Source organism: Euprymna scolopes, chromosome 38 (assembly GCF_053919585.1).
Source record: "Euprymna scolopes isolate OS-2025 chromosome 38, ASM5391958v1, whole genome shotgun sequence".
Lineage (NCBI taxonomy): Eukaryota > Metazoa > Mollusca > Cephalopoda > Sepiida > Sepiolidae > Euprymna > Euprymna scolopes.
The window spans coordinates 489257-561345 of record NC_136519.1 but is presented as its reverse complement, the minus strand read 5'-3'; the positions used below and the strand labels follow the sequence as shown (position 1 = coordinate 561345).

General features: G+C 45.2%; 2 pseudogenes; both read right to left on the bottom strand.

Annotated features, from left to right (window-relative positions):
• Positions 1 to 47648: 47648 nt before the first annotated feature.
• LOC145263428 (U2 spliceosomal RNA) lies at positions 47649 to 47824 on the bottom strand (annotated as a pseudogene).
• A 14648-nt stretch (positions 47825 to 62472) lies between these two features.
• On the bottom strand, positions 62473 to 62648 carry LOC145263465 (U2 spliceosomal RNA; annotated as a pseudogene).
• Between the last annotated feature and the right edge of the window lie 9441 nt (positions 62649 to 72089).

The window sequence follows — 72089 nt, the reverse complement described above, 5'->3', positions numbered from 1 at the left end:
GAATTTCTTTAGTAATTGGCAGTGTCCAGTTGTGTGAATTTGCACCTGTGTGGTTCAGTTAAGTTTTTAAACTTTTTTCAATCAAATGAAAAATCCAACATGAACCAGCATACGCCCCAGAATTAAATCAATGCTCACTTTGTAATGCGGAAAAATACCATATCGTACAGTCAATTCATGACTCGGAAATAAGATGTTTAAATGTGAGGAGTGAATCTTTGAAAAATTGTATCCACAGAAGGAAAAAACTGGGATAGTAAAAAAGACAAAACAAATCTTAAAAAAAAAAATTTTTTAATTTTTAAATTGAATTAGAATTGTAATTAAATTATTTTATAAGTTTTTTAAAAAAAATCATACTTTATAAATGTAATTTGCGATCTATTTCAATTTTAAAACCATAAGGAAAAAAATACAATAGTATTGAGGTGATTATAGTAGAAAAATCTCTTAGGCTAGATAAGTATTCCCCCCACCTCCAACCTTAATGCATTTCAATATAATTAAATGGCATTTTAATTTTTAATTGACATTGAGATAAATTTTAAGTTTTAAATTTAGAAAATAAAAATTTTTTAAAATAAATTTGGGTTTTAATATTAAAGACACTTTTAAACAAATTTTAAATTGAAATTAGATTTTAAATTTAATAAAATCGCCACATCCGATAAATAAGGGGGGTTTCACAAAACGAGAGTTAAATGTGAACTCAATGTTTGCACTTCCGGTTATAAGAGAGGAGTATTGGCTGGAGAGAGCTTGATATGGGTAGCTAAAACGGTCTCTAATTATCGAGTTTGAACCTGACGGTACCGATGACTTATCTAAATTTTCTGTAAACAAAATATAAATATATGTGTATCATTTAAGAAAAAACAATTAAGCTCTTATATTCTTCACCTAATTACCAAAACAAATGTTAAAAATACATGGAAATTTATTGGACTAAATAAACTTATTGTCTTGTAAAGGCTACTGTAGTTTCTTCCAAACTAATCAAGTTTTGGATTTTTAAATTTTGCCATGCAAAATCTATAGTTAGATAAAAGATGGAGTTATTTGAAATTCAGGTACTTATGTGGTAACCTTTGTACATATTCTTATAGCAAATCATAAATCTTAAGCAAAAAAAAAAAATTGATTAAAAAAATCTTAATAAAAAAAAAAATTTAATTGTTATCCATTGATATAAAAATGGTGGTGGATTTTTGTTGAGGGGGGGGGATTTAAAAATTAATTTTCTATTAAAAATAGTAGAAAAAGCTATGTTCTGCTTTTCATATAAAATTCCAGCTTTTTATCTTTCTGGAAAAAAGTTGCTTCAGCATAATGAATTTTAATAGATTTTAATTTGTTTAAAAAAAAAAAAAAAAAAAAAAAAAACTTCGTTTTTCATTCATTTTTTTTTGGCCGTGCCTAATGTAAATCGATGACTCAGTTTCAAACCACTTAAGGTTTTTACGCCAGTTTTCAAGTAGTTTGGCCTTCTGTAAATTTGCCCTTTTATATAAATATTTATAGTTATCTTCAAGTTTCGTCACTCAACATTTACAAAGTTAAAAAATGACCCTGGTGTCTAACTCTGTCCCGTGGGGAGGCATTGTAAATAGGAACATTTACAAAGTTTTACCTGGACAAATTTTTTTTTTTGCAAATTTTTTTCGCAACTTGAAAGTTTTGTCATCCCACATTTACAATTTTTTAAATTAACAGGAACACTCTTTAGGATACTAATGTGTGTACATAGTTTCTAATACAATAAATCTGTTAAGTTTTGAGACATTGTGTTGAACAAACATGGTGGCGTAGTTCAGATCAGTAACCAAGATGGTGGCCAAAAATCAAATGCGGTGCGTGGCGTAGTTAACGGCAAACTGATTTAATCCAAAATTCGACAATTTTTATAATTTTGAAACGTTTTCATTGGTTGTTTAGCACAGCCGGTGGTTATAAAAATGATTGGCGAATCCATTCGTCTCATACCCCCATTAGTAGTCAAAAACATTGGAACCACTTTGCAAGAACACGCACACCCCCTTTTTTCTTTTATTTAAACATAGGTATGGCACTAATAAAGGCGGAATTCCCCCCCCCCAGTAAAAATTGGTAAAATAAAATTGATTCATTTTGCAGAAAAATCTTTTTTTCGCTCTCTGTAAAACTGAATTTTCAAAAAATTTCACTAAAAGCTAAAAATGGAATCGCATGTCAGATGTATTTTGACATAAACAATGAAAATGATGCGATTTTTAAAATTCTCTCAAAAATCAATTCATTTTATTTTTTTTACAGACTTATTTAAAAAAATAAAATAAATAAAAATAAAGCTGAACTGAAATAATAAAAAAAGAAAAATAATACCCTCCCTCCTCAACTCAATTATATCTGAATTTTTTTGCTGGGTGGATTCAGTTTTTTTTTTTTTTTACATATTAAAATATACTAAAATGATGAAATATTTAATTTTGAATCACAAACGTTGCCAATTTATTATTTTTCATTTGGAAGTTGGAAAATATGTTAATTAAAATTTTAAGACCGCGTGAAAAAAAAAATAATAAAAATTATGGAAAATTTGCTCTTAAAACTTATGAATAAAAACAATGTTACTATAATTAATTTAAAAAAAATTGGTAAAGGTGCAGCATCTTTCCAGCCTCCAAAAATCCTTTAAAATTGCCACTATTATAGGGTTTTGGAGGTGCTGAAAATGAAAATGCTTAAAATTTCAGGAAACAAGTTTCCAAGATATGAAGAAATTATAGTTTCAAAAAGTGGATCTCTTTTCTATATTAATGTAACATAAAATGAACACCCATTTTATGGCCACCTATATTTTTATGGGGGGAGGATCTGGTATTTTTTTTTTTTTTTTAAGGTGGGATGTTTATTTGGTACTTGTGTCCTGGTAGACCAACACAAAATCTACTTTAAAAAAATGTTATTTTCGTTTTAGCATCCTCGAAAACCTATAATAGTGGAAATTTTAGGATTTTTTGAGGGTAGAAAGATGCTACATCTTTACCAAAAATCTTTTTTAATCGATGCCGTTTTTTGGTCAATGAATACATAAAAACTATTTATACTCGAATGTTGATAATTTGGTATAATCTATATTAATAGGATAGCTTGTGTGTCATGCTTACATCAGAGTGACTATGGACTTCCATTTCTTGTAATAAATAATTTTATCAAGAATTCATAAGTTTGATTTCGGTTTTGATTATAGCTGAAGGAACTGAAGTTATATATATATATATATATATATATATAATTTCATAAGTTTTGATTTTCCAGCTGATGCGCCCAAGTCTTATGGATATATTTTTTCTATTTTTGAAATCGCAATTTTATAATGTATAAAAATAGATAGAACATTAATTCTATAATATATATAAAATCTGCAAGAATTAAAATATATTTAAGTGTACTTAACGACCGGGCTACGCCGGACGTCTCTACTAGCTTAGATAAATACTTTTGCAGTTTTAACTAAAGAGCTACAATATCAAAGCATCTCTACTTATGCTGAACAGCTACAGAATGACAACATCAGTATATTACATACTAGCAGAACCCATTAATCGGCATTTGAATCTGAAAAGCAAATAAGGGAATGCGTAAACCCATATGCAATAATAAAATTAGGAAAAATGGTCCTTTAGAATAATAATAGAAAGTATAAACAAATGTTTTGAGAATTTAGGGATTCTCACTGTATATGAACTGTTCAGATTGATAGAAACTCCCCATGTTAAGAACGGCTTTCAGAATACACCACCAACCTCCCCTCAGAATAAACCTCTCCAACATCCCTATGTAAAGAATGTATATCAGAGAAAAGTCAGCTATTTGCTGAAGAGTCCCGAACTTCTCTCAGTGATTTCTAGTTATACTCTTGCTTGTGTCATCATATCCAACATCACATTTGCCCTTCTTTTGTATTCAGATTGCTTTCCTTATCCCCTGAACTGCTGATGATTCTGGCTCCATGCATAACTATGCCTCGTTTGGTCATCAATTCATTCTTCACGTGTTTATAGGGTTCTGTTAATTTACTGTTTTTTTTTTTTTTTTTTTTTTTTTTTACATAGGCATCACCACATTATCAAGGCCAAGAGGCCACTCAAGGATAAGGGTTAAAGATTGTACATTAGAAATAGGACAATATAGTAATCATTAGTAATGAAAATTTGGAAAATTTGATAACTTATATGGAACGGCTCATCAAGAACTTATTTACGTTAGACTTGAAGACAACCATATTGTAGTCAGCCGGAAAGCAGGAAAACGGAAGACAATTCCACAGGCGTGCAGTTCTAAGAAAGAAGCTTTGTTCATGGAATCTACGTTTAGGTTTAGGCACAGATAAAGAGTGGGGGTAATTATTGATAGTGTTTACAGCTAGACGAGTGTTTCTTGTGAAAGTTTGGCGAGGGGTTCCAGTCATCCTGTTTGTAGGGCCTTTCCACTGCTATAATAGTTGGATCCCATTGAAATTCATCCATTATTTCCGATAAAGTAATAGATTTAGGGATGTTATTTGCCACAAGTGTTGATAAACTCTTCAGCAATGCAATCTCTTCTTCCAGTGAGACTGCCTTTTGATACCTAATTGGTTGCTGCTGTATGTTTGCCGGATTATTCCTACCATTAATGTTTTATGATATAATCATATTGTTGCAAGTGTAGGATCCAGTGCAAAATTTGTGCAGAGGGGTTACTCTTGGGATTGAAAATAGTCCTTAAGACTTGATGGTTGGTCATTATAAGAAAATTTTTCCCATAGATAAAAATGGAATTTTTTGCACGCCCATACGATTGCTAGGGCTTTATTTTCTAGTTGGCAGTAATGGCGTTTTCTCTCCGTTAGGCTTCTCAACGCGTAGCTGATGGGGGTGAGTATGCTTTTTTTTGTTTTTAGGAGTATTGCTATTGGGATCAAAATGCATGAGCGTTTTGCTTTGGTAGTTTTCCGCATAAGGCAGCAAAATCTCTATCGTCATTCCGTGTTTGGCGTGTCAACCATTTTGATGATTCACCAAGTGTCGCCAGTCAGGGAATAAACTTTCTGAGGTAATTTATTAGATTATTAAAGAAGGTCGGCTCTCTATCATGCTAGGAAATTACTTATGTCTGAAACTATCCTGTACTTCTATAAAGCCACCATTCGCCCATGTATGGAGTACTGCTGCCACATTTGAGCTGGTGCATCTGCTACTAATCTCTCGCTTCTGGACAGGGTCCAAAAGAGAGTCGCCAACTTAATAAGTCCTGAATTGTCATCTAGACTTCAGTCTCTTTCCCATCAACGAAATGTTGTATCCCTCTGCCTGTTTTACAAGTATTTTAATGATGGATGCTCTGACAAACTACAAGCACTTGTACCCCCTTGACGAAAATACCCCCGACAAACAACAAAATCCCATCCCTACACAGTTGAGATCCCTAGATGTAAGAAAGCCTTTTACTCTAATAGCTTCTTCCCCAGAACGGCAGGACTTTTGAGTTCTCTTCCGATTTCCTGCTTCCCCAACTGTACTGACATGCAGAAGTTCAAGTGTAATGTGAACAGACATCTTGCTGCTAAACTCCCTACATAGTACCCCTGGAACTTAGGTCCCTAATAGTAGTCCCCTACATCAAAGTGGCAATATGCCTTGTTTGGGGTGAAAATGTAATAAAAAAAAAGATCCAAGAAGCTTCGTATTCATTACTCCACAGTAATTATATTTCTTCCCAAACGCTGGGCATTTTGTTTGACCGTGTATGTAGTCTGAGCTGTTACAAACAGAGCATTTTGTGACTGGTTTTAAAGTGCTACTGTTGTCTCTGGGTGGTTTTCTATACCCACTGTTGTTTTTTGTAGTTGGTTTTAATTTGGTAGATATCAGAATGCCCCCTTTTATTCCCTTCTATATGCTCAGTCTGTGTTTCAGTGGACTCAAATATAAATGCTCTTCAAAGTGTTTCCTCTACGATTAAATTTGTTTCTTTCAAATATGCACGAAAGAGTGATAGGTGTCGTTTATCATTTGTTATTTCGAATGCTGTAAATGCGTCTTCGATGCGTTCACTCCATTCTCTCTATGCTTGCTCCTGGTTGGAGTCTTCCCAGTCTAGGGGTTCTATTGTTGGCATGGAGAGAGCCATTTTCTGAAATAATTATTCTTTTGATATTTTCGACTTTTAAAATTTTCTGTTGTGTTACTGTTGACTTTGAGCAATTTTTTTTTTTTTTTGTGATTCGTTACTGTTGCCATTAAGTACTTTTTTCCGTTCGTGTTCATTGTTTCCAGTTTAGTAACTCATTGCTGTTGACCGAGTACTTTTTTTCTGTTTGTAGTTTAGCAACTCGTTGCTGTTTGTACTTTTCCTCTTTTATTGCTTTTCCATGTCACCAGGTTTGCTATTTGCTAAAGAGTCCTGAACTTCTCTCAGTGAGTTCCATTTATACTCCTGCTCGTGGCGTTATACCCGACGTCACACAGAGCACCCCCTTTTTAGTTGAGATGGTAGATAAATTCTCCAAATTTAACCGTGCAAATTGTGGGTAGCATACCTACGCGCAATTGATATGGTTTGTGACAGTATCAATAGAAGAAAAGTGGATTTTTGTATCGTGTGCATGAGTACAAATCTGGCAGGCATTAAATTGCAGTGCAGAATATGTGTTTATATCTCCAGAAGCACTTAACTGCACAAAATGTGAATGAGATTTTCATAATCAAGAGACGAAAATCTTTAAAAGTGATTATTGTAACGCAAAATGTAGAGTTGGACGTAATGTAAAAGTTTAACCCCCACCCAAATAAAAAAAATAAAAATGTTAACGTGCACGTGTAAAAGAAATGTATGTACCAGCATTCAAAAGTTACACAAGATAGTGGATAATAGTTTCAACATAATAAATTTGTATGTGGCATCCGTTAATGCAAACTTACAAATCTATAAAAGTGAAAATGTGTGTGTGTGTACATTTCCCTACTAAATAATTTTGTCAAATTTCAGTCTACATACTTGAGATTAGACATAAGAGGTATTGAGATTTGGGAAAATCATTTTAATCCGTTTTCGGACAGAAATTTGGCTGTTGTTCAATGATTTGACCTTTAAGAACTCTACCAAACTCCTCCAATTTTGGGTCTAAACATTTGAAATTTTAGATAGAGGTTACTTGGACATGGATAATTTGATTTGAATCCAAAACAAATGTTAAGTGGTCATAATTGGGGTAAAAGTTTAAAAAGAATTGACCTCTGCGGTCTCTACCAAATTCAGCCAATTTCTGGTCTAAACATTTGAAATTTTACATGGTGTATTCTGACATAGGGCAAGCTTTTTAATCATTTTTTTACTGAACATTTGGCTTCCAAGGGGTCAAAGTTCAAAAGATTTTACCTTTGCAATCTCTAGCAAACTATTAAGCCAATTTTGGGTCTAAACATTTGAAATTTTACATAAAGAGTATTCAGACATGCAGCAAGCCTTTTTAATTAGTTTTTGGGCGAAAATTTGGCTGCCAAAGTTGAAAGTGCTGACCTTTGCAGACTCTACCAAACTCCTCTGTCAATTTTGGGTCTAAACACTTGAAATTTTAGATGTAGGTTACTTGGACGTGGGTCAAACATTTAAATTTGATTTGAGCCAAAAACAAATGTTATGGGGTCAAAATTGGGGTCAAAGTCTTAAAATATTCGACCTCTGCGGTCTCTACCAACTTTTCTTTATGGTAATTAAGGAAGACTTTTATATAAAAAGGCATTACCGTACATATTCACACTTTTTAATATATACATATGCGCATAAAGTTATGAACGGTACATAGCCCCCCCTCCCCCGAGCAAAGCCGGGCTGAACTGCTAGTATTATATAAAGGAAGGATGAGTCCTCTGGAATTTCCACAGGTCTTGCTAGTATGCATGTAATATGATAAAAATGATCACATTTTCATCTGAATGTGTTGCAGCTGTCTCTTAAAATCTTCAATTTTCACATGTGGCTGTAAGTTGTTTTAAATTCAGTGAAAATACCAGTATGTCTACTTGACACAAAGGTGTGAAATGAAGTGTTTTTTGGTTGGTGAGGGGTGCCAGCAGACTTCAAAATGACTTTGTTATTATGAAAATGTTTTCATAAGCAATGTTTTGGGTAGTGGAAAAGAGGAAAAATATAGGAAAAAAGAAATAAACAAATATTTATTTGCTTTCTCTCACATAGTTCACACCAAAATTGATCCCAATCATTTTCTCTGAAAACCATACTTGTCAACAAGGTAAATGTGCTTTTATTTCTTTTAAATTGTTATTCAAATATTTCTGTATATATCTATATCTAAATAATTCGAAATCCCTACAAATCATTTAATGCATTTTTTTTTTTCATAAGTTTAAATGTTAGCTTACAGTTTGAATCTCAAATAACTAGGTATGTGCAAAATGAATAGCCGATGCTCAAAATGCATAAACATTTTGATCGCTCCCTTTACTTGAAAATTCAACAAAAAGTAAGGAAAGTAACCAATTTTAACGAAATTTCCAGTATTTATCAAATAATGATCTCTGAATATAATGGACCCATTATTTTTATTTGAATCTTAGTTGAAATGCAGTATTTTGTTTAAACAAAAAACACCTTTACTAAAGTTATGGTTTTCAGTCGTAAAAAAAAAAATTATGAATTTATTTCTCATGAAAATAAAGCATCGACAAATTTTTTTTCAGGAACATTACGAAAAAGCCCCTAAAGTCTAATTCGATATAATTAAAAAAAAAAAAAAATTTTTGAATTAAGCATTGTTTATTTAATATTTTCACACAGAAAAAATTGATTGCAAAAAATATTTCTACTTATTTTTTTTAGATTGTTTTGTGTAATTTTTTGTATGTAAGATTCTAATATTTTCCTTGCTTGAATGAATGTGAAACTTTCAACGTAACAATTTTTTATATAATCTTGAAAAATAAATTTTTTTTAATTTAAAAGTAGGAACATAGAAAAATATTTAAATAAAAAAAATCATAAAAATTATACAAACGTTCATAATAGGAATATATTGATGCACGGCTGGGGGGAGGAGGGGGAAGAAACCCAGCACTCCTTACCTCCTAATTACCTGACACTATTTTCAGACAGCCTTTTGACTTTGATACTTTGGGCTTCTGTAGAATCCATTTTTAGACAACGTCATTTGTTTTTGCTTAAGTGAAGCTAGACTCTCTTCCTTTTAGGGGCTAATAAAGCTATTTTTTGTACGAACAAGGTATATTTTTTTTTAATTTTAAATTTAATTCAGTATCTTAGGACTTTACTAATTATCTTTGAAATACACCCAGAAAACTAATATTTACCTTTCAAAGGGTTTTTACAATGGATTTATTTTAACTTCAGAATTTAGCTGAATTTGTCAGCTTCTGAATGTCGCCTTGAAAACATTTATTATAAGCTTTTTTTTTTTTTTTTTTTTTTTTTTTTTTCACGTGTACATTTTTTTTTTTCCTTTAGAAAATTAACTTTCAAATACAATCCAAAAGTGGTTCGAAACCTACAAAAAGAATGATAAACCGGTTTTCAAAACTGTCCTATCTTTTCTGCCATTATTGCCTGTACTTATTTTACCACAAATAGGATGACCTAAATTAATGAATGTTTTATCTTCAAAAATAAAGAAATAAGGGCATAAATTTTAATAAAATTGACTTTGACATTTTGGGTTTCCATAGAACTTATGCGTGACACTTTTTTGTTTGTTTTGATTGTGCACAGCCGGACCTAGCAAAATCTTTGGCTTTTGGGGGCAAATTAAGCTATTTTTTGTACAAACAAGATGTCCCTTTTTTAAAGATTTTACTTTTAAAAAGTCCAAAAAACTAATGAATTTATTTAACTTCAAAATTTAGTTGAACTTATCAGTTTCAGATGTCGTCATGGAAAGTTTTCATTATTTTTTTTTCATTTGTAAATCTTTCAAATACAATCAAAAATATTATAAGCTGGCTTTCAAAACCATGCCCTCCTATCAACTTCCGCCATTAAATTGCACAGAACTAAACATATTTCAAGGTTTTTTTTTTATTTTATTAACAAATTAATAAATGAGGAAATATTTTGTTAGTTGCTTCAATAGTTAGTGAAAAGTAACTTTCTCAGTTTTATGTGATACAAAAATGTCTATTTCATCATATTTCCAGCAAAAGTTCAATTTTTACTGTTGTATTTCACTTGACTAACCTTTTAGCAAGGTATAATATATACTTGTACTAAGTTTTTTTTTCTTTTTTTTTCTATATTTTTAATTTGACTATTTTTCTTGTATTGGCAGAAAGGTTATTGGCAATTTTTATTATTTGTCATTTTATTTTTTATTCACGTTTCCCGGATTATTCTCTTTATTCCAGGATTATTCATTTTTTTCCCCAGGATTATTCATTTTTTTCCCCCCAGCATTATTCATTTTTTTTTTCTTCCCAGGATTATTCATTTTTTTTTCTTCCCAGGATTATTCATTTTTTTTTCTTCCCAGGATTATTCATTTTTTTTTCTTCCCAGGATTATTCATTTTTTTTTCTTCCCAGGATTATTCATTTTTTTTTCTTCCCAGGATTATTCATTTTTTTTTTTTTTTCCAGAATTATTCTGTTTTTTTTTCCAGGATTATTCTGTTTTTTTTTTTTTTCCCCAGGATTATTCTGTTTTTTTTTTTTTTTTTGTTTTTTTTTTTTTTCCAGGATTATTCTATTTTTTTTTTTCCAGGATTATTCTGTTTTTTTTTTTTTTTTTTACAGGATTATTCTGTTTTTTTTTTTTTCCAGAATTATTCTGTTTTTCTTTTTTTGGTTTTTTTTTTCCAGGATTATTCTGTTTTTCTTTTTTCTCCAGGATTATTCCGTTTTTCTTTTTTCTCCAGGATTATTCCGTTTTTCTTTTTTCTCCAGGATTATTCCGTTTTTCTTTTTTCTCCAGGATAATTCTGTTTTTCTTTTTTCTCCAGGATAATTCTGTTTTTCTTTTTTCTCCAGGATAATTCCGTTTTTCTTTTTTCTCCAGGATAATTCCGTTTTTCTTTTTTCTCCAGGATAATTCCATTTTTCTTTTTTCTCCAGGATAATTCCGTTTTTCTTTTTTCTCCAGGATAATTCCGTTTTTCTTTTTTCTCCAGGCTTATTCCGTTTTTCTTTTTTCTCCAGGCTTATTCCGTTTTTCTTTTTTCTCCAGGCTTATTCCGTTTTTCTTTTTTCTCCAGGATAATTCCGTTTTTCTTTTTTCTCCAGGCTTATTCCGTTTTTCTTTTTTCTCCAGGCTTATTCCGTTTTTCTTTTTTCTCCAGGATAATTCCGTTTTTCTTTTTCTCCAGGCTTATTCCGTTTTTCTTTTTTCTCCAGGCTTATTCCGTTTTTCTTTTTTCTCCAGGCTTATTCCGTTTTTCTTTTCTCCAGGATAATTCCGTTTTTCTTTTTTCTCCAGGATAATTCCGTTTTTCTTTTTTCTCCAGGATAATTCCGTTTTTCTTTTTTCTCCAGGATAATTCCGTTTTTCTTTTTTCTCCAGGATAATTCCGTTTTTCTTTTTTCTCCAGGATAATTCCGTTTTTCTTTTTTCTCCAGGATAATTCCGTTTTTCTTTTTTCTCCAGGCTTATTACGTTTTTCTTTTTTCTCCAGGCTTATTCCGTTTTTCTTTTCTCCAGGATAATTCCGTTTTTCTTTTTTCTCCAGGATAATTCCGTTTTTCTTTTTTCTCCAGGCTTATTCCGTTTTTCTTTTTTCTCCAGGCTTATTCCGTTTTTCTTTTTTCTCCAGGCTTATTCCGTTTTTCTTTTTTCTCCAGGCTTATTCCGTTTTTCTTTTTTCTCCAGGCTTATTCCGTTTTTCTTTTTTCTCCAGGATAATTCCGTTTTTCTTTTTTCTCCAGGATAATTCCGTTTTTCTTTTTTCTCCAGGATAATTCCGTTTTTCTTTTTTCTCCAGGCTTATTCCGTTTTTCTTTTTTCTCCAGGCTTATTCCGTTTTTCTTTTTTCTCCAGGCTTATTCCGTTTTTCTTTTTTCTCCAGGCTTATTCCGTTTTTCTTTTTTCTCCAGGCTTATTCCGTTTTTCTTTTTTCTCCAGGCTTATTCCGTTTTTCTTTTTTCTCCAGGCTTATTCCGTTTTTCTTTTCCTCCAGGCTTATTCCGTTTTTCTTTTTTCTCCAGGCTTATTCCGTTTTTCTTTTTTCTCCAGGCTTATTCCGTTTTTCTTTTTTCTCCAGGCTTATTCCGTTTTTCTTTTTTCTCCAGGCTTATTCCGTTTTTCTTTTTTCTCCAGGCTTATTCCGTTTTTCTTTTTTCTCCAGGCTTATTCCGTTTTTCTTTTTTCTCCAGGCTTATTCCGTTTTTCTTTTTTCTCCAGGCTTATTCCGTTTTTCTTTTTTCTCCAGGCTTATTCCGTTTTTCTTTTTTCTCCAGGCTTATTCCGTTTTTCTTTTTTCTCCAGGCTTATTCCGTTTTTCTTTTTTCTCCAGGCTTATTCCGTTTTTCTTTTTTCTCCAGGCTTATTCCGTTTTTCTTTTTTCTCCAGGCTTATTCCGTTTTTCTTTTTTCTCCAGGCTTATTCCGTTTTTCTTTTTTCTCCAGGCTTATTCCGTTTTTCTTTTTTCTCCAGGCTTATTCCGTTTTTCTTTTCGCAGGCTTATTCCGTTTTTCTTTTTTCTCCAGGCTTATTCCGTTTTTCTTTTTTCTCCAGGCTTATTCCGTTTTTGTTTTTTCTCCAGGCTTATTCCGTTTTTCTTTTTTCTCCAGGCTTATTCCGTTTTTCTTTTTTCTCCAGGCTTATTCCGTTTTTCTTTTTTCTCCAGGCTTATTCCGTTTTTCTTTTCGCAGGCTTATTCCGTTTTTCTTTTCGCAGGCTTATTCCGTTTTTCTTTTCGCAGGCTTATTCCGTTTTTATTTCTTTTTTTATTTCTTTTTTTCAGGTTTCTTTTCAATTTTTTGGTTTTTTTTTTTTTTTTTTAGATTTTTGCTAGTTAGTTGCTTTTCAGGGTTTTTTTTTTCCAGGTTTATTTACTTATTTAATTTTTTTTTTTTTTTTTTTTTTTTTTTTTTTTTTTCAGGTTTGTTTAATTTTACAGGATCTTCAAGGTTTTTTTAATTCCCAAGTTTATTTTTTTTTCCACAGGTTATTTGATTTTTCTCCAGGTTGAGTAATTTTGCGAGGTGTCATGTTTTATAGAATGCAAAATGTTTATATGTGATTTTAAAATCTGATCCTTCAATATAGAGTAAAATTACGATGAATTTCATTTGACTAATTTTTACTTGTATTTTGTGTAATGGATGTCAAATTGTCTGCCACTAATCTAAGTGGCACTAATTAAGGTTCAATGCATGCAAGACTATCTTACCTTTAAAAAGTTGATTTTTAGGGGTATTTAGGTCTGTATTACATATTGTATTCACTGGTCGATTAATAAGTGTTCAAAGTAGATGTTTTATGCAGTAATTTAACTAATTGCAACATGACAATGCTTTTAGTTGAAAATGTACAAGTAGATATACCATTGGTTTTATTTTTTTTAAGTTCATTTTTTCTCAAATTTCAGTAAATGGTTGAAGTGAGGGTGTCATCATTGTCTTGATAATCACTCCAAACTCAAGTAAAATAGGTGTTTATTCAGATTTGTGCCTACTTGTCACAGAATAAAAATGGTATATTCCAAAAATCACAAAGATTAAGTTTTTATTTTCGAAAAGCAAATTTGCTGTGTTTTACTGATAAGTGAAGACCGAAGGTATTTTAATATTCATCAAATTTTAACTTTTATAAAATGATCCTTCTAAAAAAAAAAAGTGTCGTAATTTGAAAATTTTATTTTCTGTAAAAAAATCTTTTTTAAATATATAAACGTATTGTAATGTTTGGACTCGTAGTGGGAAGTATCGGAACAAATCTCACCCAACAACGACAACATACAGAAGAGAAAAGAGTAGAAATACCTTACCTCTTTGTTCTTCATTTGTAATTTTGTGATAGATTGCCGATGTTCTGACCTCGCAGTAAAAATTTCTGTACTAAGGTCATGTAGTAATTGTTATGGTTGACATAGATCTAAAAGTATCTTAATAGGTCTAACCATAACCTGGTAACACACGTGCTAATCATAGAGAAAGCTTACAAAACAAGCCTTTTTTATAGTAGACAAGTGACACATGACTTATTAAAGACACGTGCCACTTGTCCACTATAAAAGAGGCTTGTTTTGCAAGCTTTTTTTCTTTCTTTTAAATATTTCTTTCCTTTTTAAATAAATATGATCTCTAGCAAGGCATTCGCTTCTCATTCCATCAGAAGCCACAGGAAGGGAGTACCCATTATTTTTTTTCTGGCATTTTCTCATCTCAACAAAAAAAAAAATTCACCTTATGATCAAGCTTTCTTGAGAGGGTTGACATCTCTCTGGTGCAGGCATCTTGGCATTACTACCCTTTCATTGACTGGTGGAGGTTGACAACATAGGAAAAATGATACCAGTCATTACACATGGTAATATCACCATCTGATTAATTGCAACCAGGATATTCAAAGGGCTCCTCAATAGACAATGTCCAGGTTTGGTGTTTTTTTATAGAATAGACCTGCAAAGATCTCTTTGCTTGATTTGAACAGACCTGATGAATCCATCGTCTCCTGGGTAAAGATGTCTCTACCTAAGGCCCCAAATAGTCTAGTCTTGTGTACCTTGACTATCACAATCTCTCTCACGTGGACTTCAGATGCAGTTTTTTGGGCATGTTCTCTTAGGCTCAATAGATAGTCCTGATACCAGATCCTTCTGAACCTTTTCCATGATTCGTCTCTGGTAGTCAAGGAGCCCAATAGCTGTCTTCTGGAAGGAGGCTTGAATTAGATGCTCCAGTTTAATCCCAATATTATTCTGGGGTTGACTGTCAGGTGTAGAAAAGGAGTTCTCCAAGCTTAGATCTGCTGAACTTTTTGTAGGTCAATAGTCAATCTGATAGCATTCTGTACATTTGAGAGGATGGTCAAAAGATCAAATTTAATTAGTCATTCCCAAACACTTCTGTACCAGGGTGAGTGTAAAGTATCTTAATGTGCTCAATTACACAAGCACAATTTACTGGGTGAGAATGCATCATGAACATCACATCCTACAACAAAGGACTTGGCATTGTCACTGTACACACGTGATGGTTGGTAAATCGGATGAATGCAATAAAAAATGAGTGGATCGTCATGTCGTCGACCAATTCCAAATGTACTGCTCGCATCTGCAAACAAGTGAACACTAGAATATACATTTCATTCTTTCTCCACCATTCAAAACCCACAGATACCTGTGAAATTCACTCCCCTTTGTAAGAAAGGTTTTATCATATTGGCTTGATTCTTATGTAGAGAAAGTGGATGGCATAGGGCAAATCCAGATAAGACCTTTTTCTCTGTATTCTTTTGAGGTATCCAATATCTGAATAGTGTTACCTTATTCAAGGCTGTAGAAATGCCAAGGTGTTTGCAATGCTTGTGGCGGTCCAATATAACGAGGCTGGGCAACTGGTAGTCTTTAGCCGTCTAGATGGGTTTGATAACTTCATATTCGTATACCAACATTTTACAAATTCTTCCTCTTAAACAAATCACTCCATCCTTATTCAAAATCAGATCTAATCTACTCGCTCTCTGAAGTACTACCTTTCCAGAAGGACTCCTAAAGTACTCCAGTTCTTCTAAGGAGTGTTGTTGCATTATCCTTATTAGATGGGTTTGAGCTGCTGTAATAAGAACCATATCTTCCTCAAATCTCTACAATTATATGAATGCAACTTTGTGTTAGTTCGTTCCTCATAGGTTCCCAAACGGTTATGCTTATCTAGTTCCAAATTTCACACAAAGGTAATTTGTTTGACAGTGTTCTTAGATATGTTTTTTACAGAAATTCATCTGATAAGTGTCACAAATTGAAAAAATCCGATTCTAAAAAGTTTTTTCCTTAAAGATAAAAAGAATTTTCACAGGGGAATTTTTATACATCACACTGGCAAGGGAGATAATGCAATCTTAGCAATTATCCCTTATCAACAAAAAGAATTATTGACATCTGGAGATATAGCTCAATTGTAGAGCATTCGATTACAGATCAAATGATCCTGTGTTCAAACCTGGATGTACCTCACCATTTAAAAAATTTTTTATTATGAGTTCAATTTACAATAAAAGATCAAATCGCCGCAAATCATTTCTTCGTTTGCATGTTTTAAAACTAAACATTAATCAGAAGTGACTTTCCTAGAGCATTCATTGCCAAGCCCAAATATCAGCTGACGTGATACTGTAAACAGACAAAATTTGAACAAAATTATCATTATTTTTTTTTATTTTATTTTATTTATTTTTTTATTTTTTTTTTTTTAGCGAATTAGTCCACTGGGAAAATTATTCCACGTAATATATAATCTGTCTCTAAACGCAACATTGACTTCATTTCTTATAGACTCCGAAACGGCTAAACAGATTCTTTAAAACTTACAGAACTTTAGTGTATAAATCTTGGAGTGATCTCAGTTAAGTTTTGTCTCACAATACCCCCGATAATTACCGATAATACAAACCGTTATTTTAATTTATCTAGCATCGGTAAAGCCATTTATTCCATGTCGTCACTTAGCAACAATGATAGAACAATGGGCCATGAAAATTCTAGTGTGTGTGGGTAAGTTGATAGCGTTTTTTTTTTTTGTTTTTGTTTTTTTTTGCATGATGAATTCTGTAAGTTCGAACTCTGCACGTAAATTTCTTAATTTTTTTTTTTTTTTTTTTCATTAACTGCAAAGAATTTTAATCATCGGCACGGCCATCTTGAAATTGGTATTGTCAGAAGAGCAAAGTCTCTGATGAAAAATATGTAAAAATTGACCAAAAAGATTAATTCTATGATGGTCAGCTGTTTTTTTTTTCTCCAAGGGGGGTACTTTTTTTTTTTTTTCTCAGATTTCCAATGTTATTACATAATTTTAAGAGCTCAGTGTATTCATCTATATAAGTTTGGAAAAATGCTGACATGTTACCAGAAATGATGTCCTCTCCCTATCATGGTGTCCTTTATTACATGATAAATCTAAGTGGTTATCTCTTCTCTATTTAAATAAAATGAACTCATTTTTCCCCTCCAACTTTGACCTTAATAGGATTAAAAATTATGACATTACATGCAAATGTAATGTGTACAGACTGTAGCACATTATCTGAGGTTTGCTATAGGCCTATTACCTCTAGAGTTCCTCGACAATGGTACATTCCTATATTTTTTCCAGTGAGAGTCCACTGCCAAAATCGCTTAGATTCAATGGAAGTTGCAACATCTTTTGTCTCTATTAGATTCCTCCTTTCCCCTTTCCCACCGCAGCGGATGCGTTCACAAGGAACAGTACGAGGAAACACACCGTTTTGGAATCGTACAAGGTTACTTATGCCGTTTTTTTTTTTTTTGTGTTTTTTTTTAAAATCTTTTTTCCCTGATTTATGCTTTCTGTTTTTTCCATAATAAAATAGAAATAAAAAAAAAACCCCAAAAAACGCAAAAACGCGATTACTATTGTTTTCTTTTTGCTTTTTTTCCGTTAGTCTCGGAGATTGCATCCTATACTAACTGGATTTTACTTCCGGTTTTAATGACTCTAACCGTGAAATCTAACTATGACCTTTATTTATTAGTACTTTCAACTCAACATTTATTTTTACACAAATATTACAACGCAACGATATCGTGAATTCACTTGTAATTACACTTAAATTAAAATTAAAACAAATAAATTCATTTAGAATTCGAGTGTGATGTGACTACTGAAACTAAACCAAAACAAACTTCACTGCGGAATTGATATTTGACCTAATTAACTTTTTAGTTAATTCATAACTTTTTGAGCTTTCATCTCAATGATTAGAGTTCGCCCCCCCCCTCTTCTACCTTTTTTGGGATTTTTCAAACAACGGGCACCGCCGGACCGTTCGTATTGCATCACATTCATTTAAAAAAAATTTTTTTACAATCATTTTTAATAGTTTTAACATTGTTTTTATAATATTTAAACAGGGTTATGACTTCGCTTTGTTTTCATTTTACCCCCCCCCCCTCCCCCAACCAAACATACCTCTAAAACCCAGGGCAACGCCGGGTACCCCCCGCTAGTTTAGTATAAAACTGAAAAACATTGATTTTCAAGTAAAACAAATGGTACCTACATAATTGTCGTGTGTCAAATAATATCCAAAAATCACAAAAAACAATGAGGTACAAAAAAATTATTAATGAATAAATGTACCGATAAAGGAGAAAACAGTTAACATGTGTCTATGTATTAAAAAAAACAGCAGTAATTTTTCCAGAGAATGACATTTCTTTTACCGTAACTAAATCAATGGCCATTTTAGTTTCATTAACAATTTACATAATTTTTAGAATGTGACACCTTCAATCTGTGATGGGTAGATGGGTATGTACAAAGTATTTATGTGACCAATCGATAATAAATATCACTTAATTAATGTTATTTTGTTAGATAATATTCTCACGTTAAATTGAAGTTTTACTATATCTTTTTTTGGTTTCCTAATTTATTGGAGAGGGACCTATGTTTTCAGTGGCGTCCGTCTGTGCGTCCGTTATTCCAGACGATTGCCAGATAACCATCCATTAGTTTTTCCTGAAATTTTGCCACAAATTGTATTTCATTTAGTAGATGTGTACAGTAAAAAAACACAAATTTTTATGCAAAAATTTCTCGTTGCATCTCCAGGGGTTCAAGTGGTCAAAAAAGCCCCAAAATGGCCAAAAATGACACGTTTTGCCCCATAACTTTTGATCCATCCATTAGATTTTTCTGAAACTTGACCAAAATATGGAGCTCATTGTTAATATAAATTCTGTATGGGTGACCCAGGCAAAATTCTAGTTCACGTCCCCGGGGACTTTTAGTGCCAAAACACCTATTTGTGGCTCTTTTCATATTTCTCAACAAAAACTTGATGTTTTTTTACACGGTGATCACCACTTATCAAGGCCCGGAAGCCACTCAGGGATAAGGGTTATTGCAAATACATTACGTTAGTGTGGAGATTTGATGAAGTGTTTACTTAAGGGGGCGGTTCATTAGGAATTTGTTAACGTTGGACTTGAAGACATCCAAGTTGTAGTCCAGTGGGAAGCAGGCAGACGGAACAGAGTTCCACAGGCGTGCAGTTCTAAGAAAGGAGCTTTGTTCATGGAATCCGCGTTTTGATTTAGGCACAGATATAGAGTGGGGGAAATTTTTCACAGTGGATTTAGCTAGACGGGTGTTTTTCGTGAAAGATTGGCGAGGGGGAGGACCAGAGATTGGAGTTCAGATGAGCACCTGCCATGGAAATAACGATAAAACAAGGATAGGCTCGCAACGTCTCTTCTGTGGGAGAGAGGTTGCAGGGTAGAGAAAAGGGCATCCCCCACAAAGTCTTTTTTGTACTCTGTAAAGGCAGGATAGGCTGTTTTTAGCAGCTCCTGCCCAGATATGGCAACAGTATTCCATACTTGGCTTTTATATAGATAGAGAATTGCATCAGTAGTGAGATATCTTTTGGAGCGGTAGAAGGATCCCACCATCTTTCCAGCGACCTTGGCAACAGACTTGATGTACATGTTCCATTTCAGATCAGGAGTAAAGGTCAAACCCAGAAGATTGTCAAAACACGGGGCCTCACCCAGACGAGAGCCATCCATCACAATTGATGCCAGCTGGGGTTCAGAGCGTTGATGATGTAAGGATAGGAGTTTGGTTTTGGATGCATTAAAGGTAACCAGCCACATCTTCCCCCACTGAACCACGCGCTCGAGATCAGAGGAGAGAGAATCAGAGAGAACTTCATTTACAGCCTTTGATGTGTTGCCGTAGATGGTCGTGTCATCAGCATAGATGTCAACGAATGATTTAAGTATGTGTTTAGGGAGGTCATTGATGTAGATGAGGAAGAGAGTTGGGCCCAGGATTGACCCCTGAGGGACTCCAGCATTTATATTGCAAGCCTCCGATTTTTGTCCATCTACCACTACTCTTATGAGCCTATCGGAGAGAAATGATTTAATGATTGAGAAAACATTTCCAGTTATACCGTAGCTGGAAATCTTGTGAAGTAGACCCTTATGCCATACCTTGTCGAAGGCCTTTGATATGTCAAGAGCAATTACCCTAGAAAGGAAGCCTTTGTCAAGAGATACACTAATCCTGTGGGATATAACCGTTAGCACATCTGCGGTAGATCTTGCAGAGCGGAAACCATATTGTGTGTCACTAAGAAGGTTATTCCTGCTGAGATGGTTGACTATTTCTCTATTTAATATTGATTCCAGCAACTTACTCATAACACACAGGAGACTTATAGGTCTGTACTGAGAGGGAGATGACTTATCACCTGAATTCTTAAATACAGGGCAAACTGATGAGGTCTTCCAGGGAGTCGGAAAGCACTTCTCCTTAAGGCAGCGCTTAAATAGTTTCGTAAGTATGGGAGCAAGTTCTGGTTGAAGCTTTTTTAACACTATAATTGGGATGCCATCAGGGCCAGTTGCTTTACTGGAATCTAGGTTCTTTATTAGCTTGGCGACCTCATGCACGGATATTTTTATGTTACCTAGCTTGTTCTGTGTTATAGGAGGAAATATGGGGAGTTGATGGCCTTCGTCGCATAGGGTAGAATTAGCTGCAAAGTTCTTTGCAAATAGTTTGGCCTTGTCTGACACTGACGAGATGACCTCTGGTCCATTGATAATGGTTGGGATAGAATGCACACTTCTGTTCAGGATCCTATTTGTTATTTGCCAAAACTGGTGGGAACCAAGCCGCTGATCAGCTACCTTGGATTTAACAGACTGGGCATATAGCTCTCTTGCATTTTTTATTACTCTTTTACAGTGGTTGCTGGCAGTCCTGAAAGCAGCTTTAGTCTCAGTGCATCTATTACGTTGGTAGTTATGGAAAAAGTGATTTCTGTGCGCGATAGCAGCAGCACATTCTGGGGAGAACCATGGCTGGCTGTTAGGTTTTTGTTGGAATTTTTTAGATGGTATGAATTGGTCTATGCCTACAATTAACCATTCGGTCAGATCTGATACTATTGGAGACACTTCCTTTTTAAACATGGAGTGCAGAGGTAAATCAGATATGAATGTACGGGCTATCCCAGTCAGCCATAGAGTATCGGTATACAGTACGGTGGGGGGTACATCTGGGGACTTCTTACATTTTGTTTTTATCTTAAATGATACGACGGAGTGGTCGGAGGATCCTAGAGGAGAATGAGCGGAACATGAACATAGCTCACGGGAAGTTGAGAGAAAAAAGGTCTAGGAGGCTTGCATATTGACCGGGTGTATCGGGCACACGGGTGGGCTCGCGAACAATCTGAGTGAGGTCATAAGCAATGGCAAAATCATGACAAAACCTCCCCTCATCGTCTGTCTTATTTGAATGGGTCAGCCATTCCACATTATGGACATTGAAGTCACCACAGATGTGGATGTCTGACTATATAGTGGTTTTTCACAGTGGTCAACTCAAATATGTGTGTTAAAGTCTGAAACTGCACCGTTATCCATTTACACTGGGATTCAGTGTCCCCAGGGGCTCAAGAGGTCAAAAATGCTCCAAAATGGCCAAAAATGACACTTTTTGCCCCATATCATTTGATCAATTAGATTTTCCTGAAACTTAGCCAAAATGTTGAGGCCATTGTTCTTAATATAAATTTAGTATGGGTGACTCTGGCAAAATTCTGGTTCACATCCCTCTGTGACTTTTAGGGCTAAAAAAAAAACATGCTTTTTGGAGCGCTTTTTTTTTTATATTACTCAAACTTGATATGCATGTCTATATAGTAGTTTTCCAGGGTGCTTAATTCAAATTTGTCCATTTTCACTGGGATTCAGCATTCCCAGGGGCTCAAAAGGGGTCAAACATGCCCCAAAATTGCAAAAAAAGACACTTTTACCCTCATAACTTTTTCCCCATCCATTAGATTTTTCTGAAACTTGTCAAAAATGTTAAAACAACCTTAAATTGTTAGATGAAAGTATAGAATACTTACAAAACACCCTCTCCCACCCTACATTAAAAATAGCTTAAAAAATACTGGAACAATTTGCATAAATTTTAGAATTTGATGCCTTCAATCTGTGACTGGTACGTACAAAATATAAATGTAGTTGCTATTTTAGTTAACAATGTTAAATTTTAAAATAAGATTTTGTTACATTTTATTATTATAAAAAAAAAAAAATTTTTTTCTCAATGTTTTGGCTTTGTTACTTGGAAAACTTAATTAGTACATTAGTTCCATTTTTGTATCGAATTGCATTTTTTCCTTCATTAAACAAGAAAAAAAAATACTGGAACAATTTACATGATTTTTAGAATAATCTTATGTGAAATTAAATTTTAAAATTCACTTACAATTTCTATGCAAAAATTACTAAAAAATGTCAAATTTTGTTAAAAAAAGTTATTTTTTATCGATTTTAAAATCAGATTTTGTTTAGAAATATTGGATTGTTTTTTGGTTTCTACATTTTACATTTATTCATTTCACTTTTTTTTATTTTTTTTTATTTCACATAGCGTTATTTTATTTGACACTCAGCATAATCTAGCTGCTGATGTCATGTTCCAGCCAAAGCCGAGCGAACACCGAGATACACCTGTTTTTAACAATATGCACCAATACCGGGGTATCTATTTTATCTTTTAAATTTGTGACAAAACTTTTCATATTGTTTCATGTTTACTACAACAAAACTTTTTTCTAACAAATCTGTTATCTTCAAATTTTGTCACCTGATATTTACAAAGATTTTGCCCAGAGCAGTCATATACAAAATGAAATGAGTTTATTTTTCGATTTGTTTCTTTTAGAATGAGCATTATCCATTTTCAGCTGATTGTCTACTTGATTAGCATTTCACAATTATACAAAGTTTTTTTTTTCCCTCCATGTATGTGCATGTTTAGGCAGGAGAATATTCCACAAACATATGGTCCAGGTTATAAGTCCCGCCATATCCCCCCCACCCTTATTCTCACATTAACTTTAAGTTCAGGTGTATACCCCCCCCCCCACCAAAAAAAAAAACCCAAATACGTTACACCTTCAGATGCTGCACTTCTATTTCTTGTTCTCTTTCGGTGGAGGAGAAATCCTTCACGACTGAGACAATTTTTATTTTTGTACCTTTTCTCCACGTTAAAAAACGACCCTGGTGTCTAACTCTGTCCCGTGGGGAGGCATAGTAAATAGTACAATGATTAGCTAGAAAGTGAGTTACTATTTTACTTTAAACTTATGTGCAAAACTGATCCCTCCATCTAAATTCTAAATTTCTTTTTAATTTAAAATATTTACCCAGTTCTTGTGCGTTCATACATAAAATGCATTTTTGCATGGGGTGGGTTTAGTTGAGAATCTTCAACATTTAATAAGTTATTAAATCTTGAAATTTGTAATCCCAAAATTTTGAAAAGCCAAACTGCTTTAAAAAAAAGGGCCAAATTCAAGAAATGTGGCCTTGAAAAGCCAATATGGTAACACTGACCATGGCTTTTTTCTATATAAAAATCTTGTACATCCAAAAGAATAAAGGACAAAACTTTGTCTGCTGGTTTCTGTCGTTGATCAGTAGGTACGGGCAATTTAATGGCTACGTCTGTGGGGGTGGGGGGTTAACGCCAGTTAATCATAATTTTTTTAATTTTCAAGTACTTTTTTATTGTATTTGAAAGATTATAGTTTAAAGTTAATTTCTCATAGAAAAAAGTGTGAAATAAGATACATGGAATAATTTTATCTCAAATCTGAAAAACCCTAGATTTCACATAAAAATTCATGACAAAAATCGCGTTTACATTATTCTGGCAAGGAAAATATAAGTTTTCTGGAATTATTTCTAAGTTAAGTATTAAGTTAAAGTCTTAAGATAATGAATTAATACAATAAATGTACTTAACTTTTGCTAAAAAAGTAATAATTATCCAAAAAATGTATCACTAGTTGGAATGAGACTTCTTTATCGTATCCAAAAAAACACTGGCGGCAATATTCAAATACTTATGGAACGAGAAATTAGACATAATTTATGTTTTTAACATTGTTCTGGCATACCGAGCAACTTTTTTTTTCTTTTTTGGAGTCGCAGACCCTTATTCATTTAAAAATGGAGAAAAGTTAATTAAATTCATTAATTATGCTACTGACAATTTATTCTTTGAAAAAAAAAAGAAAAAGTTAGCACCATTATTTATTAATATTAAATACAGAATTACAATTGGTTAAGAAAACAATTTCTAATCATTGAAAAAATTATACACTAAAAAAATTAAATTTAAAATTTATAATGTTTACATGAAATTTAAAGTTCATAAACACAAACAGGCGGGTAGTTGAAAAGAGGAAGAGGGTGGGCAAAACATACTGGTTTTCTTTTCAACTCTGCGCATCTGTACTTACCGACATCGAACGTTCATATAATTTTTACCATCTTTAAAATTCTTTTTCTATGTTCCTGTTTTTCGATTTAATTTTTTCTTTACTTTGTTTTCAAAGATTATATGAACATTATTTTACGTTGATAATTCTTGTGTGCAATGGAAATATTAGAATCTTACATGTAAAGATTACGTTAAAAATGTAAGCGTAAAAAAAAAGTAGAAACAATTTGTGCAATTATAATTTTTTTTGTGTGAAACAATGCTTAATTCAATGATAATATTGGTAGTTCGAGAAATTAATTTTTCTTTAAGTTATATCGATTTCATTAATACGGACTCCAGGGGCCTTTTTTGTAATGTTCCTATAAAAATTATTTTATTTTTATTTTATTCTTACAAATTACGATGCTTTATTTACATAAAAAAAGCAAAAATAAATTCTTGCGTTTTTTATTTACTATTGAAAACCATAACTTTAGTAAAGGTATTTTTTGTTTAAACAAAATAATATATTTTCACTAAGATTTAAATAAAAATAATTACTTCATTATATTCCGCGATCATTATTTGATAAATGCTGAAAATTTCATTAAAATTGGTTGATTTCCTGATTTTTGATGAATTTTAAAGTAAAGGGAGGGGTCAAAATGTTAATACATTTTGAGCATCAGCATTCATTTTGCCCATACCTATTGATCAACTTTCACGAAAAAAGGAAAACAAAGGTTGTGGATGTTAGGTGCATAAACCGCCACGATCCAGAATGTACCGCTTTTAACGGCAACATCAACCACGACCAGCCTCCCATGAGCATCTGTATGGACAATGGTAACCGTCGCAGACAGTGTGCGACTCACTAACACAGAAACCCCACTGCTATGAGGATTGCCATATGCTGAGTAAATGACAAAGTTGTTGACCAGCACACCGCAAAAAGTGGGTCTCCTGCAATGCAGCTATGTCTACCTAAAGGGCCACGAGATCCCTCAGCATACGAGCAACCTTGCTTCGGGATCTCATGCCCCTCGTATTTAAACTAGCTAGATTCAAGCCCGTGGCCATAATTCCCTAACTCGTACTATTCGTCACAAATGGGTCTGAAGTCCTCGGGGGTAAGGATATCGAAGGCCTGACCGAGACTGCCCGTGAGCAGGTCGGACATAAGCCGTCCGGCTCAAGCCAGGCTCTCCACGTCTAAGGGGAACGTCAACTTAATTGCCCTATAGGAGTGGTGAACATAAATGGGGACGCTCCCCTCGCAGCGTTTGGCTATTTGTCTTAGTGATAGGTGCTCCCCGTCCATGAGCCTGAAGCCTCCAACATCCTTCATTAAGCCTTTGCTCGTCCTGCCCTCTTCGGCCTCACAAACGTTATGAGGTTCGGGGCATCGGCAAAATTTCTTGGATCGGTGACCTCCTTCTCATCCACCTTCAGGCTTTCGAGACTTCTCAGATATTTTCTTTGTGTATCGTTGAGGTCACCAGCCGTGCACTCTACCTCACAAAGACGCTCCCCCGGCCAGAAAGGAAACTTTCTTGTCTTTTCCACTCTGGGGGCCGCCTTTTCTTGGTCTTTAACTTCCACGGTCTCATCTGCCATATTGCCAGGAGCTTCCTTCTGCTGCTCCAGGGTGTTGAATAGGGGAGGAGTAGGCTGAGCGTCCTCTTGGGGAGTTGATGTTGGAGGCTCAGTATCTTGGTCTTTTGTGGGATTCTCCCTCCGTTCCCTTTTTTCTGATTGCCTGATCTTGTTCCTTTTCTCTTGGTCGCCAACACTGTTGCTCTTGCTGGTGCTGGAGGGGCCGTTTACTATTGCTTCTTCCCCTTCTTGGCGATGACCTTACTCCACGTGGCGACCTCCGTCTTCTCCACGGATATCTTGTCCTCTTCTGCCCGTTTCTTCATCTCGTCCATTCTCTGCTGCACCGGCGCCTTTTTTGGGGGACAGAAACGGGACATGTGCCTGGGCTTCTGGCAGTGGCAGCAGTGCGGTTTTCTTCCTTCTATGATGACTGCCATTTGCCAGCCCTTGCAGATCAGTTGAGTGGGAATTTCTTAGAAGCCCTGGTAGTCTACACGCATATTGATCTTAAAATCCCTGGTCATTATATTTCTGGGGCCCCTCATCATCCCTTCCACTTCTCCATACTGAGATAAGGTGGCTCCCAGTTGGTCCTCCCCGATGAAGCACGGGACTCCCAGCACGGTAAACACTGTCCTCCTCCTTGCTAGATACTTAGGCTTGAGGCGTAGAGTTTTTCAGGTAAGGTCCCCTTTTGCTACTCTCTCTGCTTCTTCCTTTGAGATCCCACATGGCGTAGCTATGCCTCACAATGTACTGGGATGGGATCTTCAGTTTGCCCAGTGCGCTCTTTAGGAACTCCGGTGAGTCCCTTTACTTCGGATGTCACTAAAGACACCGACCTCTCCTTGATTTCGGCCATTTTTCCTGGCATCACCTTTAGGGTGTTGCTCTCAACGTACTCTCAGTATCTGCTATGAAAGAGTTCCCGGTAGTATTCAGGTGTCTTCTTTGGCCCTTCCTTCGTGCCCCAGGGCACGTTCGTCTTCTCGGGCTCCTTAGGCGTGCTGATCCCGGCTGACTGTTGATTCTGCGTCCTTGGTCTTTGTGCGGCTGCTGGTATCTGGGAGGAATCGCTTACTGTGAGGGCTGGCCATTCCACCGCACTAGCTGGCATTACACCATTGATCCTCCCACCCCCCGGGGAGCACCCGTCTATGATCACGTCCAACAACTTTGTCTTGTGCAGGCCTTCTGCTGCTGATTTTTGGATTCCGACTGTGTTTGCATCGGTGGCGACGACGAAGCTGTTTCCTCATCCAGGACCCACCAACGCTTCACCGGCCGTCTTTTCTTTCTAGCTGCTGCCTTCCAATACTTCTCGTCGTCGCCGCCTGGAGTCTCAACCATGTATTGCTTCCAGGCACTCAGTTCTTTCTCCCTGGTTGAGGCCATTACGGTTGCTGGCGTCTTCCAGGGCCTTTTGCCCTCTTCCCCCATCATGAAGAAGGGACCTGCTGTTGACTCCGTGGTAGCGTCTAAAATTGCTACTCCACTGAAACTTGCAGCAGACGGGGCTCCACTCGAAGCACTGGTGGTGGCAACCTCTGAAACCGAACACGTACGCGTCTTGGGAGTGCCTTTTGGGGTGGCACCTCCAGAACCGCACACGAACCCGTACCGACCGCCAATGGGGTGCCTTTTGGGGCGGCAACCTCTTGAATCGAACGCACTCATACCAACCGCAGATGGGGTGGCGACTACGGTAACCCTTCTTGAACTGGAGGTACCTTTTGGGGCGCCACCCCCTAAACCCTTCATGGACTCTACATCCAGGGCATCCCCAGGGTGACAGGAGCAGAGGCCTGCTCCATCTATGGTGTAGGCTCAGAGCCCAACCAAGGCCCGTTGATTTGGTAACCAAGGGGGACCTTCGCCTAAAAAGGCACGTCGGTTTCCCCCCTTTTTTTTTTTTTTTTTAGTGATCACCACTTATCAAGGCCCGGAAGCCACTCAGGGATAAGGGTTATTGCAAGTACATTACGTTAGTGTGGAGATTTGATGAAGTGTTTAATTAAGGGGGCGGTTCATTAGGAATTTGTTAGCATTGGACTTGAAGACATCCAAGTTGTAGTCAGGTGGGAAGCAGGCAGACGGAACAGAGTTCCACAGGCATGCAGTTCTACCGGCTGCTTAAGCCCTAGCTGGACCCTAGACTATCTGAAAGGAAAGTGAAAACAATTACTAAGTTTCCCAAAATGGGCAATAACGAAAACAAGGCAAGAGTAACAAAAACCAGAAAAAGAAAAAGGTCCTTTCTGGTCCAATCCCCAAAGGAGCAGCTTATCCTCTATATGCTTCTTTGCCTTAGCCTTATCTAACGCGAGGCGTTGGCTGTACTGGAAAAAGGAACATCTAATTTTGGCCTTAAGGCTAACCCACCACTTACTCACTGTAACCGCTCCCACTAAAGCCCGCTGAATTAATTCGGTAACCTTCAGCCGGTAGTCCTCCAGCTCCAACAAGGTGCTGTTGAACTTCCAGTATCCGACTAGTTTACGCCTAGCACTTCAAACGGCCCATAACAAGTTTATGGTCCGAGTGTCCTAGCAAGTGGAACGTGGGCAAAATAGAAAATCTATGTCGCCTCTTCTAACTAACATCCGATCCAAGTAAGTACTTGGATGGGAAGGCACTACAGAATGCCACGTCCACATCTCCCCACCCCCACCAATCGAGCTGAAATCTGCCAACGAGGTCGCACGAAGCCATCAGGTCAAACACTGTTGTCATACCACGGCAACCCGCTAGTCCCCCGACCTTATCTCTATTGGTATCAAGGATTGCATTCCAATCATCCATCAAAACTAACCGATCCGGATCCACTAAGTAACCCTCCAACCGTCGAAAAAAAAAAAGAAACCCTCTCTGCATGAGAATTGGGAGCATAAACAGCGACAATCCGAAAAACATTGCAATTAATGGCAACATCAACAAAGATCGCCCGGCCGTCCTCGCCTGCGTGAACAAAATTCACTGACGCTGACAGGCTGCGACTCACTAGCAAGGAGATTTCACGACTATAAGTATTGCCATATGTTAAGTAAGCATCGTAATCATTTACCAGCACCTGACAATCCTCGTCACAAATAAAGTGGGTCTCCTGTATAGCAGCAATATCTACCTTAAGGGACACCAGATCTCTAAGCACGTGCGAGGCCTTGCTTCCACACCTAATGTCCCTCACATTATATGTAGCCAAGTTCAAAGCCACGAGTCACTTACCTTGTTTAAGCACTGTCACAGACGGGTCTGAAATCCTCAGGAGTGAGGACGTAGCAGGCCTGACTGAGGCTCCCAGTAAGTAAATCCGCCGAAGGTTGTCCGCTTCTTGCCACGCCTCCCACGTCCAGAGGAAAAGTTATTTTTAATGCCCTGTATAAAGAGGGGTGGACATAAATGGGGGGTGCGACCTTCGCATTTCACTAATAAATTCTTTAATGATGGCTGGTCCATGTCTATTAACTGCTGGCCTGGTATAGAATCCTTCGCTGCCTTCAACATTGCCTACAGGCCCTCAGTTCTTTCGTCTTTTTTTACCCTCATGAAGGTGGTTAGCATGGGTGCATCTTTGAAATGTGTAGGATCAGTGACTCTGTCACCTCCTACGTATACAAAGTTCAGGAGCTGGTTGAAACGGACCTTCTGCTTTCCTTTCAGTTCTGGTATAATCTGCTGAAGGTCAGTTTTGCAGATCCTGCCTCCTGGCAGTTTCTTGGTTCTTTCTGTGTGAACCGTTGTTGTTGGGGAGGGGTCCTCTTTAGATTGAGGAGGAGAAGGGGTTGGGGTATCCTGCTCACCTTGGACGTCAGATGAGCTGTCACAGGACGAGGGGCGTGAAGAGCTTCTGGGGGCTTTGGGAGAGAGGGGAGAGTTACTTGGGCAGATAGGGCGGTGGGATTGCGGGGTTCAGGCTGTGCATCTGGCAAGGAGTCCTCCTCAGTAGGGGTAGGGGGGTTGGCTCGCTTCTTCCGGCTTTTCCTCCTTGCCCTTCTGATTTCTGTTGCGTTTGGTGTTGTCGTGACTGGAGTGCATTCTTCCTTTGACATGACCTCTTCCTCAGACTCTTGTAATTTTCTCTTGTTCTTGTGTCCATAACTTCTTGCTGTTCTGGCTTTTGTTTTTGGTTGGTCTGTGGTCACTATCTTTTGGGGAAAGCTGTTTGGCGGTCTTTCCCTTTCTAGTGACCGTCATCCAACCCGCTTGTTCTTCTGGGGGACTTGTGGCCAGAATGGGAACTGAGGCTTGGGCTGCGGCTTTGACTGCCCCCGCTGCATTACCGGATGTTTTGGTTGGGTTCTTGCTCCCGCTCTTCTTGGGGCAGTCCTTTGCCATATGTCCTTGCTGTTGGCACTGCCAGCACTGGGGCCTCCTACCTTCTACTATTATGGAAAGCGTCCATTCTCCAAACTCTAGACTTGCCGGGATTTCGTAAAAGCCAGCTTTATCCAGGACCATTTGGATTTTATCATCCCCAGTCATGTTTCTTTGACCGCCGACTGGCGTTTCTTCCTCAACATCCACATACTGACTGAGGATGGCACCCAGCTGTTTTGCCTTCATATAACAGGAAACATTTGCGCTCCTCCTGATTAAGTACTCTGGTTGCCACTTAATGTTTCTGCATCGGTGGTTAGTCCTGGACAGTTTGAAAGCATCTTCAGGGGTGGGAAGCAGAACATCTCATATCGCGTAGCTTCTTCTGCAAATATAATTAACCAGGATGTTCTGCTCCAGTAGGATGTTTACCATTGTGTCTTTATTGACACTCGTCAGGCTCCTCGTCTGTATATCTGACGTGATTAGTGAGAGAACTCTCCTTTCCAAGTCTTCAACCTGTACTGGGAGGGTTTGGATGATATTTCCCTTTGTGTACTGCCTGTACGTGGAATCAAAGAGCTCTCTGTAGTCCTTTGGTGTCATGGTCCTGGGACAGGAGGCATAGATGACACTGCCTGATTCTTGGCCGTTATAGAGATTGCCGGCTTGGACGTCTGACCTTTACCAGACAGAGTTGGCTAATCCGCATTTGTTGTCGCGTGCTGGCTTTCTCAGCTTTCCGGGCCATTCCTCTTTTTCTTCTTCTTCTGAAGCTGCTGGGTGGGCTTTTCTTTAGGAGTTGGTGGTACCTCCCCTCCTGGGGATGCTTTTCCAGCAGATGATGGAGCAGGTGCGGCGGTTGGGGATGACGTTCCAACTAGTTTGACTTGGTTGGCATCGGTTGGTACGCTCTTTGTGACTTTTTAAGAAATGAGAAAATGATGACTTTAGAGTCTTACTCTTGACTGGCAACATTTACCATAATACCTCATTCACTCTGTGGACCCTAATCTAACTAATGATTCCCAGCGTTTTAAATAAAAAGACATATTTACAATTGTAAAGAAATTATCTGTATGTTGTGCATGCATTTTTTTTTTTTAATAAAATTTAATGTGTGTATGTGCATATGTGTATCATAAAAAAAATTCAATTTCATTAGAAAATAAAAGTTTGTGAATTAGATGTAACAGTGAAAACAGTTTGTGCAGTGGGGACACTAATCTAAAGTTCATTTCAAAAATAAAATATAAATCCTATTGGGTTGTTAGTATGCCCCCCCCCCTCCAATACTACTCTAAATGACTAGACCCCCCCACCTCCTCACTGTTTTCCGGGGAACCGAAAACAAGCAGGGAGATCCCTATTGGGAATTGGGGAGAAGCCTTAATAGGAGTGGGAGGAAATACAGCAACGGGTGGAGGGGGTTGGAAGGTAACCTCTGAGTAAGAGATGACCGGGGATATCAAAAAACTAATGTAGTGCAAAGGGGGTGGGCAGACTCAGAGGTTCTCTAATACCGAAAAATACTAATAGGATTGGGATCTCGTTTATATCACCAGTCAAGAGTCTCTTTACTGTACTGTTGCTAAACTAAGCGGGATAGGTTCCGAAGGACCCAGCACCGCCTGTGCCATGCTCAAGGACGGAACACGTATTCGAACTTGGCTCATCGATGGATGCACAAACTAGTGTTGTGCACCCACCTCTTATTAAACTCCGTTCAAGGCAACCTCCTCCAATCGCATCTGATCTTTGCTTTAAGCAAATGTCTAAAGTAAATGATCAAATCCCGATCTGGAACAGATGCCCCTTCGCAAACCAACTTGAGGCGCATAATCCAGATCACCATAAGCACCACTGCTAGGATCACCAGGAAAACCATTCTTTCCTCCCTGGGGAATGGAGGCTCCATGTTGTAGACAAAATATCCTTCGTTGAGATCGAGCGGCCACTCGCCATCGATGCGAGCCGTTACCTCTCCGACATACTCCAATAAGGCCTGGATCTGGCTACAAATAAACGAATGCTCGACCGATTCGAGCTTGTGTTCGTTGCAATGCAGGTACCAGGCTCTTGTTTGTTCTTTATACATGCTGAATTCGTCGAAGAGGGGCAGTACTTTTCAGACCAGTCGCCAGGTCAGGGAAAATTCCGAGTTTGTCAGAAAATCCCGTCCCGGCACCCAACACCATGACCTTCATATCTCTCGCTAGCCAAGCGATTGAGGTCCCCCTTAACTAGAGCTAGTTCTAGGGAATCCCCCCCCACCTGCCTGGTCAGTCTATCATTTTTCCATTCAGCTCCAGGGTCACCTAGGAGACCATCCTCTGTTTAATGTCTTCCAACGCCCCTGGAACTATCCCCAGCTGGTTGCCACTCTTTGTATCGTCCTTGCAGTAACTCTTTGTAGTACTGCGGGGTCTTCTTGTCCAGCCTTCTCTGACCCCATGCATTTTTCTCCTTTACTGCTTCAGTTGGTGAGCTGGTCCTGGCTGATGCTGCTACTGCTGCTTGTTGTCCTGCTGGTATTGGGGAGCAGTCGCTCTGTGTGAGGGCTGGCCACTCGATTAGGCTGGCTAGCGTCTCATTTACAGATCCCCCCGGGGAGCACCCATCCACCACTATTACCTCTGCCGATTTGCTTCTACGCAGATTTTCCGCTGCTCCCTTATTAGGGCTGCCCTTTGCTGACTGGGATCTTGTCAGAGGGGTTCTAGGTTCCTCCTCCAAGACCCACCACTTCTTCACTGGCCTTTTCTGCTTTGTAGCGGTACTGTCAAGATCCATCACTACGACCGCTGGGGCACCGACCGCCTCCGACACGACCCTACTGGGGTTGCCTTTCGCGGCGACAACCCCCTGCTCTGCACCGACCGAACGGGTGTTGCCTTTCGGGGTGGCAACACTCGGCACCGTACCGACCGTACTGGGGGCAGCGACCCCGGTAACCCTTCTCGAATTGGGGGTGCCTTGCGGGACGGCACCCCCGGACCCTTCACGGACACTGTCCTCCAAGGTGGCAGGAGCAGAGGCCTGCTCCATCTACTTTGGCGGCCCAAGGCCCAACCAGACGCCCGCCGATTCGGTAACCAAGGGGACCTTCGCCTAAAAAGCCACGTCGGTTTCCCTTGGCCCTGCCAGCTGCTTAAGCGCTAGCTGGACCCTGGACTATCTGGAAAAAAGAGAAAGCAACAGTTAGTAGTTGCTGGTCCTTGCAAGAAGAAGCAAAGAAAAGACTTTTAGCAAAAAACCAAAAGCTCATGACTCAGGACAATTAAGGCAGACCGCAGAGAGCACTGAGAACAGATACTACACTTTGATCTTATTTATATAGTTTATTGACGTTATATTTTACATTGTTTGCAATAAAATTTTAAAAACATGAAAAAATACAATACAACAAACTTAGGCACAAGGCCCTATAAGAAATTGGGGAGGGGAAAAGTTCAGGGTCTTTGTGACTATCTAACAAAAGTAAATCATGGAGACTTTGGAGTCTTACTCTTGACTGGCAACATTTACCAAAATACCTCATTCACTCTATGGATCTTAATCTAACTAATGTATCCCCAGCGTTTATGATTCAAAAAATATATGTACAAATTAATTAACATTTGTCTGTGTGTTTGTGTATGCATTTTTTTTTTATGTGCGTATGTGCATTTGTGTTAAAGTTCAATTTCATTTGAAAGATAAAAAGTTCTTAAATTAAATGTGTGTGAAAATTCGTGGAATGGGGAAAAACTACTAGAAACAAGTTCTTTGCAAAAATAAAACAAAACGAAAAAGAAAAATCTACTGGGTTGTTAGTATTGACCCCCCTGTGCTACTCAGTGACTAGACCCCCCCCCCCCACTGTTTTCCGGGGAACCGAAAACAAGCAGGGAGATCCCTATCGGGGATTGGGGAAAGAGCCTTAGTGTGGGTGGGCGAAAATAAAGCAACGGGAGGAGGGGATTGGAAGGTGACCTCTGAGTAAGGGAGTGACCGGGGGTGTTCAAAAAACAAACGCATGGTGTGGTAGGGGGCGACTCAGAGGTTCTCTAGTACCAGAAAAAATAAAAACGGGAACAGGATCTCATTTGTACCACCAGTCAAGAGTCTTCTTACGTTTTTCTTAGCTAGAACCTAAGCGGGGTGGGTTCCGAAGGACCCAGCACCGCCCGTGCCATGTCTGAACACGTATTCGAACTTGGCTCCTCGATGGATGCACAAACTAGTGCTGTGCACCCACCTCTTGTTAAACTCCGCTTTGGGTAACCTCCTCCAATCGCATCTGATCTTTACTTTAAGCAAATGTTTAAAGTAAACGATCAGATCCCGATCTGAAACAGATGTCCCTTCGCGGACCAACTTAAGGCGCGTGATCCAGATCACCATACGCGCTACTGCTAGGATCGCCAGGAAAACCATACTTTCCTCCCTGGGGAATGGAGGCTCCATGTTGTACACAAAACAACCTATGTCGAGATCGAGCGGCTGTTCGCCATCGATGCGAGCCGTTACCTCTGCGACGTACTTCAATAGGGCCTGGATCCGGCTGCAACTGAAAAACGCATGCTCGACCGACTCAAGCTTGTGTTCGTCACAGCGCAGACACCAGGCCCTCGTTTGTTCTTTGTACATGCTGAATTCGTCGCAGAGGGGCAGTGCTTTCTTCCGAGTTAGTCAAAAAATCCCGACCCGGCGCCCAACTCCATTGAGAGCGGATAACCTCCATCGACCAACCTAACCGCCTACAAAGAGGATCCTTCGCGGTACCCACCACTAACTCATGATAAAGGCTCTTTCTAGGCTGTTCGAGGACACTGGTCTCCGGCAAAGCTCTAATTGCTTTCTGGCATTCGGCAAAGAACTTGGGCTCCCCCCTTTGTTTACAACGACCTTCTACCGAGGGGTTGGGTTTGAGATTGGGAAACGAGTTCTCAACCACAGGGACCCATGGAGCGTTCTCCTCTAGCGAACGACCCAGGAAAGCCAATCTCTCAGCGTTTTTATGACAGAAGAGACTGGGCTGACCCAGGCCTCCCTAGCTCGGACATTGGACACAGACCTCTCTGCACACATAATGCTTACCCTCGTCCCACAGAAGTGAGTCGAAGCACTCTTGTAAGCGGGTTAGGCGTTGTGCAGGGAGAGGAAGTACAGACAATCGGTAAAGGATGAGCTGAAAGACGTATGTAGCACACGCCTCCGCCCGACCCTTCAAGGACAATTTCCTTCGAATCCAAGTCTTGACCGACGATTTGACCTTGCCATATACTTCCGACCAGTTTTTCTCCAGCTGAAGTCCCGGTCCAAACCAGACACCGAGAATACGGACCGGTCCAGCTGAAGATACCTGGAAGCGAGTTTACTCCGGTCCAGGCCCCCAACCGCAGGCCGACAGGCTTGCTGCGGTTGAAGACGGCCCCTGTGACTTCTTCGTATCGAGCGAGCGCCTAGACCACCACTTAAACATCCGTGGGGCAAGACACGAACATGGTGACGTCATCGGTGAACGCCGAAACCCTGGCTCGTGTGCCTCCAGGTAAAGCAATTCCGCGCAGGACTGGTGTAGCCGCCTCGTCCCTTAACTTGCGAAGGAGGGGTTCCAACGCCAGGACGTACAAAAGAGGCAACAGCGGACAACCCTGACACACCGACCGGGAGACGGCGAACGACTCCGACAGTTTACCGTTGATTTGCACTGCTACCGTCGCCCTATCATACAGGACAAAGATCCACTTGCGGAAGTCCGGATTAAATCCGGCGGCCTCTAGAACAGATCCCAGCAACCGATGGTCGACCCTATCGAACGCCTTGGACTGATCCAAACTGATCAGCGCGGCTTCCGTGTCGTCTTCCTTCCGTTCCCTCTATGATCGAGCAAATCAAATGAAGATTGTCTTGAATCGATCTCTCCTTCACAGCATAACTCTGGTCGGGTTCAATCAAGTCAGCGATGACAACCTGCAAACGATTTGCAAGGATCTTTGCCAAAATCTTTAACTTTGTGTTTAGCAGAGTCAAGTGCCTAAAGTCATCAAAGTTTTCCACCCCACCAATACGTTGACCTTTCCTCAGCAATTTGATCACTCCCTTGGTCACCTGTCCAGGAATGGATCCCTGGGCAAACCAATGGTTGAACATATCCTTAGAAGAGGGACCAACATGGGTGACAGCCTAAAGTAAAATTCGTAGGGTAAACCATCGAGCCCCGGGGACTTGTTGTAGCTGACCTGCTTCAACGCAGTAATTGGGAAACAAGACCATCACAGCTAGCCGCTCGAGCCGCCGTTAGGCGGGGCGAGTCAGCCAAATAGCTGCCAAACTCATCGACCCTGAGTCTGGGTAGTTGGGTGAAGCGCTCCGATAGATGCTCCCGAAACCCCCCGCAGATCTCCCGCGTCGATACTAGGGCGTGTCCTTTCAGGTTATATACTTTCCAAATGTACCTGTCCGAACCGCGCCTTACGCTCAACAGCGTCAACATTAACAGCTTCGTAAGGGACTTTCATTAACCTAGCCCTAACTACCTGACCTTCATACCACTCGCTAGCCAAGCTGCCGAGGTCCTGTTTAGCTAGTGCTACCTCTAGGGGGTCCCCCCCCTCCACCGCCCGGGTCAGCTTACCTCTATACACTTCTTTGCGTTAGGCTTATCTAACGTGAGGCGTTGGCTGTATTGGACAGAGAAGCGTCTAATTTTTGCCTTAAGACTAACCCACCACTTATTCCCTGTAATCGCCCCCCACTAAAGCCCGCTGAATTAATTCGGTAACCTTCAACCGGTAGTCATCCAGCTCCAACAAGGTGCTGTTGAACTTCTAGTATCCGGCTAGTTTAGGCCTAGCCCTTAAGTTCAAACGGGCCATAACAAGTTTATGGTCCGAGTGTCCTAACAAGTGGAACGTGGGGCAAGATAGGAAGTCTACGTCGCCTCTTCTAACTAACATCCGATCCAAGTAAGTACATGGATGGGAAGGCACTACAGAATGCCACGTCCACATCTCCCGCCCTGGGTAATCCAGACGAAATCTATTGACGAGATCGCACGAAGCCATCAGGTCAGACAAACTGTTGTCACACCACACCGACCCACTAGCTCCCCCGACCTTATCTATTTTGGGATCAAGGATTGCATTCCAATCACCCATTAAAACTAACTGTTCCGGATCCACTAAGAAGCCCTCCAACCGTCGAAAAAAGGTTGCCCTCTCTACAGCAGCATTGGGAGCATAAACAGCAACAATCCGAAAAACACTACAATTAACAGCAACATCAACAACAAGCGCCCGCCCGTCCTCGTCTGCGTGAACAACATTCACCGACGCTGACAGGGTGCGATTCACTAGCAAGGAGATTCCACGACTATAAGTATTGCCATATGCTGAGTAGACATCGTAATCGTTTACCAGCACCTGACAATCCTCGTCACAAATAAAGTGGATCTCCTGGATAGCGGCAATATCTACCTTAAGGGACACCAGGTCTCTCACAACGCGCGTGGCTTTGCTTCGACACCTGATGCCCCTCACATTAAATGTAGCCAAGTTTAAAGTCATGTTCACTTACCTTTAAGCAGTGTCACAGACGGGTCTGAAATCCTTGGCAGACAGGATGTGGTAGGCCTGACCAAGGCTTCCGGTGAGTAAGTCTTCTTCGGGCTGACCATCCTTGGCCACGCCTCCCACATCCAGGGGAAAGATTAATTTAAGTGCCCTGTATAGTGATGGGTGGACGTATATGGGAGTTCTTCCTTCGCATTTAACTGCTAACTTTAGCAGCGAGGGGTGGTCGGTTTCAATTATCTTTTGGCCTTGTATGGCCTCCTTAGCTGCCTCCAACATTGACCACAGGGATTCTGTCCGTGCGTCCTTATTTTTTCGCACAAAGGTGGTCAACATTGGAGCGTCTGGGAATTGAGTGGGATCGGTGACATTGTTACAACCAATGTACACCAAATCCCTCAGTTTGTTGTGCTGAGTCTTCTGCTTGCCCTTCAACTCATGGGCTGCTGGCAGAAGACCCGTTTCACATAGTCTCTTTCCGGGAAGAAAGGGGAGCTTCTTGGTTCGCTCCGTGCGAACCGGTGCTTTCTCCTTCTCAGATGGTGTAGGAGGCGGAGGAGGAGCAGGGGTTGAGTTGGGTGTTGGGGATGGTTGTGAGTCTGTGGGGGATGAGGATTGGGTGGGGGTTGATTGCTTTGGTTGTGAGGGGGTTGGTAGATTGGGGGATTCAGCCTCGGCTTTTTTGGTAATGTCTTTCTCAGGGGGTGTGGGGTTCCCCTTTGTCTTCCTGCTCTTCTTCCTCCTTGACTTTCTGGACTCTGCGTCTGAAGATGTCTTAGTTGCAGGGTTGGTTTCTTCCTCGGACACCACCTCCTCCTCCTCTGACTCTTGTAACTTCCTTTTGGTCGAGGAGAGAGGAGTCTCCGTGTCCATGGGGGCTGGCTTGTCAGTTTGGTCTCCGGTCACCGTCCGTTTGGGTTTGCTTTTTCCATTTCTTCTGGTGACCGTTGACCATTCACCTTCTGTTGTGGAAGCTGTTGCTGACGTTGAAGGTGCGGCTGCGACCGTGGCCGAGGGTTGGGAGTTCCCTGTGGCCTTGGTAGTTGCTTTTGTAGGTGGTTTCTTGGGACAGTCATGGGCCATGTGTCCCTGCTTCTGGCAGTGCCAGCAATGTGGTCTCCTGCCCTCCACTATTATTGACAGTGTCCATTTCCCGAATTTCAGCATTGCTGGAACCCTGTCAAATTCGGCCCTTTCCAGGACCATTGTTAATTTATAGTCCCCGGTCATGACATTGCGCTGACCGCGGACTGGGGAGACAGTTTCAACGTCCTCGTATTGGCTCATAATGGCTCCTAGCTGTTTGGCCTCCAAATGGCACGGGACGTTCAGTATGGAGACGTTCGTCCTCCTTTTATTGAGGTACTCTGGCTGTAGCTTGATGTTGCACCAGCTCAAGTTGGTCGGATAGGCGTATTGCCTCTTCTTTGGAAGGTAGCAGGACGTCCCACATGGCGTAGCTCCTATGATAGATGTAGCTGGCCGGGATGTTTAAGGTCATCAACATCTCCACCATGACTTCTTTGTTGACACCGGCTAGCCCCCTGGTCTTTAGATTGGAAGTGACCAGGGAGAGGACTCTATTCTGGAGCTCTTCCACTTGTCCCGGCAGGGGAATGATGTTGATCCCCTCCGTGTACTTCTCGTATGTTTCCTTGAATAGAGTCCTGTAGTCCTCCGGTGTCATTTGGTCCTCTTTTCTCGGGCCCCATGCCGCCACTTCGTTAGCCTGGGGTTTTGATGGTCCCGGGCACGGAGTGTCTGGCATTGTCCCTTTGACATTCTGTTGCTGCTGCTACTGCTCCTTCTGCATCGGCTGAGCCTGTCGTTGGGTCGATACAGCATTTAGAGTCGGCCACTCCTCTGTCTTTTCGGCTTGGGTAGGCTTCCTCTTCTTGTTGGGCGTCTGCGGACTGGGTGACTTTGCCGCTGACGCCTTATCCTTAGTTTTAGAGTTAGGGGCTTTGCCGAGTGATGGTAGCTCAGCCCCACATACTCCTTCTGGGCTGTCCTCTGTGGGTGCGTTCGGATTATCTAGAACCCCTTCCGCCTGGAACAGCCTGTTGAGGGACGCAATGGTTTTGTCGATGAGCGCCTTCGTTCTCAGATTGGCGTCATCTTCGTCCTCTTCTTCCCCCTGGGCCGGGGAGTTGTCTTCTTGGGGGGTTTGGAGGACTTGGCGTCCTTCTTGGAGTCCCGGTGACACTTGTCTTCACTGGCTGTTGCTCCACAGTTGCCACCGTGGACACCTCTTCTTTAGCTACCCCTTTTGGGAGAGTTTTGCCCTTTAGGGGAGCTTCATCAAGCGGGCTGGAAACGACCTGCGAGGGTCGAGATATGGTGGCCTCCGTCGTTTGTGGTTCGTTGGCCCCAAGACTCTTTACCTCGCTTGCCGCCTCTTCATTCTTTTCGGGCTGGGAGTGCCCTTCTCGGGGAGCCGGATCCGGGGTCGCCGCGGGCTGCGGCCCTACCCCACCCATGGTTTCCAAGGTCGCTGTGGGCTGCGGCCCTACCTTGCCTTCCATCTCCTCTTCGTTGGCCCGGGGCCGGGATTTTACTCCCTTTTCCGGGGATTTAGTTGGGGGAACGGTGCTCCGCATTTGGGGTGGTGATCCCCGCCTGCTCGGCATCGTGGGGGGGGACGTTGGTCGCTGACACAGACCAGACCTGGGAGGGAGGAAAAATAAAACAGTATGGGGGGACAAAGGGGATGGAGGGGGTGGCCAGGGGCGAAGAGAGAAAGAGGTTTGACCTCCCCTCGCGGGGAAGTCGGGTAAGTCAGCTCGATCCCCCCTTGCGGGGGGAGAGCAGAGAAGATAGACCAAAGTGTTGGCTAGCGGGTCTGAGTGCCGCGTCGCAATTAAGAGGAGAGAGGGAAAGGCATCTCTGCCCAGAGAGAAGGCAGAAACGAAGGTATTAACCCCAAAAAACCCTTCCCTCAAACAACCCCAACAGGAAGCAAAAAAGAGACCCGGTCTGCTCGATCCAACGGGAGAGCAGCGAAGGAAGACAGACTAGCGGGTCAAAGTGCCGCTAGTTAATTAAGAGGGAGAAGTAGACATTCCTCCCAGAGAGAGGGAGAAAAGAAGAAAACTTAGGACTAAAAACCTTAAATCTAAAAAACCTTAGACTATGCTGAAGGTCCTGACTCCCCAAAGGAGGGGGTCTGGTCCTTGCAGACGTAAAAAGATGCCTTAACCTGGCTAAAAAGCCCGGTGGCAGATCCCCTGTCGGACAATCGGAAAGAGCAAAAGTTTTGCACTGAGAACAGATACTACACTTTGATCTTATTTATATATTTATATATTTTATTTTCGGCAAAAGTACATATTATTTTCATAAAAAATACATTTCATAAAAAACATGCAACAATTACAAAAAACAAAATTAGGCACAAGGCCCTATAAAAAATTGGGGAGGGGAGGGTTCAGGGTCTTTAACATTTGATAAAAATGGACTTTGAAGTCTTACTCTTGACTGGCAACATTTACCAAAATACCTCATTCACTCTGTGGATCCTAATCTAACTAATAACCCCAGCGTTCAGTGTAAAATTAACATATTTTTTTTTTTTTTTTTTTTTTAATATAAAATAAGACAAAATCGTGTGTGAGTGCATTTGTTAAGTGTCCAAAAAAGTTCAAATTCATTAAAAAATGTACAGTTTATAATCAATTTATAAAAGCACGTGGAGTGGGGCAAGCTAGTTAAAAGAGTTCAATTTAAACATACAAGATAAAGCCTACTTAGTTTGTTAGTATTGAACCCCCTACTAATCTAACGTCTAGACCCCCCACTGTTTTCCGGGGAACCGAAAACAAGCAGGGAGATCCCTATATGGGGTTGGGGTGAAGCCTTAATAGGAGAAAAGAAATCAATGGGAGGAGGGGTTGATTGGTGACCTCTGAGTACTGGGGGAAAAAGACCAGGATTACATCCAAAATAAAAGCGGGGAGCGGGTGGACTCAGAGGTTCTCTAGCACCGAAAAATAATAACAGGAGCGGGATCTCGTTTATACCACCAGTCAAGAGTCTCTTTAATTAATTATGCTAAACTAAGCGGGATGGGTTCCGAAGGACCAAGCACCGCCCGTGCCATGCTTAAGGAGGGAACACATATTGGAACTTGGCTCCTCGACGGATGCACAGACTAGTGTTGTGCACCCACCTCTTGTTAAACTCCGCTCGAGGAAACCTCCTCCAATCGCATCTGATCTTTACTGTAAGCAGATGTTTAAAGTAAACGATCAGATCCCGATCCGGAACAGATATCCCTTCGCGGACCAACTTGAGGCGCGTGATCCATATCACCATGCGCGCCACTGCTAGGATCGCCAGGAAAACCATTCTTTCCTCCCTGGGGAACGGCGGCTCCATGTTGTAAACAAAATATCCTTCGTCGAGTTCGAGAGGGCACTCGGCATCGATGCGAGCCGTTACCCCTTCGACGTATTCCAATAGGGCCTGGATCCGGCTGCAACTAAAAAGCGCATGCTCGAGGGTTTCGAGCCTGTGTTCGTCGCAGCGAGGGCACCAGGCACTTTGCTGAATTCGTCGAAGAGGGGCAGTGCTTTTCGGACCAGTCGCCAGGTCAGGGAAAATTCCGAGTTAGTCAAAAAATCCCGACCCGGCCCCCAACTCCATTGAGAGCGGATAACCTCCATCGACCAACCTAACCGCCTACAAAGAGGATCCTTCGCGGTACCCACCACTAACTCCCGATAAAGGCTCTTTCCAGGCTGTTCGAGGACACTGGTCCCCGGCAAAGTTCTAAGTGCGGTCCGGCATTCGGCAAAGAACTTGGGCTCCCCCCTCGGTTTACGACGACCTTCTACCGAGGGGTCAGGTTTGAGATTGGGAAACGAGTTCACAACCACAGGGACCCATGGAGCGTTCTCCTCTAGCGAACGACTCAGGAAAGCCAATCTCTCAGCGTTTTTATGAAACGAGAGACTGGGCTGACCCAGGCCTCCCTCACTCGGACGTTGGACACAGACCCCTCTGCACACATAATGCTTACCCTCGTCCCACAGAAGTGAGTCGAAGCACTCTTGTAAGCGGGTTAGGCATTGTGCAGGGAGAGGAAGTACAGAAAATCGGTAAAGGATGAGCTGAAAGACGTATGTAGCACACGCCTCCGCCTGACACTTCAAGGACAATTTCCTTCGAATCCAAGTCTTGACCGACAATTTGACCTTGCCATATACTTCCGACCAGTTTTTCTCCAGCTGAAGTCCCGGTCCAAACCAGACACCGAGAATACGGACCGGTCCATCGGTCCAGCTGAAGATGCCTGGAAGCGAGTTTACCCCGGTTCAGGCAACCGATGGTCGACCCTATCGAACGCCTTGGACTGATCCAAACTGCTCAGCGCGGCTTTCGTGTCGTCTTCCGTTCCCTCTATGATCGAGCGAATCAAATGAAGATTGTCTTGAATCGATCTCCCCTTCACAGCATAAGTCTGGTCGGGTTCGATCAAGTCAGCGATGACAACCTGCAAGCGATTCGCAAGGATCTTTGCCAAAATCTTTAACTCTGTGTTTAGCAGAGTCAAGGGCCTAAAGTCATCAAAGTTTTCCACCCCACCATGCCGTTGACCTTTCCTCAGCAATGTGATCACTCCCTTGGTCACCTGTCCAGGGATGGATCCCTGGGCAAACCAATGGTTGAACATATCCTTCAGAATAGGGACCAACATGGGCGACAGCCTCAAGTAAAATTCGTAGGGTAAACCATCAAGCCCCGGGAACTTGTTGTAGCCGACCTGCTTCAACGCAGTAATGACCTCATGTTCCGTAACAAGACCATCACAGCTAGCCGCTCGAGCCGCCGTGAGGCGGGGCGAGTCAGCCAAATAGCTGCCAAACTCATCGACCCTGAGTCCGGGTAGTTGGGTGAAGCGCTCCGATAGATGCTCCCGAAACTCCCCGCATATCTCCCGAGTCGATACCAGAGCGTGTCCTTCAAGGTTATACACTTTCCGAATGTACCCGTCCGAACCGCGCCTTAGAGCAGCCTTACGCTCAACAGCGTCAACATTAACAGCTTCGTTAGAGACTTTCATTAACCTAGCCCTAACTACCTGACCTTCATACCGCTTGCTAGCCAAGCGACTGAGGTCCCCCTTAACTAGTGCTAGATCTAGGGAATCCCCCCCTGCCACCGCCTGGGTCAATCTATCCTCTAGGTGCTTTTTGGTCCGAGCCCTAGTTAACGCGAGGCGTTGGCTATATTGGACACAAAAATGCCTAATGGTGACCTTAAGATTAACCCACCATCTACTCCCGGTAACCGCCCCCACTAACTCCCTCTGGATTAGTGTCATCAGCTGCTCCCGGAAGTCGACCGACTCCAACAAGGAGGCGTTCATCTTCCAGTAGCCAGCCAACCTAGGCCTATTACCTAACTTGAAACGGGCCAACACGAGTTTGTGGTCCGAATGACCTAACCAGTGGAACGTGGGACAAGATAGGAAATCTATGTCGCCCCTTCTAATTAACATTCTGTCCAAGTATGTGCTTGGACAGACGGCCGAAGTACCGTGCCACGTCCACATCTCCCTCCCGGGGTGATCCAGACGGAACCTGTCGACCAGATCGCACGCGGCCATCAAGTCAGACAGGCTGCTGTCACACCTATCCGACCCTCTAGTCCCCCCAACCTTATCGAACTTGGGGTCCAGGATGGCATTCCAGTCCCCCATTAATACTACCCGCTCCGGACCTGAAGAGAGAAACCCCTCCACCCGCCGAAAAAAGGAAACCCTCTCGGTTTGGATGTTGGGCGCATAAACTGCCATGATCCGGAACGCGCCGCTGCTAACGGCAACATCGACCACAACCAGCCTCCCATGAGCGTCCGCATGAACAAGTGTAACCGTCGCAGATAGGGTGCGACTTACTAGCACAGAAACCCCCCGGCTCTGGATACTGCCATATGCTGAGTAAACGTCAAAATCGTTCACCAGCACATCGCAGTCCCCAGCCCCAACAAAGTGGGTCTCCTGTATTGCAGCTATGTCTACCTCAAGGGCCACGAGGTCCCTCAGCACACGAGAAGCCTTGCTTCGAGACCTCATGCCCCTCGCATTTAAGCTAGCTAGGTTTAAGCTTGTTGCCATGTTTCCCTAACTAGTAATGTTCGTCCATCAAGGGTCTGAAATCCTCGGGGGTAAGGGCGTCGAAGGTCTGCCCAAGACTGCCCGTGAGCAGGACAGGCGTAAGCCGCCCGTTTTTGGCCAGACCCCCCACGTCCAGAGGGAATGTCGGTTTTAGAGCCCTATAGAAGGAGGGGTGAATGTAAATCGGCACCCTTCCCTCACAACGTTGGGCGATCAGCGACAGTGATGGGTGCTCCACGTCTATTAGTTTGAAGCCCGGGAACGCGGTTTTTCCGGCCTCCAACATTCCCCAAAGGGCCTTCGCACGCCCACCCCTATTCGGCCTCACAAATGTGATTAAATGCGGCGCATCCGAAAAATTCCTTGGGTCGGTGACCTCCTTTCCATCGACGGTCGTGAAGGTCTCTAGTACCCGCAGGTACTTCCTTTGGGTCCCGTTGAGGTCACCGGCCGCGCGCTCTACTTCGCACAGACGGTCCCCAGGCCAGAACGGAAATTTCCTGGTTTTTTCCTTTCTGGGGGCCGTCTTCTCCGGGTCTTTGTCTTCTGCTGCTTCCAAAATGACCGGAGTCTCTTCCTTAGACTCCGAGGTGTTGGTTAGGGGAGGGGTGGGCTGAGCTTCTTTTTGGGGGGTTGTTGTTGTTGGAGGCTCAGCACAAGGGTCTTCCATCTGCACCTCAACGGGTGCTTCTTGCTCCATCTCGATCGGCACCTTCTTAGGAGTTTTTCCGGGTGTCGCTTTGGGCGTTTCCTTCCTCTCCTTCTTCTCTGGCTGTCTTTCCTTCGGCTCACTCTCCTCACCCTCCGACTCTGAGGAGTTCATTTTTAACTTTCTTTTGGTCGTTGCCACCGTTGGTCTGGTTGTTACTGGGGGGCTTTCTGCCTCTTTCTTCTTCCCCCTTTTGGCAACGACCTTACTCCAGGTTCCGCCCTCCGCGTTCTCCGTGTTTGTTTTCTCCGCTTGTGTTTTGAAGCCCACTCTTTGCCCTTCTGCCTCTCCTGCCTTCTGGGTTTCCTGCTCCTTTCTCAGTGGGCAGAAACGCGCCACGTGCCCGGGCTTCACGCAATGCCAGCACTACGGCCTACTCCCTTCTACAATTACGGCCATCTGCCAGCCCTCACAATTTAGCTGGGCCGGGATCTTATGAAAGTTCTCCCTTATCACGCTCATGAAGATTTTATAGGATCCCGTCTGGATGTTCCTTGGGCCCTTCGTAGGTTGAACTTCCTCCACTTCTCCGTACTGGGCGAGTGTAGCTCCCAGCTGGTCCTCTCCGATGAAACTAGGGACTCCCAGGACCGTGACTCCCGCTCTTCTTCTGGACATATATTCGGGCCTCAATCTCAAATTCCTCCACGTGAGGTCCCCTCCTGCTAGTTTTTCTGCCTCCTCCTTTGACGGCAGGAGGAGATCCCACATGGCATGATATCTTCTCACCAGGTATTGTGCCGGAATCTTCAGATCCCCCAGGATGTCAAACATTTTTTCCAGGGGCACCCCGGTGAGACCTTTGCCATTCGTTTCCAGGGTCACCAAAGAGACCGTTTTTTCCTTGATGTCCTCTAGCGCTCGTGGAACTACCATCATCTTGTTGCCCTCCACGTACTCCTTAAAACGGCTCTCCAGCAGGTCCTTGTAATATTTTGGGGTTTTCTTCTCCATCTTCTTTTTCCCCCAAGCACTTTGCGGAGTCTCTGCTATATCCGGTGTGGGAGTCCCGGCTGCTTCCACCACGACTTGTCCTGCTGGTATCGGAGAGGTATCGCTCTGACTCTGCGTAAGGGCTGGCCACTCGCTACTGCTGGCTGGTGTCACACCGCCTATCGATCCCCCCTCCCTCGGGGAGCACCCATCTACAATTATCACTTCTTCCGACCGTACCCTTCTCAACTCAACTACCGGTTTGGGCGGGCTATTCGTCTCCGACTGAGACCTTGTTAGAGGGGTATTCCTCTCCTCATCAGAAACCCACCACTTTTTAACTGCCCGCCTCAGCTTTTTCGATCCTACTGCGGGCACCACCCAGGGATGCTTCTTTTCCATCCTCTCGTCACTGGGGTTGCCTTTCGCGGTGGCAGACCTGGGAACCACACTGGGGGTAGCGACCGTAATTGGGTTACCATTCAGGGTAGCAACCCACGACCCGACCGAACTGGTGTTACCTTTCGGGGTGGCAACACCCGACACCGCTTCTACCGTACTGGGGGCAGCGACCCCCGCTCGCGATCCGGACACCGACGCTACGATCAACGACTCCGGGGTGGCGACCCCGGGAACCCTTCTCGAACTGGGGGTGCCTTGCGGGACGGCACCCCCCGGACCCTTCGCGGACACTACACCTGGGGCGTCCCCCAAGGTGGCAGGAGCAGAGGCCTGCTCCATCTATTTTGGTGGCCCAAGGCCCGGCTAGACACCTGCCGATTCGGAAACAAAGGGGACCTTCGCCAAAAGAGGCACGTCGGTTTCCCTTGGCCCTGCCGGCTGCTTAAGTGCTAGCTGGACCCCGGACTATCTGGAAAAAAATCGTAAACAACAATTAGTAGTTGCCCAAGACAAAGAAAACAATAAACAAAAAAAGAGAGTCCTTGCGGGTCCAAATCCCCAAAGAAGGGGCTGGTCCTTGCAAAGAACAAGCAAAAAATAGACTTTTAACCAAAGGTTAAAAGCTCACGTCTCGAGCTAGAGGCAGACCGCAGTAAGCACTGAGAACAGATACTACACTTTGATCTGGACCAAGAGGCCGAGAATTTATTTAGTCGTTACGGCCCCGACCTTGGCATTATCTACTGCCAAGGCCTTATTTGGGGTCCGTAACAACTTAGGCACCAGGGCCAAGTAGGGGGGTGTGGGGGAAAAAAAGAAATCGGGTCTTTACTAGAGCTAACGCTAGACTTGTACTGAAAGACAAGTTCTTTATTAAAAGACTACACTAGAGAACTATCATTCTACAATTCGCCTTACATTCTTACCAGGACCTATTTAAAACAAAACTAATTCTCCCCAGCTTAACGGGATGGCAGGCGACCTTCATGCATTCTGTAATAATAAAAAGAGTATTTACACAAACAAAACAAAAAATATATGTACAAACAAAAGGATTTTTTTTTTTTTTTTTTTTATATATTAAATGGGGGTGAGATGAAGGGGAGGGGGGCAAGCTAAAATACACCCAAAAAGAAAGAAAAAGAAAACAACTAAACAAAATGCCTATGGGGGCGGATTAGTAAGGGACCCTCCCGTCCTACTCTCTACTCGTTAGTGGAACGCCCACTGTCTTCCGGTCCCCTCCCCGAAGGGAAGGGTGAAAGCAAGCAGGTCGCTCCCTAGTGGGGAATGGAGGATCTACGGGACAGCAAAAACTGCTGGTGAAAAAATAACTTGTGGAGGGGGTTCGTCGGGAATGGACGGCGTCTTCCAAGATAAAAATGCATAAGGGGCAACAAAGGCCGGGGACAAAACAAACAAGTGGGAGTGGGCATCTTTGGAAGCTCTCCTAGTGCCGAATAAAAAATAAATCAGGGACCGGATCGACACACATACATCCCTAGTCTAGGCCCTAATAAAGATACTCATCTTCCACTCGAAGTGGTTACCATCTCCTAACTAACCCTAGCTTCTACCCATGGACAAGAGTAAACTCTTGTTTAACAGATACATTGGGGTGGGTTCCGAGTATAGAAAACACCAACCCCAGCACCCTAGGACCAATTCTAACCAGGGGGAAGCACGAACTCGAAACTGGCTCCTCGTCGGATGCACAAACTAGTGTTGTGCACCCATCTTCTATCAAAGTCGATGCGGGGCAACCTTTCCCAATCGCATCTGATTTTCGTTTTAAGTTGGTGCTTAAAACGAACTATCAGATCCCGATCGGAAACAGACTGCCCCTCATAGACGATGTCTAGACGTGAAACCCACGTCACTAACTTAGCTACGGCTAGTATCGCCAGAAACACCAACCGTTTCTCCCTCGAAAACGACGGGTCCACATTATCGACCACATACGCTAAATCAAGTGGCACCGACCGCTCGGGGTCGATGCGAGCCGTTACCTCCTCGACATACCTCCAGAGACTCCGCACCCCGCTGCAAAGAAAGAACGCGTGTTCCCTCGTCTCGTCCTCCTCCTCGTCATTGCAGCGGGGGCACGGGGGATAATAAAATTCTCTATCCCGGCAATCTCTGGCAAGTCGGTCGAAAAGTGGCAACGCGTCCCGGACCAGTCTCCACGTTACGGAAAATTCTGAATTATTCAAATGACTGCTGGCAGGCGCCCAACTCCACAGCGAGAGAACCTCCTCCCCCGACAGATGTAGCCGCTCCACCAGCGGATCGTTAGCGGTCCCCACCACTAGATCCCGATACAGCCTCCTCCTAGACCGCGCAAGGTCACTGGACCCCGGCAACGCCCTAAGGGCAGCCCGGCACTCGGTGAAGAAACGCGAATCCCCTGCTGGTCTTCTGCGACCTTCAGCGGCAGGGGCGGATACGAGCTGCGGAAAAGCCTGTTCCACCGCTGGTACCCAGTGCGTCTCCTCTAACAGTGTACGACTCAGGAACGCCAGTCTTTCAGCATGCTTGTGACTTATCAAGTCCGGCATTCCCAAGCCTCCCTCGCCAAGTTTCTGCGTACAGACCTGTCTACGGACATACGGCTTTCCTCCTTTCCACAGCAGTTTAAAAAGGAGGCGCTCTAAAGCCTTACAGCGGTCCGCAGGCAGGGGAAGAACAGATAAACGGTAAAGGATCAGCGGAAACACGTAAGTGGCGCATGCCTCCGCACGACCCTTCAAGGACAATTTCCTTCGAATCCAAGACACGACCGACGATTCGACCTTCGTCTGTACCTCCGACCAATTCTTGTCCAACTGGAGATCCGGCCCGAACCACACGCCGAGGATCTTAACCGGGCCATCAGTCCAGCCGAACGCACCTGGAAGCGAGTTTACCCCGGTTCAGGCGCTCAACCGCAGGCCGACGGACTTGCTGCGATTGATCACGGCCCCTGTAACAACTTCGTACTCAGCGATCGCCTCTATCACCGCTTCGATGTCGTTACGACAAGCTGCGAAAACGGTGACGTCATCAGCGTACGCGGACACCCTGGCAAATCGGCCGCCAGGTAGAGCAATGCCGCGTAGGACTGGTCTCGCCGCCTCGTCCCTTAATTTGCGAAGGAAGGGCTCCAACGCCAGGACATAGAGCAGAGGCGACAGCGGACAGCCCTGCCGCACCGACCGAGAGACCCCAAAGGACTCCGACAACCTACCATTAACTTGCACCACTACCGCGGGATCACGATACAGAGCAGAGACCCACTTGCGGAAGTCCGGACCAAAGCCGGCGGTTTCCACAACAGACCTCAGGAACCCATGGTCCACCCTATCGAACGCCTTGGACTGATCCAAATTGATCAGCGCGGCTTCCGTGTCGTCTTCTAAACCCTCTAAGATCAAGCGCACCAGGTGCAAGTTGTTCTGAATTGATCGACCCTTCACAGCGTAATTCTGATCCGGTTCGATCAAGTCACCGATAACAACCTGCATCCGGTTTGCAAGAACGCGAGCCAAAATCTTCACGTCTGCGTTAAGCAGAGTGATCGGCCTGTAATCGTCTAGATTCCCACCTCCAGGTTGGTTCCCCTTCTTCAAAAGCGTGACCACTCCTTTGGTAACCTGTCTCGGGATCGAGCCCGTGACAAACCAGTGGTTAAACACGCCCGTCAGAAGGGGCACAAACATGGGCGACAGCCTCAAGAACAATTCATAGGGCAAACCATCAAGTCCCGGAGATTTGTTGAGGCCTACCTGCTTCAACGCAGTAATGACCTCACGCTCCGTAACCATCCCCTCGCAGCTAGCCGCTCGGTCCGCAGTAAGGCGGGGCGAGCCAGCCAAATAGCCGCCAAACTCCTGGCCGCGGAGTCTGGGTAGTTGGGTGAATCGCTCCTCCAGATGTTGTCGAAACCCGTTGCAGATCTCCCGCGCCGACACGAGAGAGCGCCCTTCCAGGTCTTTCACTTCCCGAATGTACCCATCCGAGCCACGTCTTAAAGCAGCCCCACGCTCAACAGCGTCAACGTTCGCGGCTTCGTTGGAGACTCTTTTTAACCTAGCTCTAACTACCTGACCTGTGTATCGCTCGCTAGCCAAGCGATTCAGGTCCTCCTTAACTAGAGCTAGTTCTAGGGAGTCCCCCCCCGCCACCGCCCGGGTCAGTCTATCGTCTAAGTGCCTTTTGGTCCGAGCCCTAACTAACGCGAGGCGTTGGCTATATTGGACACAAAAGCGCCTTATGGTCACCTTAAGCTTAACCCACCAGCTACTCCCGGTAACCGCCCCCACTAACTCCCTCTAGATTAGTGTCGTTAGCCGCTCCCGGAAGTCTTCCGACTCCAACAAGGAGGCGTTCAACTTCCAGTAGCCAGCCAACCTAGGCCTATTACCTAACTTCAAACGGGCCAACACGAGTTTGTGGTCCGAATAACCTAGCCAGTGGAACGTGGGACAAGATAGAAAATCTACGTCGCCCCTTCTAATTAACATCCTGTCCAAGTATGTACTTGGACTGGAGGCCGCACTAGTATGCCACGTCCACATCTCCCTCCCGGGGTGATCCAGACGGAACCTGTCGACCAGATCGCACGAGGCCATCAGGTCAGACAGGGTGCTTTCACACCAACCCGACCCTCTAACCCCCCCGACCTTATCTATGCTGGGGTCCAGGACGGCATTCCAGTCCCCCATTAACACTATCCGCTCCGGACCCGAAGAGAGAAACACCTCCACCCGCCGAAAAAAGGAAACCCTCTCGCTGGGGATGTTAGGTGCATAAACTGCCACTATCCGGAACACGCCGCTTTTAACGGCAACATCGACCACGACCAGCCTCCCATGAGCGTCGGCGTGGATAACGGTAACCGTCGCAGACAGGGTGCGACTTACTAGAACAGAAACCCCACTGCTACGGAGATTGCCGTATGCTGAGTAAACGTCAAAGTCGTTGACCAGCACACTGCAATCCCCGGGCCCAACAAAGTGGGTCTCCTGCAACGCAGCTATATCTACCTCAAGGGCCACGAGATCCCTCAGCACGCGAGCAGCTTTGCTTCGAGATCTCATGCCCCTCGCATTCAAACTAGCCAGGTTCAAGCCCGTGGCCATGCTTCCCTACCTAGTAAAATTCGTCAACTAGGGGTCTGAAGTCCTCGGGGGACAGGACGTCAAAGGCTTGGCCAAGACTGCCCGAGAGCAGTTCGGACGTAAGCCGTCCGTCTCTAGCCAGGCCCCCAACGTCCAGAGGAAACGTAATTTTTAGAGCCCTATACAGGGAGGGGTGAACATAAATAGGGACCCGCCCCTCACATTTCTTGGCTATTTGCCCTAGTGATGGGTGCTCCCCGTCGAATATCTTTAGCCCCTTGAACGCTGTTTTGCTGGCCTCCAACATCCTCCATAACGCTTTCGCTCGCCCTCCCCTATTTGGCCGGACGAACGTGATGAGCTGAGGAGCATCCGGGAAGTTTCTGGGATCAGCGACCTCCTTCTCGTCCACCTTTGAGAGGCTTTCGAGGGACTTGAGGTGTTTTTTTTGTCTCCCGTTGAGGTCGCTGACCGTCTCACTCATCCTTACTTCACATATCCTTTCCCCCGGCCAGAAAGGAAACTTCCTGGTCTTCTCCTCTCTGGGGGCTGCCGGCTTCTCTGTTTGTTTTCTTACTGGCTCCTCAGCCTCCATTGGTGTTTCAGGGGCTTCGCCCGGCTCCTTTTCCTCTGGAGGCGTATTGAATAGGGGAGGGGTGGCCTGGACATCCTCATCGGGGGCTGTTGGCGGATGCTCAGGGTCTTCTTCTGCCGTCTTTTCTCTTTTTGCATCCTTCTTGGATTCTCCTCCATCTTCTCCTTCTGATTCGGAGGAGCTGACCCTGAGTTTCCGTTTGGCCGACACCGCCGCTCCTCTGGGTGTTGTTGTGGGAGCGGACACCTCAGCTGTTTTCTTGGTCCTCCTGGACACCACCTTGCTCCAGGTGTTGGCCTCGTTCCTTTCTACTGCCTTTTCTTCGGCCGGCTTCTGCCCCTTGTTCTTCTTCTCTTCCTCTATCCTTTTGGGACAGAAGCGGGACACATGGCCAGGTTTTTGGCAGGACCAGCAGTGCGGTCTCCTCCCTTCTACCAGAACTAACATGGTCAAACCCTCGCAAGATAGTTGGGAGGGGATCTTTTCTACCTCCTTCCTATCGACCCTCATCTCAAGCTTAATCTCCCCCATCCTTATTCCACGGGGCCCAATCACCGGCTGCACACTCTCAACCTCTCCATATTGGGACATCGTGGCACCCAGCTGGTCCTCCGAGATGAAGCTGGGCACCCCCTTAATCGTAACAGCTGCCCTTCTCTTAGACTTGTATTCCGGCCTCAGTCGAAATCCTTTCCAGGTGAGATCCCCTTTTGACAGCCTCTCTGCAACCTCCCTTGATGGCAAAAGGATATCCCACATGGCAAAAAAACGCCGAACCATATACTGGGCCGGAATCCGCAGCTCTCCCAATATTTCCGCCATCTTCTCCTGCGGGATCCTGGTGAGTCCCTTCCCCTTCTCGTCGAAGGTGAGGAAGGCGATCGACCGCTCCTGTATGGCCTCCTGTACCCCTGGAACAATCTTCATAACACTGCTGGACGCATATTCCTTAAAATTATTTTCCAGGAGGTCTTTGTAGTACTGGGGGGTCTTCTTCTTGCCTCCTGGAACCGCCGTACTTGTCTTTGCGCCCGACCATGCAGTTGTCACCTCTCTTTGTGCAGCCGGAATTGGGGAATCGTCCTTGGTGAGGGCTGGCCAATCCTCCGCACTGGCTGGTACTGCTTCCGTCGCTGACGCCCTCCCTGACCCCGGGGAGCACCCATCCACCACGATTACCTCCTCCGATTTTGCCTTTCTGAGGCCCTCCATTGACGGCTTTTGGGGGCTGTTCTTCTCGGATTGCGTTCCAGTTGGGGGACCCTCGTCCGGGACCCACCAACGCTTCACCGGCCGTCTACGGTTTTTCCGCGCCTCCTCCCAGGTCGCAGCCTCCTCGTCTCCTTTCGACTCCCTCATGGAGTTCCTCCAAGCCTCCGCCACTTTCTCCCTTGTCATAGCCCCTGCTCTGCCTATAGCTACAGTTGGGGGGACTTCTATGATGGCAACGTTAGGACCCTGGTCTTCTACCACCTCATTGGGGGTACCCCACGGGGCATCCCCCCCCCGCAACCATCATTCCACCTGCCTTAGCGACCGCTGCACTCGAACTGGGGTTGCCTTTACGGGCAGCAACCCCCGACACGCGTCTCGAACTGGGGGCGGCGACCCCCGCGACCGATCTCGCCCCTTCCGAACTCATGCCAGTAGTCTCAACCACTGAACTGGGGGCAGCGACCCCCGCTCTCGATCCGACCTCTGGGGTGGCGACCCCGGGAACCCTTCTCGAACTGGGGGTGCCTTGCGGGATGGCACCCCCCCGACCCGTCTCGGACACTACACCTGGGGCGTCCCCCAAGGTGGCAGGAGCAGAGGCCTGCTCCATCTAACTGAGGGCCCGGAGCCCAACTAGTGCCCGCCGATTCGGAAACCAAGGGACCTTCGCCTAAAAAGGCACGTCGGTATCCCTTGGCCCTGCCGGCTGCTTAAGCTCTAGCTAGACCCCGGACTATCTGAAAGAAAATGGAAAACAACAGTTAATAAAAAAAAACAAAACAAAAATTCAACAAAGTTCTCAAGGAGGTCCAATCCCCAAAGAAGGGGCTGGTCCTCGCAAGAGCAAGACGCCAAAAGAGGCCAAAGAAAAAGACTTTTGACCAAAGGCCAAAAGCTCCCAACTCGACACACTAAAAGCAGACCAGAGCAAGCACTGAAGAACAGATACTACACTTTGATCTTATTTATATATTTTATTTCCGGTAAAAAGTACATATTATCTTTATAAAAAATACATTTTACAAAAATCATGCAATAATTACTAAAAACAAAATTAGGCACAAGGCCCTATAAGAAATTGGGAGGGGGAGGGTACAGGGTCTTTGTGACTATTTAACATTATTAACAATGCAGACTTTGGAGTCTTACTCTTGACTGGCAACATTTACCAAAATACCTCATTCACTCTGTGGATCCTAATCTAACTAATAACCCCAGCGTTCAGTGTACAAATAACATATTTACAATTTGCAAAAAACTTGTCTGTGTGTTGTGTGTGCATTTTTTTTTTTTTTTTTTTTTTTTTTTTTTTAAACAAAAACAAAGTGGTGTGTGAGTGCATTTGTTAAAAGTTCAAAAAAGTTCAAATTCATTAAAGTTATGTACAGTTTGTAATCAATTAATATATATAAGCACGTGGAGTGGGGCAAGCTAGTAAAAAGAGTTCAATTTAAACATAAAAAAAATAAAGCCTACTTGGTTTGTTAGTATTGACCCCCCTACTAATCTAATGTCTAGACTCCCCACTGTTTTCCGGGAAACCGAAAACAAGCAGGGTGATCCCTATATGGGGTTGGGGTGAAACCTTAATAGGAGAAAAGAAAAACAACGGGAGGAGGGGTTGATTGGTGACCTCTGAGTATTGGGGGAAAGACCAGGATTACATCCAAAACAAAAGCAGGTAACGGGGGAGCGGGTGGACTCAGAGGTTCTCTAGTACCGAAAATAATATCAGGGGCGGGATCTCGTTTATACCACCAGTCAAGAGTCTCTTTACTTGATTATGCTAGACTAGGCGGGATGGGTTCCGCAGGACCCAGCACCGCCCGTGCCATGCCTAAGGAGGGAACACGTACTGGAACTTGGCTCCTCGACGGATGCACAGACTAGTGTTGTGCACCCACCTCTTATTAAACTCCGCTCGAGGCAACCTCTTCCAATCGCATCTGATCTTTACTTTAAGCAGATGTTTAAAGTAAACGATCAGATCCCGATCTGGAACAGATATCCCTTCGCGGACCAACTTGAGGCGCGTGATCCATATCACCATGCGCGCCACTGCTAGGATCGCCAGGAAAACCATTCTTTCCTCCCTGGGGAACGGCGGCTCCATGTTGTAAACAAAATATCCTTCGTCGAGTTCGAGCGGGCACTCGGCATCGATGCGGGCCGTTACCCCTTCGACGTATTCCAATAGGGCCTGGATCCGGCTGCAACTAAAAAACGCATGCCCGAGGGTCTCGAGCCTGTGTTCGTCGCAGCGCGGGCACCAGGCGCTTGTATGTTGTTTGTACTTGCTGAATTCGTTGAAGAGGGGCAGTGCCTTTCGGACCAGTCGCCAGGTCAGGGAAAATTCAGAGTTAGTCAAAAAATCCCGACCCGGCGCCCAACTCCATTGAGAGCGGATAACCTCCATCGACCAACCTAACCGCCTACAAAGAGGATCCTTCGCGGTACCCACCACTAACTTCCGATAAAGGCTCTTTCTAGGCTGTTCGAGGACACTGGTCCCCGGCAATGCTCTAAGTGCGGTCCGGCATTCGGCAAAGAACTTGTGCTCCCCCCTCGGTTTACGACGACCTTCTACCGAGGGGTCAGGTTCGAGATTGGGAAACGAGTTCTCAACCACGGGGACCCATGGAGCGTTCTCCTCTAGCGAACGGCTCAGGAAAGCCAATCTCTCAGCGTTTTTATGACACTTGAGACTGGGCTGACCTAGGCCTCCCTCACTCGGACTTTGGACACAGACCTCTCTGCACACATAGTGCTTACCCTCGTCCCACAGCAGTGAGTCGAGGCACTCTTGTAAGCGGGTTAGGCGTTGTGCAGGGAGAGGAAGTACAGACAAACGGTAAAGGATGAGCGGAAAGACGTATGTGGCACACGCCTCCGCCCGACCCTTCAAGGACAATTTCCTTCGAATCCAAGTCTTGACCGACGATTTGACCTTGCCATATACTTCCGACCAGTTTTTCTCCAGCTGAAGTCCCGGTCCAAACCAGACACCGAGAATACGGACCGGTCCATCGGTCCAGCTGAAGATGCCTGGAAGCGAGTTTACCCCGGTCCAGGCCCCCAACCGCAGGCCGACAGACTTGCTGCGGTTGAAGACGGCCCCTGTGACTTTTTCGTATCGAGCGAGCGCCTCGACCACCGCTTGAACGTCCGTGGGGCAAGACACGAACACGGTGACGTCATCGGCGAACGCGGAAACCCTGGCTCGTGTGCCTCCAGGGAGAGCTATTCCGCGCAGGACTGGTGTAGCCGCCTCGTCCCTTAAATTGCGAAGGAGGGGTTCCAACGCCAGGACGTACAAAAGAGGCGACAGCGGACAACCCTGACGCACCGACCGGGAGACGGCGAAAGACTCCGACAGCTTACCGTTGATCTGCACCGCTACCGCCGGCCTATCATACAGGACAAAGATCCACTTGCGGAAGTCCGGATTAAATCCGGCAGCCTCTAAAACAGATCCCAGGAACCGATGGTCGACCCTATCGAACGCCTTGGACTGATCCAAACTGATCAGCGCGGCTTCCGTGTCGTCTTCTGTTCCCTCTATGATCGAGCGAATCAAATGAAGATTGTCTTGAATCGATCTCCCCTTCACAGCATAAGTCTGGTCGGGTTCGATCAAGTCAGCGATGACAACCTGCAAACGATTCGCAAGAATCTTTGCCAAAATCTTTAACTCTGTGTTTAGCAGAGTCAAGGGCCTAAAGTCATCAAAGTTTTCCACCCCACCATGCCGTTGACCTTTCCTCAGCAATGTGATCACTCCCTTGGTCACCTGTCCAGGGATGGATCCCTGGGCAAACCAATGGTTGAACATATCCTTCAGAATAGGGACCAACATGGGCGACAGCCTCAAGTAAAATTCGTAGGGCAAACCATCAAGCCCCGGGGACTTGTTGTAGCCGACCTGCTTCAACGCAGTAATGACCTCATGTTCCGTAACAAGACCATCACAGCTAGCCGCTCGAGCCGCCGAGAGGCGGGGCGAGTCAGCCAAATAGCTGCCAAACTCATCGACCCTGAGTCCGGGTAGTTGGGTGAAGCGCTCCGATAGATGCTTCCGAAACCCCCCGCAAATCTCCCGCGTCGATACCAGAGCGTGTCCTTCCAGGTTATACACTTTCCGAATGTACCCGTCCGAACCGCGTCTTAGAGCAGCCTTACGCTCAACAGCGTCAACATTAACAGCTTCGTTAGAGACTTTCATTAACCTAGCCCTAACTACCTGACCTTCATACCGCTCGCTAGCCAAGCGGCCGAGGTCCTGTTTAGCTAGTGCTACCTCTAGGGGGTCCCCCCCCTCCACCGCCCGGGTCAGCTTATCCTCTATACGCTTCTTTGCCTTGGCCTTATCTAGCGCGAGGCGTTGGCTGTATTGGACAGAGAAGCGTCTAATTTTGGCCTTAAGGCTAACCCACCACTTACTCCCTGTAACCGCCCCCACTAAAGCCCGCTGAATTAATTCGGTAACCTTCGACCGGTAGTCCTCCAGCTCCAACAAGGTGCTGTTGAACTTCCAGTATCCGGCTAGTTTGGGCCTAGCACTTAAGTTCAAACGGGCCATAACGAGTTTATGGTCCGAGTGTCCTAGCAAGTGGAACGTGGGGCACGATAGAAAGTCTACGTCGCCTCTTCTAATTAACATCCGATCCAAGTAAGTACTCGGATGGGAAGGCACTACGGAATGCCACGTCCACATCTCCCGCCCCGGGTAATCCAGACGAAATCTGTCGACGAGGTCGCACGAAGCCATCAGGTCAGACAGACTGTTGTCATACCACACCGACCCGCTAGCCCCCCCGACCTTATCTATATTGGGATCAAGGATTGCATTCCAATCACCCATTAACACTAACCGTTCCGGATCCACTAAGTAGCCCTCCAACCGTCGAAAAAAGGATACCCTCTCTCCATGAGAATTAGGAGCATAAACAGCGACAATCCGAAAAACACTGCAATTAATGGCAACATCAACAACGACCGCCCGCCCGTCCTCGCCTGCGTGAACAACATTCACCGACGCTGACAGGGTGCGATTCACTAGCAAGGAGATTCCACGACTATAAGTATTGCCATATGCTGAGTAGACATCGTAATCGTTTACCAGCACCTGACAATCCTCGTCACAAACAAAGTGGGTCTCCTGGATAGCGGCAATATCTACCTTAAGGGACACCAAGTCTCTAACAACGCGCGAGGCCTTGCTTCGACACCTGATGCCCCTCACATTAAAAGTGGCCAAGTTCAAAGACATGTTCACTTACCTTAGGCAGTGTCACAGACGGGTCTGAAATCCTCGGCAGTAAGGACGTGGCAGGCCTGGCCGAGGCTCCCGGTAAGTAGATCAGTCGAGGGTACTCCATCCTTGGCCACGCCTCCCACGTCCAGCGGGAAGGTTAGCTTGAGTGCCCTGTAAAAGGAGGGGTGTATGTACAGGGGGATTCTACCCTCACATTTAACTAGTAAGTTCTTTAGCGAAGGATGCTCCTCATCCACCAACTGCTGGCCAGGGATAGCAACCTTCGCTTCGTTGATCATTGCCCAAAGGGCTTCAGTTCGGGAATCCTTGTTGGCCCTGATAAACGTGGTCAACAAGGGAACGTCCTTGAAGTTGGTCGGGTCAGCAACATTATCGCCTCCGACGTGGGAAAAGTTTTTTAACTGGTTATACCGGACCTTTTGTTGACCCTTAAGGTCCGGAATTGGTAGATGCGAATCCAATTCGCAGATCCTGTCCCCCGGCAGGAAAGGGAGTTTCTTAGTCCTCTCTGTTCTGACGGGTTTAGGCTTGCTCAGTTTTGCGGAGGGAGGGGGGTTTGGTGTAATGGTGTTATTAGAGGAGGGGTTTGGCTTTGGCGTCTCCTGAGGAGTCGATTGCTCGCTGGTAATCTCCTCTGCCTGTGCCGCTTCCCTCTTCCTTTTGCTACTTTTCCTCCCCTTCCTCCTTGCTGGCTTATCCGCAGTATTGTCCCCCTCCTCTCGTTCTGACAACACTGCTTCCTCCTCCGATTCAGTCGGAGACGCTGGTAGCTTCCTCTTGGCGGAGGAGGTTTGTATTTCCATCTCCTCTGCCTTAGAGGACTTTTCTGGGTGGCTTGCGATTTTTGCCGGGGTGTTTTTGTCTGTTGTGTGTTTGTTGTTTGTTTTGTTGTCTGTGTTTGCAGTGTTGGTGTCGGTGTTTGTGGTGCTTTTGTTTTCTATGGTGTTGGTGTCTGTAATCTTTTTGTTTGTGTTGTTTGTGCCAGGGGTGTTTTTTCTTGTGGTGTCTGTGTTGTGTTTGTTGATGTTGCTATTCGATGTGCTTGGCTTGTTGAAGTGTTCTTTTTGATTCTGTTTTGTGCTGTCGTTAACTGTTTTTGCTGATCTGTTTCTGCGGACCACTTTGCTCCACCCCTCTTCTTCATCGTGGCTCGCTGGTACTGCTGTTGTTGCTGGTAGTTGAGGGGGCTGTTGCTTCGGTGGTCCTACTGCTGGTCTTTTAGGGCAATCCTTTGCCATGTGGCCTTGCTTTAGGCAGTGCCAACAATGTGGTCGTCTTCCTTCCACGATGACTGAAAGCGTCCAGTCTCCGTATTTCAGGACTGCGGGGATTTTTTCGAAGCTGTCCAGATCCACACTCATAGACAGCTTGTAGTTCCCTGTCATAAGGTTGCGTGGACCTTTCACTGGCCAGATGGCCTCCACGTCCCCGTACTGGCTTAGAACGGCGCCTAGTTGTTTAGCTCCCAGATAGCAGGGGACTCCCAACACTGACACCGTTGTCCTTCTTTTCCCTTGGTATTCCGGCTTGAGTGCCAAGTGCTTCCAGGTGATGTTGGATCTGGACAGCCTTTCCGCTTCTCCCTTGTCAGGCAGCAGCAACTCCCACTTGGCATAGCTCCTCCGGACTATATAACTTGCAGGGACCTTTAAATCCTGGAGGAGCTGCGTCATTGTCTCCTGGCCAACCCCAGTGAGGCTTCTACTTCTGGTGTCCGCCGTAATGAACGAGATGACGCGATGTTGAAGCTCCTCCACTGCTCCCGGAAGGGGTTTTATAATGTTCCCTTCCGTGTAGTCCTTGAAGGTTGTTTCGAACAGGTCCCTGTAATCTTGCGGAGAGAGTTGCTTTTGCTGTGGGCCCCAAGCCTTCTTTTCCTCACCTTGGGAACCGCTCTCTCCGTTCTTTGCTTGACAAATCCCTTCCTCCTTCCCAGGTGTGGGATTTCCGTCCTTGTGGAGGACCTTACTGGCGTTCAGGGCTGGCCATTCCTTGGATGTTTTGCTGCCGGAGCTCAACGCCGGCCAGTCCTCCGTTACTTTGGTGGCCGTGTTGGTTTTGCCCTTCTTGGGTGGTTGCTTGCTTGGGCTTACTCCTGGACTTGAAGGTGTCTCCCCTCCATGGGATGCACCCCCGCTGAAAGATGTTGAAGGAGTGGCTGGGGGTGGTGTTCCCTTTTTCGGGTCCCCGGTGTTGCAGGGCGGGGTGTTGCTAGATTGCTCAAAGAGAGCTTTGATAGACGTGATTGTATCGTCTATCTGTTGTTCTTCTGCTGTTGGGGAGCTGCCCTTTAGGGGATCGGAGGAGACCTTCCCGGGTATCTCTTGGCTGATTTCTGAGCCTTGGAAAGTGACTGGCCCAGAATCCGCAGCCTTTACTGCCTTTTCAGCATTGGCCGCGCGTAGATTGGTGGCGCTGCCCTCGTGGGGAGTCTTTGTGGAGGCTCCTGCCTTGTTGTCTGGGGTCGCCGCGGGCTGCGGCCCTACCCCGCCCATTTCTTCCAAGGTCGCCGCGGGCTGCGGCCCTACCTTGCTGCATGACATCACGGCTGGTTTCTCTTCTTCAGCAGCCCGGGGCAGAGATTTTACTCCCTTATCCGGGGATTCTTCAGGGGGAGAGATGCTCCGCATTTGGGGTGGTGATCCCCGCCTGCTCGGCATCGTGGGGGGGAGTGTTGGTCGCTGATGCAGACCAGGCCTGGGAGGGAGGAAAAAATAAAATAGTACGTGGGACAAATGGGATGGAGGGGGTGGCCAGGGGCGAAGAGAGAAAGAGGTTTGACCTCCCCTTGCGGGGAAGTCGGGTTAGTCAGCTCGATCCCCCCTTGCGGGGGGAGAGCAGAGAAGTGAGACGCAGTGGTGGCTAGCGGGTCAGAGTGCCGCGTCGCAATTAAGAGGAGAGAGGGAAAGGCATCTTTGCCCAGAGAGAAGGCAAAAACGAAGAGGTATTAACCCCAAAACCCTTCCCACAAACAACCCCAACAGGAAGCGACAAAGAGACCCGGTCTGCTCGATCCAACGGGAGAGCAGCGAAGGAAGACAAAAGACTAGCGGGTCAGAGTGCCGCTAGTTAATTAAGAGGGCGAAGTAGACATTCCTCCCAGAGAGAGGGAGAAAAGAAGAACTTAAAACTACTTAAAACTACTTAATACTAAAAAACCTTAGACTAACAACAAGGTCCTGGCTCCCCAAAGGAGGGGGTCTGGTCCTTGTGGACAAGTGAATGCCTTAACCTGGCTAAAGAGCCCGGTGGCAGATCCCTTCTCAGACAATTGGAAAGAGCAAAAGTTTCGTAAGCTGAAGAACAGATACTACACTTTGATCTTAGCCAGAAGAGGCCGAGAAGCGATGATATTTAGTTGTACCGGCCCCGGACCTGGCATTATCTACTGTCAGGCCCTCATTTGGGGTCTGATACAACTTAGGCACCAAGGCCAGTAAGGGGGGAAGTGGGGAAGAAAACGGGATGATGGGGAGGGGGGGCAAACTAGAATACACCCAAAAAGAAAGAAAAAGAAAACAACTCAATAAAATGCCTATGGGGGCGGGTTAGTAAGGGGACCCTCCCTACCTAACGGCTGGTCTGTCGTATGAAACGCCTACTGTCTTCCGGTCCTCTTCCCCCGGGGGGAAAGGGTGAAAGCAAGCAGGTCGTTCCCTAGGGGGGAGTGGAGGAACTAGGGACTTGTATGGAAAATAAATTGGGGTCGGGGATAACGGGGATGGATGGCGTCTTCCAAGATAAAGTTCGTAAGTCCCGGAGATTTTTTGAGGCCTACCTGCTTCAACGCAGTAATGACCTCAGGCTCCGTAACCATCCCCTCGCAGCTAGCCGCTCAGTCCGCAGTAAGGCGGGGCGAGCCAGCCAAATAGCCGCCAAACTCCTGGTCGCGGAGTCTGGGTAGTTGGGTGAATCGCTCCTCCAGATGTTGTCGAAACCCGTTGCAGATCTCCCGCGCCGACACGAGAGAGCGCCCTTCCAGGTCTTTCACTTCCCGAATGTACCCATCCGAGCCACGTCTTAGAACAGCCTTACGCTCAACAGCGTCAACGTTCACGGCTTCGTTGGAGACTCTTTTTAACCTAGCTCTAACTACCTGACCTGTGTATCGCTCGCTAGCCAAGCGATTCAGGTCTTCCTTAACTAGAGCTAGTTCTAGGGAGTCCCCCCCCTGCCACCGCCCGGGTCAGTCTATTGTCTAAATGCCTTTTGGTCCGAGCCCTAACTAACGCAAGGCGTTGGCTGTATTGGACACAAAAGCGCCTAATGGTCACCTTAAGCTTAACCCACCAGCTACTCCCGGTAACCGCCCCCACTAACTCCCTCTAGATTAGTGTCGTCAGCTGCTCCCGGAAGTCTTCCGACTCCAACAAGGAGGCGTTCAACTTCCAGTAGCCAGCCAACTTATGCCTATTACCTAACTTCAAACGGGCCAACACGAGTTTGTGGTCCGAATGACCTAGCCAGTGGAACGTGGGACAAGATAGGAAATCTATGTCGCCCCTTCTAATTAACATTCTGTCCAAGTATGTGCTTGGACAGACAGCCGAAGTACCGTGCCACGTCCACATCTCCCTCCCGGGGTGATCCAGACGGAACCTGTCGACCAGATCGCACGAGGCCATCAGGTCAGACAGGCTGCTTTCACACCGCCCCGACCCTCTAACCTCCCCGACCTTATCTATGCTGGGGTCCAGGACGCCATTCCAGTCCCCCATTAACACTACCCGCTCCGGACCCGAAGAGAGAAACACCTCCACCCGCCGAAAAAAGGAAACCCTCACGCTGGGGATGTTAGGTGCATAAACTGCCACAATCCGGAACGCGCCGCTTTTAACGGCAACATCGACCACGACCAGCCTCCCATGAGCATCGGCGTGGATAACGGTAACCGTCGCAGACAGGGTGCGACTTACTTGAACAGAAACCCCACTGCTACGGAGATTGCCGTATACTGAGTAAACGTCAGTCGTTGACCAGCACACTGCAATCCCCAGGCCCGACAAAGTGGGTCTCCTGCAACGCAGCTACATCTACCTCAAGGGCCACGAGATCCCTCAGCAAGCGAGCAGCCTTGCTTCGAAATCTCATGCCCCTCACATTTAAACTAGCCAGGTTCAAGCCTGTGGCCATGCTTCCCTACCTAGTAGAATTCGTCAACTAGGGGTCTGAAGTCCTCGGGGGATAGGACGTCAAAGGCCTGGCCAAGACTGCCCGAGAGCAGGTCGGACGTAAGCCGTCAGTCTCTGGCCAGGCCCCCAACGTCCAGAGGAAACGTAATTTTTAGAGCCCTATACAGGGAGGGGTGAACATAAACGGGGACCCGACCCTCGCATTTTTTTCCAATTTGCCTTAGTGATGGGTGCTCCCCGTCAAATATCTTTAGGCCCTTGAAAGCTGTTTTGCTGGCCTCCAACATCCTCCACAACGCTTTTGCTCGCCCTCCCCTATTTGGCCGGACGAACGTGATCAGCTGAGGAGCATCCGCGAAATTCCTGGGATCAGCGACCTCCTTCTCGTCCACCTTTGAGAGGTTTTCGAGGGTTTTTAGATATTACTTTTGTCTACCATTGAGGTAGCTGACCGTTTTTCCACACTAACTTCACAAATCTTCTCCCCCGGCCAGACGGGAAGCGTTCTGGTCTTCACTTCTCTGGGGGCTGCAGGCTTCTCTTCTGGCTGCTTCTTTGTTGGCTCCTCAGCCTCCATTGGTGTTTCTGGAGCTTCGCCCGGCTCCTTTTCCTCTGGAGGGGTATTGAATAGGGGAGGGGTGGCCTGGACATCCTCTTCTGGGGCTTGTGTTGGATGCTCACGGTCTTCTGCTGTCTTCTTCTCTCTCTTTGCGTCCTTTTTCGTCACTCCTCCTTCTTCTCCTTCCAACTCGGAGGAGCTGACCCTGAGCTTTCGTTTGGCCGACACCGCCGCTCCTTTGGGTGTTTTTGTGGGAGCGGCCACCTCTGGTTTCTTCATCTTCCTGGAGACCACCTTGCTCCAGGTGCCGGCCTCGTCCTTGTCCGCCGCCTTGTCCTCGTTCGGCTTCTTCACCATTGTTTCCTTTTCGGCTTCTATCCTTTTGGGACAGAAGCGGGACACATGGCCGGGTTTCTGGCAGAACCAGAAGTGCGGCCTTCTTCCCCTCAACGATGACCAGCATGGTCCAGCCCTCGCATGATAGTTGGGAGGGGATTTTTTCGACCTCCTTTCGGTCCACTCTCATGTCCAATTTTATTTCCCCCATCCGAATTCCTCGGGGGCCAATCACCGGCTGCACACTTTCAACCTCCCCGTACTGCGACATCGTGGCGCCTAGCTGGTCCTCTGAGATAAAGCTGGGTACTCACTTCACCGTGACCGCTGCCCTCCTCTTTGATTTGTATTCCGGCCGCAGTCGAAAATTCTTCCAGGTGAGATCTCCTTTTGCCAGCCTCTCTGCGTCTTCCTTCGTTGGCAAAAGGATATTCCACATGGCAAAAAAACGTCGCACCATGTACTGGGCCGGAATCCGCAGCTCACCCAGGATTTCTACGATCTTTTCGGCTGGGATCCTTGTTAGTCCCTTCCCCTTCTCGTCGAAGGTGAGGAAGGCGATTGATCGTTCCTGAATTGCCTCCTGGACTCCTGGCACCACCTTCATTACACTGCCAGCCGCGTAATCCTTAAAATTATTTTCCAGGAGGTCTTTATAATATTGGGGGGTCTTCTTTTTGCCTCCTGGAACTCCTGCTGTAAATCTTGCACCGGACCAGGCAGCTGTCACCTCCTTTTGTGCAGCCGGTATTGGTGAATCATCCCTGGAGAGGGCTGGCCAATCCTCCGCACTGGCTGGAACCGCTTCCTTTTCCGACGCCCTCCCTGAGCCCGGGGAGCACCCATCTACTACAATGACCTCTTCCGATCTGACTTTCCGTAGTCCCTCCGTCGATGGCTTTTTGGGGCTGCTCTTTTCCGATTGCGTCTCTGTTGGGGGACCCTCGTCGGTGACCCACCAATGCTTTACCGGCCGTTTCCGGTTTTTACGGGCCTCCTTCCACGTTGCTGCCTCTTCACCTCCTGTTGTTTCCTTCATAGAGTTTCTCCAGGCTTCGGCCACCTGTTCTCTCGTCATGGCCCCTGGTGTTTTCCCTGGCAGCTTTTCCCCCACTTTGCCTACGGCTACGTTAGGGCTAGCAACCCCCAGATCTGCGTCCTCCATATTGGGGGTACCCTGCAGGGCGGTCCCCCCAGCGACCATCAAGCTATCAGCGGCAGCAACCAACATACTCGAACTGGGGTTGCCTTTACGGCGGGCAGCAACCCCCGACACGCGTCTCGAACTGGGGGCGGCGACCCCCGCGGCCGACCTCGACCAAGGGGATTCGACCCCTTCCCTACTCACGCCAGTGGCCTCGACCACTGGACTGGGGGCAGCGACCCCCGCTCGCGATCCGAACACCGATACCGAACTCTCTGGGGTGGCGACCCCGGGAACCTTTCTCGAACTGGGGGTGCCTTGCGGGATGGCACCCCCTTGACCCGTCACGGACACTACACCTGGGGCGTCCCCCGAGGTGGCAGGAGCAGAGGCCTGCTCCATCTAGCTGAGGGCCCGGAGCCCAACTAGTGCCCGCCGATTCGGAAACCAAGGGACCTTCGCCTAAAAAGGCACGTCGGTATCCCCTGGCCCTGCCGGCTGCTTCAGCTCTAGCTAGACCCCGGACTATCTGCAAGAAATCGAAAAACAATAACAGTTAATAAGCAAAACAAAAAATCAACAACAAAGATCTCGAGGAGGTCCAATCCCCAAAGACGGGGCTGGTCCTCGCAAGACAAAAGAGGCAAAAGAAAAAAGACTTTTCGCCAAAGGCCAAAAGCTCACAGCTCGACTTAGAGGCAGACCGCAGTAAGCACTGAAGAACAGATACTACACTTTGATCTTATTTATTTATTTTATTGAACGAAAAAACAATTGAACATACAAAAACGTACAAACAACAATTAATAAGTCCAACAAAATTAGGCACAAGGCCCTATAAGAAATTGGGAGGGGGAGGGTACAGGGTCTTTGTGACTAGTAGTAAACAATGATGACTTGGAGTCTTACTCTTGACTGGCAACATTTACCATAATACCACATTCACTCTGTGGAGCTTAATCTAACAAGTGAATCCCAAGCGTTAAGGAAAAAACATATTTACAATTTGTAAAAACTTATCTGTGTGTCTGTGTATGCATTTTTTTTTTTTTTTTTTTTTTTTAAAACAAATATAGTGTGTATATGTGCATTTGTGAGGTGACAAGAAAGTCCGATTTCATTGGAAAAATAAAGTTGGAATTAACATTAAATAAACTCGTGGAATGGGGAAAGCTAATGAAAAAAGTTCAATTCAACATAAAATAAAAATCCTACTGGGTTGTTAGTATTGACCCCCCTGTACTATTCTAGCGGCTAGATTCCCCACTGTTTTCTGGGGAACTGAAAACAAGCAGGGAAATCCCTAAGGAAGGGTTTGGGAAAAAAGCTTTACCAGGAGTGGGGGAAAATAAAGCAGTGGGTGGAGGGGTCGGTCGGTGACCTCTGAGTAGTGAGGGAGGAATGGGATTTATTCAAAACAAATATGTGACAAAGGGGAGTGGGTAGACTCAGAGGTTCTCTAGTACCAAAAATAATAATAGGATTGGGATCTCGTTTGTACCACCAGTCAAGAGTCTCTTTACTGAACTATGCTAAGACCAAGGCGGGATAGGTTCCAAAGGACTCAGCACCGCCCGTGCCATGCTCAAGGAGGGAACACGAATTGAAACTTGGCTCCTCGACGGATGCACAGACTAGTGCTGTGCACCCACCTCTTGTCAAATTCCACTCTAGGCAACCTCTTCCAATCGCATCTGATCTTTACTTTAAGCAAATGTTTAAAGTAAACGATCAGATCCCGATCAGGAACAGATGTCCCTTCGCGGACCAACTTGAGGCGCGTGATCCAAATGATCATTCGCGCTACTGCTAGGATCGCCAGGAAAACCATTCTTTCCTCCCTGGGGAACGGCGGCTCCATGTTGTACACAAAACATCCTACGTCAAGATCGAGCAGGTACTCGGCATCGATGCGAGCTGTTACCCCCTCGACGTACTTTAATAAGGGCTGTATCCGGCTGCAACTAAGAAACGCGTGCTCGATCGTTTCGGGCTCGCGTTCGTCACAGCACGGACAGAAGCACTTGGTATGTTCTTTATACCGGAAAAGTTCGTCGAAGAGGGGCAGCGCATTTCGGACCAGTCGCCAAGTCAGGGAGAATTCAGAGTTATTCAGAATCTCCCGTCCCGGCACCCAACACCATTGAGAACGGACAACCTCCATCGACCATCCCATCCGCCTACAAAGTGGATCCTTCGCGGTCCCCTCCACTAAATCCCGATATAGTTTCTTCCTTGGCTGATCGAGGACACTGGTCCCCGGCAAAGCTCTAAGAGCGGTCCGGCATTCGGAGAACTTGGACTCCCCCTTCAGTCTACGACGACCTTCTACCGAAGGGTTGGGTTTGAGATTGGGAAACGAGTTCTCAACCACAGGGACCCAAGAAGCGTCTCCTTCAAGCAAACGACCCAGGAAAGCCAATCTCTCGGCGTTTCTATGACACAAGAGACTGGGCTGACCCAGGCCTCCCTCGCTCGGACGTTGAACACAGACCTCTCTGCAGACATAATGCTTACCCTCGTTCCACAAAAGTGAATCGAGGCGCCCTTGTAAGCGGGTTAGTCCTTCTGCAGGGAGAGGAAGTACAGACAAACGGTAAAGGATGAGCGGAAAGACGTATGTAGCACACGCCTCCGCCCGACCCTTCAAGGACAATTTCCTTCCAATCCAAGTCTTTACTGACGATTTGACCTTAGACTGTACTTCCGACCAATTCTTTTCCAGCTGAAGTCCCGGTCCAAACCAGACACCGAGAATGCGGACCGGTCCATCGGTCCAGCTGAAAATACCTGGAAGCGAGTTTACCCCGGTCCAGGCCCCCGACCGCAGGCCAACAGACTTGCTACGGTTGAAGATGGCCCCTGTTACTTCTTCGTATCGAGCGAGCGCCTCGACCACCGCTTGAACGTCTGTGTGGCAAGACACGAACACGGTGACATCATCGGCGAACGCGGAAACCCTGGCTCGTGTGCCTCCAGGGAGAGCTATTCCGCGCAGGACTGGTGTAGCCGCCTCGTCCCTTAAATTGCGAAGGAGGGGTTCCAACGCCAGGACATACAACAGAGGCGACAGCGGACAACCCTGTCGCACCGACCGAGAGACAGCGAATGACTCCGATAGCTTACCGTTGATCTGCACCGCCACCGTTGGCCTGTCATACAGAACAAAGATCCACTTGCGGAAGTCCGGATTAAATCCGGCGGCCTCTAACACAGATCCTAGGAACCGATGGTCGACCCTATCGAATGCCTTGGACTGATCTAAACTGATCAGCGCGGCTTCGGCGTCGTCTTCTGTCCCCTCTATGATCGAGCGTATCAAATGCAAATTGTCTTGAATCGATCTCCCCATAAGTCTGGTCCGGTTCGATCAAATCAGTGATGACAAGCTGCAAGCGATTCGTAAGAATCTTTGCCAAAATCTTTAACTCTGTGTTTAGCAGAGTTAAGGGCCTAAAATCATCAAAGTTCCCCCCCCCACCATGCCGTTGACCTTTCCTCAGCAATGTGATCACACCCTTGGTCACCTGTCCAGGGATGGAACCCTGGGCAAACCAATGGTTGAACATATCCTTCAGAAGAGGGACCAACATGGGCGACAGCCTCAAGTAAAACTCGTAGGGTAAACCATCAAGCCCCGGGGACTTGTTATAGCCGACCTGCTTCAACGCAGTAATTACCTCATTTTCAGTAATAAGACCATCACAGCTAGCCGCTCGAGCCGCCGTGAGGCGGGGCGAGTCAGCCAAATAGCTGCCAAACTCATCGACCCTGAGTCTGGGTAGTTGGGTGATACTAGGGCGTGTCCTTCCAGGTTATGTACTTTACGAATGTACCCATCCGAACCGCGCCTTAAAGCAGCCTTACGCTCAATAGCATCAACATTCACAGCCTCGTTGGAAACTTTGTTTAACCTAGTCCTAACTACTTGACCTTCATACCGCTCGCTAGCCAAGCGGTTGAGATCTTGTTTAGCTAGTGCTAACTCTAGTGGATCCCTCCCTTCCACCGTCCGGGTCAGCTTATCCTCTAAACGCTTCTTTGCCTTAGCCTTATCTAACGCGAGGCGTTGGCTATACTGGACAGAGAAGCGCCTAATTTTGGCCTTAAGACTAACCCACCACTTACTCCCTGTAACCGCCCCCACTAAAGCCCGCTGAATTAGCTCAGTGACCTTCAACCGGTAGTCCTCCAGCTCCAACAAGGTGCTGTTGAACTTCCACTATCCGGCCAGTTTAGGCCTAGCACTTAAGTTCTTTGAGGACAGAAGTGGGACACGTTCCGGCTTCATGCAGTGCCAGCAATATGGCTTCCTCCCTTCAACGATGACCGCCATTTGCCAGCCCTCACAGTTTAGCTGCGCCGGGATCTTGTGGAAATTCTCTCGGTTTACCCTCATGTATATTTTATATGACCTAGTTTGGATGTTTCTAGGTACCTTTGTTGGGTGAATTTCCTTGACTTCTCCAAACTGGGCCAGCTGGTCCTCTCCTATGAAGCTTGGGACCCCTAGCACCGTGACACCTGCTCTCCTCTTCGACATGTATTCTGGTCTAAGACGCATGATTTCTCCTCCTGCTAGCTTTTCCGCCTCCTCCTTTGATGGCAGGAGAAGATCCCACGGGATATTTAGATAGCCTAAGATTTCAAACATTTTTTCCGGGGCCACCCCCGTGAGCCCTTTTCCGTTTGTCTCCAGGGTCACCAAAGAGACCGTCCTCTCCTTGATATCCCCCAGTGCCCCTGTTACTATTCTCATCTGGTTACCGCTGACATATTCCCGGAATTTGCCTTCTAACATCTCCCGATAGTACTCGGGGGGTTTTCTTTGCTTGCTTCCTCTGCCCCCAGACACTTTTTGATTTCCCAGATTCAGCTCGTGAGATGGTCCCGGCTGATTCTGCTACTGTTTGCCCTGCTGGTATTGGGGAAGTGTCACTCTGTGTAAGGGCTGGCCACTCGATCACACTGGCTGGCGTCGCATTTGCAGATCCCCCCCACCGCCGGGGAGCACCCATCCACCACTATCACCTATGCCGATTTTGCCCTCCGCAGACCTTCCGCTACTAACTTGTTCGGGCTGCTATTCTCTAACTGCGATCTTGTCAGAGGGGTTCTTGTTTCCTCTTCCAAGACCCACCACTTTTTCACCGCTCTCTTTTGTTTTTTGGTGGTGACCTTCCAACCTATGTCCACCCCCTGCTCCTTCGTAGAAGCCACCCCGGATGCAGGGGTTGTCCATGGCCGCTTCTCCTTAGCACGGTACTCTGCTGCTGCTGCCTCCAGGTCCATTACCACCACCGCTGCTGCTTCTGGGGCACAGACTGACTCCACCTCGACCCTACTGGGGTTGCCTTTCGGGGCGACAACCCCCCGAACCGCTCCGACCGACCGAACTGGGGTTGCCTTTAGGGGTGGCAACCCCCTGCACCGCACACAACCCAACCGAACTGGGGTTGCCTTTCGGGGTGGCAACCCCCGGAACCGCCCTGACCGCACTGGGGGCAGCGACCCCCGGAACCGTTCTCGAACCGACCACCGACAGCGGGGTAGCAACCCCAGTTACCCTTTTCGTACTGGGGGTGCCTTGCGGGGACCCCCCCCCCCCCAACCCTTCTC